General features: G+C 42.8%; 1 protein-coding gene and 1 pseudogene across 1 annotated transcript; one reads left to right on the top strand and one right to left on the bottom strand.

Annotated features, from left to right (window-relative positions):
* Positions 1-3,641: 3,641 nt before the first annotated feature.
* Positions 3,642-4,090, bottom strand: LOC101615841 (60S ribosomal protein L30-like). The gene has a single exon (XM_004660242.2). It carries the CDS (start codon positions 4,042-4,044, stop codon positions 3,697-3,699), a length of 348 nt encoding a protein of 115 aa, XP_004660299.2. The 5' UTR covers positions 4,045-4,090; the 3' UTR covers positions 3,642-3,696.
* Positions 4,091-27,956: 23,866 nt separating this feature from the next.
* Positions 27,957-68,940, top strand: LOC101615542 (annotated as a pseudogene).
* The last annotated feature ends 3,149 nt before the right edge of the window (positions 68,941-72,089 follow it).

Raw genomic sequence — 72,089 nt, 5'->3', positions numbered from 1 at the left:
TTTACCTTCTAAATTAGAGACTAATGCAGTACACTTTAGCCGCATGTTTTTCTCCCTTTCAATTCATCCTTTACGCAACCAAGTTCTCTCTGTGCAGCCACCTGTGCTTAGGCTGCATAGTTTATAACCTATGACAATGGCTAGGCTACCTCCAGAGTAGCTAGCCAACAGCCTAGTCCTGTTTGTGCCACATTCAGAGTTTCAACACATCCTCTAATCCTTCAACTGTTTTCAGGGCATCCCTATAGTCCATGGCAGACCCCGCTCATACCACTTTATACCAAACACGGGAAATTCCACCCTGGGATTCCTCCCACAGACACTCTTTCTTCTGATGGCACAGCCTTCATTACATGTCTACCTTTGGCAAGATCCATAGGAAGGAGGGGTTCCCCCATAGATGCTCTACCCTCAGCCTCAGTTGCATGCCTTGCTACCCTCGTTGAGTGTGAAGTGTCACAGGAAACCCTTTTCCCTGGATCCATCAATGTTGTTTCTAGGTAGATACTGAACACATATTATACAAAGGACATCTATAAGAAAATTCATAAGCAGCTCTTCCCAGAATAACCCCAAACCCAAAACCAAATGCTCCCAGAGTAAGTGCACTGTGGAGTATTCACACAATGCAATTTAGCAATGAGATGGCATGGATCAGAACTAGACATGATAATGTCAATGAATTATATGAAAATGTTTTGAGTGAAAGAATATAGACAAAGAAGATTATGTGCTATACAATTCCATTGATATCAATTCAAAAATAGGCATCACTTCTATATGGTTGAAAATTAAGACAATAATTCTGTGGTGAAGAAGGGAGGCTTATGAGATGCTTGTAAACTTCTTTCTTTTTCTCTCTCTCTCTCTCTCCCCCTCTCCCTTCCTTCCTTCCTTCCTTCCTTCCTTCCTTCCTTCCTTCCTTCCTTCCTCCCTCCCTCCCTCCCTCCCTCCCTCCCTCCCTTCTTCCTTCCTTCCTTCCTTCCTTTCTTTCTTTTGGTTTTACAAGGTAGGGTTTCATTCCAGCTCAGGCTGACCTGGAATTCACCATGCAGTCTCAGGGTGGACTTGAACTCATGGTGATCTTCCTACCTCTGCCTCCCGAGTGCTGGGATTAAAGGCATGCGCCACCACGCCCAACTGTAAACTTGTTTCTTGATGTGGGTTTAAGTTGCATGTTGTATTTGGTTTGGGAAAATTCATCAAACTGTACATTTAAGTTTGTACATGTTGATGCATGTATGTGATTCTTCAATAAAAACTTTGACATATATAATAAAAACAGTTATGCACACCATACTTACATAATGCCACATTATGGTAACTAGTTAAACTGATATTCTAACACATTTTTTGGTAAACTGGAGAAACTATTTTGGAAAGTAATTTGAACATATGTGTACAGTATATATATATATTATGTAACACACATATATTCCCATTTCTGAGAATCCTAAAGAAAAAAAAAATCTAAGTTATGTGGGGAAACATAAATAAAATTCAACTATAACTCTACCATAGCCACTTAGTATAGTTTATTCATTTTAGTCATGATTACTTTGAAAGCTCTAATGTAACATGATAAAAGCTCTTTGCTATAACATGAAGTAAATAAGAAAAAATTAAGCTGTGTATGGTGGCACACATCTCTAACCCCAGCACTCGGGAGGCTGAGGTAGGAGGATCACTATGGGTTTGAGGCCAAACAGAGACTACATACTGAATTCCAGGTCAACCTGGTCCAGAGAAAGACCCTACCTCGAAAAACCAAAAATAGAAAAGAAGGAAAAAAATGCATATACACAATTATTGTAGCTAAGTAAATATTAAAATTAGAATAAAATTACTAGAAAGGAGCCAGGCATGGTGGGGCACACCTTTAATCCCAGCACTTGGGAGGCAAAGGTAGGAGGATCGCTGTGAGTTCAAGGCCACCCTGAGACTACATGGTGAATTCCAGGTAAGCTTGGTTGGGCTAGAGTGAGAACCTACCTCAGAAAACCACAACAAAACACAAGAGGCTGGAGGAATGGCTTAATGGTTAAAGTGCTTGCCTGCAAAACTGAAGGACCCAGGTTTCATTCCCCAGTCCCAAGTAAGCCAGATGTATAAGGCGCAGGCATGTGGAGTTTGTTAGCAGAGGCTGGAAGACCTGACACACCCATTCTCTCTCTCTCTCTCTCTCTCTCTCTCTCTCTGTCAAATAAATAGATAAAAATAAAATTTAAAATTTAAAAAAATGCTAGAAAGAAAAATACAGAAATGATAGACACACAACTTCTACCCAATCTCATCTGGTCTTATGTCTGTCTCTAAGAATCACCTATCTAATGATGACTCTTAAATCTGAATCCTCCGTCCAAATCTCTCTCCTGAGCTCCAGTACATTCAGGATGGCCACTTCCCTCCTCTTGCATGCTCCATGGGGCACTCAAATTTCCTCCTATATTCATTGTCTGGGGTAGAAATGGGGCCAGAAATAAGAGCCAGGATAAGGACTCAGTTATTCAAACCGCAGATCTGGGTGTCTGCTACTTCCTTGCTTGCCATGTTCCATGCCTCTGTGCCTTACTGGTCTTCAAGTTCATGCTGTCTACTAGGAATCTTATGAATTCCCTCCTTCCGTTCCTCCCTTCTTTCCTTCCTTCCATCCTTCCTTTCCTTTCCTCCTTTCCTTCCTTCTGCCATCGCCTTAATTCAATCTTTTACTATCCCCTTCCTAGATTATTGCAACAGCTTTCTAAGTAGTCTTTCTGTCTTCATTTTCAGTACAACTGACATAGTTATATTTGTAGCACCAAATTTGAGCATGCTTTTCCACTTTAAAATTCTTCTATGGCTACTCATAAATGACTGGCTAAAGATCAAGCTCTAGCACTATGTGATTTTTTTTCTTTATCTTTTTTTTTAATCTTATTATCACTTGCCTGTCTTTCCAGTTTTACCTCTGCTTACTCCCTCGTGGAAATCCCACACTTCAACCGCACCAAAGTTGGAATAGTTGCCAAACAGGTTATATACTCTGTTTTGCTTCCCTTCATTTTTCCAGTTTTGAATTCCCTTCCTGCCCTGGCCCATCATCCAAGATTCAGCTGAAGTCTTCCTTGGCTGGGGAAACTTTGGGGAATTTTTACATAGTATCATCACAGTGTATACCAATTTTCCATCTTGTTTTTATCAGTAACATGAAAGCATGAGCCAAGTGCTCTTTATCATTATGGTTTAACATGCAATATCAAGTCCAAGTCCTTGATCTGCTCAGCTCATCAAGAATGCCTCCTACAACCCGTAATATAGTTCACTTATCACTTGGTTTTGTAATTTTTTTTTTTTTTTACATGTACACCTCTCCTATTTTGCCTTGAGTCCCTTGAGGACAGACTTTTGTTTAATTCATTTCCGTGTCTCCAGCATAGAGCTGGTGGCAGAGTGGAAATTCAATAAATGAAACTGAATGAGTAAGTAATGGTGGTTGCATTTGTGCAATGGAATTATGGGTAATCTTTTTGTCCTATTTTCAATTGCCCAAATATTCTGTGGCTTATTCTTTAGATCCATTTTCTTTTAAAAAGAAAAGAATAGGATTTAAAATACAACTTTTAGCCCTATCATATTACCTTAAACATTTAATAGTTTTTTGTTTTTTTTTTTAAAACAAGCTCTGACAAGTTTTATTAAAGAAAAATTTTATATAGTTTACTTTTCACCAGTCTGCTCTGGCATGCTTCTAATAATGTCAGAATCACCTGGATCAATGATAGACAATGTGCATACTCTGTAGTATTTCCCACATGCTGTGCCCAATTCAATATTATTGCCACTATAGTGATGGACACCAGTTTTGGCCAACATAGCATAGTATTCTATCTCAGATTTCCTCAACGCTGGGCGGTTGTTGGCGAGGATGACCAATTTCGCTTTGCCCTGTCTGATCATCTTCAGCGTCTGCTTGTACCCCAACATGTATTTTCCACTCTTCATAACGAGCTGGAGCCTCAAGTTGATGGACTCCAGGGACTTTTTCGTCTTCTTTGCGGCCACCATCTTCCTGCCTTAGGTGCGGGATGGGCCCCAACCAAGACCAGCGGCCAAGATGGCTGGGGAGCGAGAAAGGAAGATGCTCCTTAATAGTTTTTTATTTATAAAATGAATTGTGGCTCCCAATTTTGTTTAATGAATAGATATATAGTGAAGAAAGACTAGATAAGCATTTACCTCCCATTCTTTTTTTAACAGGCATCATTATGCCTAATTAATAGTTAACTCTCAGTCCTTATCTTGTAAACAATATTTGGTTGTGATGATTACTCCGCATTTCTTTTTTTTTTTTTTAAATTTTTTTTGTTCATTATTTATTTATTTATTTGAGAGCTACAGACATAGAGAGAAAGACAGATAGAGGGAGAGAGAATGGGTGCGCCAGGGCTTCCAGCCTCTGCAAACGAACTCCAGACGCGAGTGCCCCCTTGTGCATCTGGCTAACGTGGGTCCTGGGGAATCGAGCCTCGAACCGGGGTCCTTAGGCTTCACAGGCAAGCGCTTAACCGCTAAGCCATCTCTCCAGCCCTACTCCGCATTTCTTGAATCATTGTCTTTATTGACCTCTTAAGTCACTATTGTGGTCTTTTCCCTACCTGGTCAGTTGTTTTGTTCCTGTTGCCAGGCTCTCTTCCTCTTCTAAGTCATTAAATACAAGAGCTACTTCTCTCCTTTGAGCCTTCTCCACCTAGCTACACATTAGAATCACCTGAGAAGTTTTTAAAAGGAACTACTAAAGTCAAGCCTGTGGAGCTTGGGGCCCGAAGATCCCAAGTTCAAGGCCTCCCTGGGTTACAAATAAATTCAAAGATCCTGTGTCAAAATCAAAAGCAAAAAGAGGGCTGGGAACAAAGCTCAGTGGTAGAGCATTTGCCCAGCATATGTGATGTCCTAGAGTTAATCCACAGTACCATAAAAAAAACAAAAAAACAAAAAACAACAACAACAAAACACCTACTATATTCAGGCCCCGGGCCAGTATGAGTCAGAATTTCTGGTGCTGTAATCAAGATTGCACAAGCTTTAAACACAGGTGATTCTAAGTGAGACCAGCATTGAACATCGCTGTGGTTTGAATATATATATATTTTTAATTTTATTTATTTGAGAGAGAGGAAGAGGCTGATAGAGAGACTGGGCATACCAGGGCCTCCAGCCACTGCAAACGAACTGCAGACACATGTGCCACCTTGGGCATCTGGCTTACATGGGTACTGGGGAATCAAATCTGGGTCCTTAGGCTTCTTGAATCAATCTTTCTTTCCTTCCTTCCTTCTTCCCTCCCTCCCTCCCTCCCTCCCTCCCTCCCTCCCTCCCTCCCTCCCTCCCTCTTTCTTTCTTTCTTTCTTTCTTTCTTTCTTTCTTTCTTTCTTTCTTTCTCTCTCTCTCTCTCTCTCTCTCTCTCTCTCTCTCTCTCTCTTTCTTTCTTTCTTTCTTTCTTTCTTTCTTTTTTGAGGTAGGGTTTCACTCTAGCCCAGGCTGACCTGGAATTCACTATGTACTATGTAGTCTCAGGGTGGCCTCGAACTCACAGCGATCCTCCTACCTCTGCCTCCCTAGTGAAGGACTCCGGAACCAGATGGACGCCATGGCAGCTTCAGAGTCTTCAGTAGGCCTAAGTTTCTGTTTCCCGGCAAGGTCTAAGTTGTTATTTTCTGTTAAGGGTGGATTTAACAGTTACTGGAAACTGATTACACCATATATTCCTGTAGTCATAGATAAGTTCAATTCCCCTAGCCCCAGCCCACCAACTTGTGTGCCAAAATCCTAAGCCAATCAGAAGAGTACAAGTGCAGTCACTGTTTAAATCAACCAATCATGTACCCATCCCCTTCTTCTATGTTCAGATCCCTATAAAAACCCTACCCTCCGGCTACTCCGGGCTCTTGTACAGATCCACTGCGTTTGTGAAGTCAGGGGTCCGAGCTTGAGCTGGAGAGATGGCTTAGCAGTTAAGCGCTTGGCTGTGAACCCTAAAGACCCCGGTTTGAGGCTCGATTCCCCAGAACGCACGTTAGCCAGATGTACAAGGGGGTGCATACATCTGGAGTTTGTGTACAATGGCTGGAGGCCCTGGCACACCCATTCTCTCTCTCTCTCTATCTCTGCCTCTTTCTCTCTGTGTCTGTTGCTCTCAAATAAATAAATAAATAATTGTACAAAAAAAAAAAAAGTCCGAGTTTAAGCCCGAAATAAAGCTCCTTGCGCTTGCATATGTGTTTGGTTCTCCTTGGTGGTCACTGGAGGTGCCAAGAACTGGGCATAACACCAAGTACTGGATTAAAGGCGTGTGCCACCAAGCCCTGCTGGTTTGAATAGTTCTAAATGCAGATTAGTTCAAAGCATACGTCTCCAGCCTTGACCTCTTTCTGGGACCTAGCCTCATAGATCCACCTGTTTCTCAGCTGTCTTCTTAGTCTCTGATTTGTACTGTATCTGGAGATACACTTCATCCCTCATACCCAAAACCTTTTCACCTATTCTTTCCACCTGTATAAGTGGCCTCATGGTTTAGTAGCCACTAGGACCAAAGCCCCAAGAATTGTCTTTGATTCTGAACTTCCTTTAATCCCCATATCCACAAAGTCAATCCTCATCTGCTCTGTATACTTTTTGTTTTGTTTTGCTTTGCTGTGTGTTTGGAGATGGTTTCACTACGTCTCCTGGCTCACTGGAGCTTGCTATGTAGCCCAGGCTGACTTCAAACTTTTAGAACTCCTTTTGCCTCAGCCTCCTTAGTGCTAGGGAAAGAATATTCTTGAGTTTCACATAGTGGCATGTGCCTTTTAGACCTAGCTACGTGAGAGGTGAAGCAGGAGCATCACTTGAGCCCACCAGTTTGAGACCAGCATGATGATATCCTGTCATAAAGCAAACAGTATTTTTCTGCTGGTGGTGTAGCTCAGTGGTAGGACACCTCCCTGGTGTGAACAATGCCTTTAAATTAATTCCAAGTACTAATATATATATATATATATATATATATATATATATATATATATACACACACACACACATATATGTATACATATATATGTATATATTACACATATATATACATATATATAATATATATATTATATATATATAATATATATTATACTAAAGTATATGCTATATTATGTAACAGTTCTTTCCCTCTTCATGGCTAACTCCCTATTCTAGACCATCTAATACTTAGCTCATAAGTGGTCTCCTTGCTTCTACTCCTGCATTTCTTCCTGCTCTCCATGGCCCCCACCCAGTAGTCAGAGGGACCTTTAACAAACATATGTTTAACAGCATCATCCACTTGCTTAAAAGTCCTCAGTAGCTTTCTTCCTCCTTAAAGAAAATCCAAATGTTATCACCCACAGTGGCCTGGCTCCTGTTCATATCTTTTCATCTGACCTCTTTGGTCTTTTCTTTTTTTCCCCCAAGAACTACAATAAAATTTTAATTTATTTAACTTATGTCAAAACTTAAAATTTAAATATAGGTATTCACATGATTTTATGAGTTTAATTCCAAAAACTATGTTGTCGTGTTCTGTTTTGCTTGATGTTTTCATGTTGATCTTCTTAAAGCTATTCCTCAGAATAAATATACACCTCAGGGCCTTTGTACTTAGTATTCACTCTACACAGAAGCTCTTCCACCAGCCCTTAATGTGACCTAAATTCTCTTTCCATGCAGGTCTGTGTGCAAACAAACTTCCTTTGAGAAGACTTGAACCACTTTCTCTACTACTACCTGAAATTACACAACGTGTGTGTATTACTTTTTAATGTTTTGTATTTTTCACATAGACTGAGAGATCCATGAAGCTAAATTTCTTTATCTAGTTTCTCAGTCCCTAAAGAACATGTGTTTTATCTATTAATATCTGGTGTCAGGCTACCTTTTACAAATAAAAGCATGACATACTTCAATAGTCAGTCCCGGGCTGGAGGGATGGTTTACTGGTTAAGGTGCTTGCCTCAAAAGCCAAAGGACCCAGGTTCGATTCCCCAGGACTCATGTTAGCCAGATGCACAAGGGCGCATGTGTCTGGAGTTCATTTGCAGTAGCTGGAGGTCCTGGTGCACCTATTCTCTCTCTCTCTTTCACCCTCCCTCTCTGTCTTTCTCTGTCAAATAAATAAAAATGAAATATTAAAAAATAGTTCTTCCACCCTGACTTCTATGTATAACATAACATAAAGTGATAAGTTACAGTCATTGTATTTCAAGTCAATGAGATATAAAACTAGGCATTTATTCAATAACAACACAAAGAGCTAGAGGCACAGAATAAATTCATAATAATTATGATAGATGATAATATACTTGGGCCAAAATTTAATATCATATTTTGATTACTATATACATTGAGGAAATGTACATGAAACTGGAAATTTTCATTGGCATAAGAAAGGAAGAAAGCCCTCAGATGTCCTCAAATAGTGCTGTGAAAGCCCTTGGCATGCAAATCTGAAGTGTCTTGATGGGAGAGGGAAGAATCATTAGAAAGAGAAGTAGAAAGGGGAAGGGGAGGATGAGGAAAGTGAAAGAGAGAGACTGGTTGTCAAAGACAGACTTTACCATTTCATCCAGAACCTGACTCTTCAGCTAACAACTGATAGAAGTATATAGCTTTTTAGGTTCAAGATCATTGTTGAATAAGGCCCCCAAAAGGATGTGGCAGGAGTGGGAAGATTTCTGTGAGTTCAAGGCCAGCCTAGGACTATAAAGAGAGTTCCAAGTCAGCCTGGGCTAGAGTGAGACCCTACCTCAAAAAAAAAAAAAAAAAAAGAAAAAGAAAAAAAAAATCAGTCACCTTGATCAAGAACGCTTCATTCCAGAGATGCAGGAATGGTTCAACATCCTTAAATCAACACATATGATAGATCACATAGAGACTCAAGGACAGAAATCACATGATCATCTCAATGAAGAAAAGGCCTTTCATAAACAACAACCCTTCATAATTAAAGCCTTGAAGAGACAAGGAATGGAGAAAACATTTCTACATATCTCAACACAATGAAGTCTATATATGACAAACCTATAGGCAATATTATGCTTAACAGAGAAAAACTTGAAGCATTTCTACTAAGATCAAGAAGAAGACAAGGTCCAACCAGGTGTGGTGGCACATGTCTTTAATCCCAGCACTGGGGAGGCAGAGGTAGGAGGATTGCCCTGAGTTTGAGGCCACCCTGAGATGACATAGTGAATTCCAGCCCAGCCTGGGCTACAGCAAGACCTTACCTCAAAAAAAAAACAAACAAGCAAACGAAAAAGACAAGGTGTCCACTTTTTTCTCTCTCTTCTAATATAGTACTTGAAATCTTAGCTAGAGCAATAAGAGAAAGAAATAAAAGCTATACAAATAAAAAAGGACAAAGTCAAACTCTCCCTCTTCATATATAATGTGATTCCATATACCACACCCAAAAGAGCCCACCAGAAAATTCCTAGAGCTGATAGACACTTTTTGGAAAGTGACAGGATAGAAAATTAATATGTAATCATCAGTAGCCTTCTTAGATATGACTGACAAACCATCTGACAAAGAAACCAGGACAACAGTCCCATTAGCAGTAGCCACACCTTGGAGTATCCCTATAAACAAGGAAGTAAAAGAACACTATGATGAAAATATTAAAATAGGGCTGGAGAGATGGCTTAGCGGTTAAAAGCTTGCCTGTGAAGCCTAAGGACCCCGGTTCAAGGCTCGGTTCCCCAGGACCCACGTTAGCCAGATGCACAAGGGGGCGCACGAGTCTGGAGTTCGTTTGCAGTGGCTGGAAGCCCTGGCGCGCCCTTTCTCAATTTCTCTCTCTCTCTGTCTCTCTCTCTCTGTCACTCTCAAATAAAAAAAAAATAAATAAAAAATGAACAAAAAATTTAGAAAAAAAGAAAATATTAAAATACTGGAGAAAGAAACTGAGGAAATAAGCTGGAGAAAAGGCTCAGGGTTTAAGGTACTTGCATGCAAAGCCTACCAACCTGGGTTTGACACCCTAGAACCCACCTAAACAGATGCACAAACTGGCACTTGTGTATGGAGTTTGTTTGCAGTGGCTAAAGGCCCTGGCATGCCTATTCTCTCACTGTCTCTCTCCCTTTCTCTTTCTGTCTGATTGCAAATAAATACAAAATAAAAATTTTAAATGGCCACCCTCCCAAAAGCAATCTACAGATTCAATACAATCCCAATTAAAATTCCAGCATGGAGCCAGGCGTGGTGGTGAACACCTTTAATCATAGCACTTGGGAGGCAGAGGTAGGAGGATCACTGTGAGTTCAAGGCCAGCCTGAGACTACGTAGTTAGCCTGGGCTAGAGAAAGACCCTACCTCAAAATAAATAAATAAATAGATAAAACAGGGCTGGAGGGATGACTTAGTGGTTAAGGTGTTTGCCTGTAAAGCTAAAGGACCTCAGTTTGATTCCCCAGGACCCACATAAGCCAGATGCATAAGGGAGCACATGCATCTGGAGCTCATTTGCAGTGGCTGGAGGTCCTGGTGCACCAATTCTCTTTCTCTCTCTCCCTCTTACTCTTTCTCTGTCAAATAAATGAATAAATAAATAATTAAAAATTTAAAAAATAAAGCACAATAAAATTCCAATACTTGCTGCTGGCTTTCCTGTGTTTGCTTCTTGCTGGTGAATGTGCCTATCCCATCGTTGGTTGCTGTCTCTGCTGCCATCCTTCGCTGCCATCTTTCACTGCCACCAGAACTCTGCTTCCTTGGCCCTCCAATGAAAACTAAAGACCAGTGATCCTCCAGAAATATTCTAGGCCTTCAGTCACCAGACTGGGATTGTGAAGGTATATCCAGCCTTGTAGGCAGAGTAGCTACCTAGTTCTCAGGCTCTCCAGCCTCTAGATAGCCATTTTTGGACTGCCCAGTCCTCCTCATGTAAGCCAATCTCATCAATCTCCTTTGTAATATAATTCATTCTATTGGTTCTGTTCCTCTAGAGAACCCTGACTAATACACTTACTCTAATACAAAGAGCCACATTTTATTTTATTTTATTTTATTTTATTTTATTTTATTTTATTTTATTTTATTTTATTTTATTTTATTTTTGGTTTTTTGAGGTAGGGTCTCACTCTAGCCCAGGCTGACCTGGAATTCACTATGGAGTCTCAGGGTGGCCTCGAACTCATGGCAATCCTCCTACCTCTGCCTCCCGAGTGCTGGGATTAAAGGCGTGCCCCACCACGCCCGGCTCACATTTTATTTTCTTATGGTCACAAACAGCATAGAGGAAAAAAAACCCCACATTTTAAATGTAGTCATCTAATCATTTATTGAGTTGAAATTAGTCACATACAAGCTCAAAGCACTATATATGTCATATGGGATGTGACCCTACATTTATCTTCCACTCCAATCTTGACCTAAATGTGGAATTTTATATTCATATTCAGATCAAGTACTTTAATATACTTAAGCACTGTAAAATCACAGATGATTCCCTTTTTGCATGAGCTAGAAATGTTTTCTCCTTTCAGTTTAGCCATTGAGAAACTTTCCTTTGTCTGTGGAAAGGGTGAAGGGTATAAGCTCACCCTTCGCCTTCTTGTACCCTGCCCCATACTCAGTGAGAAGATTTCCCCCCTTGCGGCTTAACATACCTGTGTTCACATAAGCATGTGAGAAAATACAGCGAGCTGCTGAGGGAGGCACGAAATTCAGCATTGATTTTGTCATCTACGAAGACTGATTCCTGCAGCTCCCACTGCTCACCTGGACATCTCTGGTGAGTCATATCCCTCTGAACACGTCTCCCCAGACATGGAAGGTTATTATAGGATAGGAGTTGTCAGCTTTCTTTCAGCTGGGAGTTGAATTGTGTTTCTCTCAATCCCGTTCCCTCAGAATGTGACCTTTGTTGGAGATACGGTCTTCACAGAGCTAATCAAGTTAAAATGAGCTCATGAGGGTATGCTCTAAGAAATCCAAGTACTATTCTTCACATAAGTAGAAAAAAATCTTAAAATTTATATGAAAATGCAAAAGACCCTAAATAGTCAAAACAACCCTGAGGGGTGGGAAGAATACTGCTGATTTCTGATTTCAAGTTATACTACAGAGCCATATTGATAAAAACAGGAAGGAACTGGCTCAAAAACAGACCAGTGGAACAGAATAGGGGATCCAGGTATAAGCCCAGGTAACTTCAGCTATCTGATTTTGTTTATATTTTTGATTTTCTTTTTCTTTCTTTCTTTCTTTTTTTGGTTTTTCAAGGTAGGGTCTCACTCTAGCCCAGGCTGACCTGGAATTCACTCTGTATTCTCAGGGTAGCCTTGAACTCACGGCAATCCTCCTACCTCTGCCTCCCGAGTGCTGGGATTAAAGACATGAGCCACCACGCCTGGCTGATTTTATTTTTCAATGTAGAGTCTTGCTCTAGCCCAGGCTGACCTGGATTTCACTATGTAGTCTCAGGCTGACCGCAGACTCACAATGACCCTCCTATCGCTGTCTCCCAAGATGCCAAAAATACAATACACATTGGAGAAAAGACAGCATCTTCAACAATCAGTGCTGTGACAACCATATATCTCCATATAGAAAAATGAAACCAGATCCTTATCTCTTTCCCTGCACAAAAGTTGACTCCAAATTAATCAACCACCTCACTGTAAGACATGAAACTATGAAATAGCTAGAGGGAAAAGTAGATTAAAAAACATTCAACTAGGGGCTGGAGAGATGGCTTAGCAGTTAAGGAGTTTGCCTGCAAAGCCAAAGGCTCCCTGTTCGATTTTCCAGGACCCACGTAAGCCAAATGCACAAGGAGGCGCATGCATTTGTAGTTCATTTGCAGAGGCTGGATGCCCTGACTCATCCATTCTCTCTCTCTCTCTCTCCTTTTTCTCTCTCAAATAAATAAATAAAATATATTTTTTAAACATTCAATCAGGCCTGGAGAGTTGGCTCAACAGTTAAGACATTTGCCTGCAAAGTCTAAGGACCAAGGTTTGATTCCCCAGTACCCACGTAAAGCCAGAAGCAGAGTGGTGCATGCATCTGGAGTTCATTAGCAGTGGCTAAAGGCCCTGATGTTCCCATTCATTCTCTCTCTCTCTCTCTCTCTCTCTCTCTCCCTCTCTCTACTTGCAAATAAAATAAAATTTAATATAATTTAAAAGTAGAGAGTATAATCCAAGATACAGGTATAGGAAAGAACTTTTTGAATAAGACTCTGGTTGCTCAGGAAATAAACTAAACAATCAACAAATGGGACCTCATGAAACTAAAGAGCTATTACCCAGTAAAGGAAGCCAGGTGTGGTGTCGTGTGCCTTTAATCCCAGCACTGAGGAGGCAGAGGTAGGAGGATGGCTGTTAGTTCGAGGCCACCCTGAGGCTACATAGTGAATTCCAGGTCAGCCTGGGCTAGAGTGAGACCCCACCTAGAAAAAAAAAAAATCCAGTAAAGGTAACTTTCAACTGAGTAAAGAGACAGTCTACAGAGTGGGAGAAAATCCATTTGACAGAAGATTAATATCTAAAGTATACAACGAAGTCAAAAAAACTAAATATCAAAGAAATCAACAATCTAATCAAAAATGGTCTGTGGGATTGAACAGAGAGTTATGAAAAGAAGAAATACAAATGGCTAATAAATATATTTTATTTTTGTTTTTCGAGGTAGGGTCTCACTCTCACGGCAATCCTCCTACCTCTGCCTCCCGAGTGCTGGGATTAAAGGTATGAGGCACCATGCCTGGCTTTTATAACATATTTCGATCATAATCCTTTCCCATTACCTTCTTTTGACCTTCCTCTTTGTCTGCCTTCTGCTGAGCCCCTTACTCCCAACTAGCCCCCCCCCTTTTTTCTTGTGTGACCCACTGAATTTAGTTAGTGTTGTCTGCAGGAACATGGATGGGGGATTTTTTTTATCAAAACATGTTTTCTACCAGTGGCTACAGCCCTGCAGAAAACGCCTCCCAATTCCCTAGCCATCATTAACTGCTAGTAACTCCTCAGGGCGGCACGAGAGACTCATGCTTTCCTCCATCATCCGTGATGGAACGTTGATGGGTCCACTATTGTGTGGATCTTACAGCCACTGTGTAGTCGTGAAAGCAATGGCCGTGCCATGCCTTGGTGAGACAGTGGTCCACAGCTCTCCTTCCTATCCCCTGGCTCTTTCATCCTTTCAGTCCTCTCTTCCACAGTGTTCCCTAAACCTCAGAGGTGATGACCTAGATGTCTCATTTAGAGTTGAGCACTCAACAATCACTTCTTCTCAGCACTTTGATGAGTTTTGAGTCTCTGCTATAGTCACCACTATCTTCAAAAGGAAGCTTTTCCAACAAAAGTTGAGAACAGCATTTATATATGGTCATAAGCACATTTATTTAGAGGGCCATTTGATGGGCACAAAACATATCCATTTAGGCAAACACCAGTAGAAGCTTCCCTCTGAGGGCCTGTGACCTCCTTCTCAGGCTTTGACTGAGTTTTCAGTATCAGATATGAATTTCCTCCTGTGGATGCCCATTGATCCAGAGAGTAGTTGATTACTCCTATAGTAATCATGCCACTATGACACCACTTGACGTATCTTGCATGCTCCACTGCTGGATAAGACTCTTGCTGGCTTTTCTCTCTTAGCAGTCTACATGGCTCCTTGAAGCTCTGCCAGCTAGACAGTAAGGAGGAAGCCTCTAGCTCAGTTCCAGCTTGATTTCTCAGCGTCTTGCAACTGAAACAAGTGATGTCTTTAGCAACAGGGTCTTGCCATCTAGTTCTGGTGGGCAACCCAAAGCACTGGCAATAGCTTGTATTGTTTAGGGGTATCTAGGTACTTCTCTGATCACTGGAAGGTTGTCCAACAACTCATTGGAAGGTATCCCATCCCTGACACTGTTATTTTCCTATAGCTTACTTCTTGGAGCAGTAGCATTATTTACCCATATAGGATACTTCTGTTCAAATTCCTTAAAAAAAATCTTTTTTTCAAGGCTGACCTGGAATTCACTATGTAGTCTCAGGGTGGCCTTGAACTCTCAGCAATCCTTCTATCTGTGCCTCCCGAGTGCTGGGATTAAAGGCATGCACCACAACGTATGGCTGCCTCACAAGCATATTTTTAAGCTGAGTGTGGTAGTGTATGCCTTTAATCCCAGCTCTCAGGGGGCAGTGGTAGGAGTATCACTGTGAGACCCTATCTCAAAAAAAAGAAAAAAAAAAAAAAGGCTTTTTAGACTGGAGACATTGCTCACTGATTAGGAGCACCTCCTGTGAAAGCAAGAAGACCTGAGGGGTCCTTAGACTGCCAGAGAGAACGCACAAACCCTAAACTACTTAACCCTTTCCACCACTCTAATTTCATATCATATGTGTTGTACCATCCTTTCCACTTAAGTCCTCTCTCCTTACACACACTCCGCACTCCCCCTCCCACACAACCAATGGCCTGTTTCTAGCTTCCTCGCCTCTAATGAGACAGTGTTCTACAGCTCTCCTTCCCATCCCCTGACTCTTTCATTCCACACATACCTAAAAATGCAAAGTTGGGAGCCACGTATGACAAAGAATATGTGATATTCACCTTTCTGAGCCTGTTACCTCATTTAGTATAACCTTTTCCAGATTCATTCTCCTCTAAGTTTCATAATTTCATTTTTCTTTATAGCTGAACAAAGCTCCATTGTGTATATGTAGCACATCTTGACTATCCATCCATCAGCTGATGGGCATCTAGACTGATCCTTTTTGTAGCAGTTACCTTCTCACTGCTGGTACAAAACGCCCAACCGGAAGCAGCTTATGGTAGAAAAGAGTTTATTTTGGCTTGCAGTTTTGAGGGGAAGCATGACAGAGCAGAGAGCCGGAGGGTTACATCTTGTTTATCAGCTTGGAGAAAGTGGCCACAGTGAGCTAGCCCTGGCATGTGATCTGGACTATAAAATCACAAGGCATACTCCTAGTGAGACACCATGGCCAGCAAGGACCCACAGCCCAAGGATTCCGCCAGCTGGGGACGAGGTAGGAGGCTTTGTCATATACACTTGGGGAGGAGGTATTTTACATTCAAACCACCACACCATTTCCCAGCTACTGTGAATAGAGCAGCAATAAGGGTGGGTGAGCAAAGACCTCTACAGTAGAATATAGACTGTATGCCCAAGAGTGGCACATAGTAATTCTTTTTGCAGGGTTTTGAAATAAGGCCACATTGATTTCGGTAGTGGCTGCATCAGTTTGCACTGTTACCAACAAATAAAGATCCCTCTTTCCATACATTCTTGCCAGCATGTGTTGTCACTTGATTTCCCTCTCTCTCTCTCTCTCTCTCTGTGTGTGTGTGTGTAAATATATTTAAAAAAAATTTTATTTATTTATTTGAGAGCGACAGACAGAGAGAAAGACAGATAGAGGGAGAGAGAGAGAATGGGCGCGCCAGGGCTTCCAGCCACTGCAAACGAACTCCAGACGCGTGCGCCCCCTTGTGCATCTGGCTAACGTGGGACCTGGGGAACCGAGCCTCTAACCGGGGTCCTTAGGCTTCACAGGCAAGCGCTTAACTGCTAAGCCATCTCTCCAGCCCAATATTTTTGATTATTTGCTTGCAAGTACAGAGAGATTTTGGTGAACGGGCACACTAGGACCATCTGCCACTGCAAATGAACTCCAGACACATGTGACACTCCATATATCTGGCTCTATGTGAGTACTGGGGAATCAAACCCTGTGCTGTCCGGCTTTGCAAGCAAGCACCTCTAACCGCCGAACTCTCTCTCCAGTCCCCTGGAGTTTGATTTCCTGATGCTAGCCATTCTGGTCAGAGTGAGATGGAATCTCAAAGTAATTTTTTTTTTAATTTTTTATTTATTTATTTGAGAGCGACAGACACAGAGAGAAAGACAGATAGAGGGAGAGAGAGAGAATGGGCACGCCAGGGCCGCCAGCCTCTGCAAACGAACTCCAGACGTGTGCGCCCCCTTGTGCATCTGGCTAACGTGGGACCTGGGGAACCGAGCCTCGAACCGGGGTCCTTAGGCTTCACAGGCAAGCGCTTAACCACTAAGCCATCTCTCCAGCTCTCAAAGTAATTTTAATATGTATCTCCTTAGTAGCTAAGGGTGTTAAACACTTTTTAAGATATTTATTAACCTAGCCAGGCGTGGTAGCGCATGCCTTTAATCCCAGCACTCAGGAGGCAGAAGTAGGAGGACTGCCGTGAATTCGAGGCCACCTTGAGATGATTACATAGTGAATTCCAGGTCAGACTGGGCTAGAGTGAAACCCTACCTTGAAAAAACAAAACAAAAAAAAAAGTTATATACATGTATAAAAATTGAAATTAAAATTCACAATTTTTCAAAAGTATGGATAAATGGCACTTTCATGTTTGATCAGTAGCACAATAAAAAGTACTACAAGTGATGTGAATTTTTTTGTTTTAATTTTTGAGGTAGGGTCTCACTTTAGCTCAGGCTGACCTGGAATTTACTATGGAATTTCAGGGTGGCCTCGAACTCACAGCAGTCTTCTTACCTCTGCCTCCCGGCCTCCAGGCATGTGCCACCATGTCTGGCTTAAGTGATGTGGATTTTACCAGGTATAGTCTAATGTCTTTGGAAAGTTCTTACTAGTTTAAAAAACAAAGTTTGAGGCTGGAGAGATGGCTTAGTGGTTAAGGAACTTGCCTGTAAAGCTAAGGACACAGGTTTGAATCCCCAGGACCCATGCAAGCCAGATGCACAAGGTGGAGCATGCATCTGTAGTTCATTTGTGGTGGCTGGCATGCCCATTCTCTCTCTCTCTCTGTCTCTTTCTCTCCCTTTCAAATAAATAAATAAATAAAAATATTAAAGAAATAGAACCTTCTTAAAAGTAGTTTGGGGGCTGGAGAGATGGCTTCGTGGTTAAGTGCTTGCCTGTGAAGCCTAATGACCCCGGTTCGATGCTCCATTCCCCAGGACCCACATTAGCCAGATGCACAAGGGGGCGCACACATATGGAGTTCGTTTGCAGTGGCTGGAGGCCCTGGTGCACCCATTCTGTCTCTCTCTGCTTTTCTCTCTCCATCTGTCGCTCTCAAATAAATAAATAAAAATAAATAAAATTTAAAAAAAAGTAGTTTGGACTTTTCCAATTAACTTCACAAAATGAGTCTTATTTAGAGCTAAATTTTTCACAATCTAAAGTTCCAAAATCAATGTATAAACCGTAATATATTTATACATGTGGCAAATAGTCACATACTCAGAATCCCCAAGTGCCTTAAATGTGACTAGGCTTAGCGGGATTAGGGAGCATGTTGAAAGTTACACCAGAATTAAGGGAAGGAAACTGAATTAGAGTCCAAACTTGTTGAAGGCCAGTCTGTGCTCTCTGCTGCTCTGTGTGCTTGTTTTTGTTCAGTTTAGTTTAGTTTTGTTTTTCAAGGTAGGGTCTCACTCTAGCTCAGGCTGACCTGGAATTCACTCTGTAGTTTTAGGGTGGCCTTGAACTCATGCTGATCCTCCTACCTCTCTGCCTCCCAAGTGCTGGGATTAAAGAAGTGTAATTTCTGATGGGATATCACAGCTTCTCACTTACGGGCAGGAGCCAAGGTAAGTGTGCAGGATATTGTCTCACCCTTTCCACCTGACTGTCTTTCCTCTTCATTGACTGTGCATGATACAAGCAGGTTTGAGTGAAGATATACCGTGGCAATGGCAGTAACCTAAGCTGAAAAGCAGACAAAACTAACAGCAGAACAGTAAGTCCAAGATTGCTCAGCAAAACAACCACAACATTTCCAGCAAAGCATGAGGAAAACTAGAAGGAAACTCAAGTTCTTAGTTGTATAAATGGAGCCAAACAATGTAATGTATGTTTACACTGATATATGTTTTTTATCCTTTTTGTTAAACATTTATAGACTTATGAAACCAAAGAAATATAAGTGTTAGTTTAAGCTTTGTACCACTGTTCTGGTTTGGGTTATTAATTTGACTTAACCTTATCAGCACAGTCTTAATTTTCAAGGATTATGGCCTTTTATACTGATGACTATTAAATTTTATAGATACTTTTTATTGCACAGGGTAAGTCAGTGCATTTTCAGTATAGCAATTTTGAATGACTCTTCTGTGTTCTGAGGTAGCTTGTACCTGCCCTAGTTCCTGCTTTTTATAGCCTCGTCTAATGATGGATTTAAGACACTGTTCTAATATTTATTGTTACAACAGAAAGGGTCTTACATTCCATATATGAAGATATAGAACAGCAATTACCAGCCATATATGAAAATTGGCAATGCTACTGTAATGACAAGCCCAGTTGGAATGGTGTGACCGATTTGTTCATTTCCTTAATAACCTTCATTGTTGTAATGAGTCATCCCTGTCTCTGATTCTAAATTATAGGGCACCCTTTTTATTCCCAAACCAAATGAATATACATGATGACATTTTTTCCTTTCTCATTCTCATTTCAAAGACCTAATTTTTCATAATCTACTAGCTGGGAGAATCAGACAAAAATGAGTTGGGATCTTGGTTAAGAGGGGAAAAAAAGGATAGAGTCGCTAGGGATCCCCTCCTCCAACCTTGTTCCCTTATCTGTCCTCTGTACGTGTTTCCAAGGCTTTGAAACAAACAGATTCTTTATTGCTGCCAGTCTGACATTTAAGCAGCTAGCTCCTTCCTTTCCTTTTGTGAAAACAGGAGGAAGAAGAGAAGAAGAAGACGAAGTAGTTTTTGGTTTGATAAGCTGACACTACTATAGGCCTTGATTTCATTACCTCCACTAAGGAACACTTAAAGGATGCTTCAGTTCTAAGGAGTAGAAGAACACGTTTGCCTCCCAGGTGCCAGGGTCAGAGAAGGGAGTGTGTCAATAGGACTCAGATGCTGCGCTGAGGAGAGGCAAAGCTTTCACATATGTATATCAGTTGTTTTGCCCATATTGCTGCTTCTTCTTCAGTATGGACTTTGGGAAAGTGCATATTACTAACATAGTAGAGTTACATACTAAAGAAACCACGAGTTTCTCCTGTGATCCCTGCAAAAAGGACCTGTCTGAATTGAGAAGTTTGTAAGTCCAGTAGCATGTACACTGCCTTAAAAACAAGGTATAAGCCGGGCGTGGTGGCGCACGCCTTTATCCCAGCACTCGGGAGGCAGAGGTAGGAGGATTGCCGTGAGTTCGAGGCCACCCTGAGACTACATAGTGAATTCCAGGTCAGCCTGAGCCAGAGTGAGACCCTGCCTTGAAAAACCAAAAACAAAACAAAAAAAAAAAAAAAAAAAAACAAGGTGTAGTGGCAAATGCCTTTAATCCCAGCACTCAGGAGGCAGAGGCAGGAGGATCACTGTGAGTTCAAGGCCAACCTGAGACTATACAGTGAATTCCAGGTCAGCCTGGCCTAAGCAAGACCCCACTTCAAAAAAAAAAAAAAAAAAAAAGAGGGCTGGAGATATGGCTTAGTGGCTAAATGCTTGCCTCTGAAGCCTAAGGACCCCGGTTCAAGGCCCATGTAAGCCAGATGCACAAGGTAGCACATGCATCTGGAGTTTGTTTTCAGTGGCTGGAGGCCCTGGCACGCTTATTCTCTCTTTCTTCCTCCCTCTTTCTCTGTCTGTCACTCTCAAATAAATAAATAAAAATAAACAAAAAAAATTTGTAAAAAGGACTGTTAATGTAAATTTTGCAAGTGAGTCACTTGCTGTGTTTAAAAGGGGTGTGTGAGCCGGGCGGATCCCAGCACTCGGGAGGCAGAGGTAGGAGGATTGCCGTGAGTTCGAGGCCACCCTGAGACTCCATAGTGAATTCCAGGCCAGCCTGGGCTAGAGTGAGACCCTACCTCAAAAAAAACCAAAAGAAGAAAAAAAAAGAAAAGATAAAAGGGGTGTGTGGGCATAAAAACAATGATGAAAAAGAAGTAGTTTTTTAAGTATTTTATTTTTATTTATTTATTTGAGAGAGAGAAAGAAGCAGAGTGAGAGAGAGAGAATGAATGGGCACGCCAGGGCTCCCAACCACTGCAAATCAACTTGAGATGCATGCACCACCTTGTGCATCTGGCTTATGTGAGTATTGGGGAATTGAACTTAGGTCCTTTGGCTTTGCAGGCAAGCACCTTAACTGCTAAGGGACCTCTCCAGCCCAAAAGGAAGTAGTTTTGACTTCAACATGAAGCTCAATGTTAGAGAAGATGAGTTTCATCAAATATAAAACCATACTAATGCTGGGCGTGGTAGTTCATGCCTTTAATCCCAGAACTAGGGAAGCTGAGATAGAATTGCTGTGAGTTTAAGGCCAGCCTGATACTACATAGTGAATTCCAGGTCCGCCTGGGCTAGAGCAAGACCCTACTTCAGAAAACAAAACAAACAAACAAAAACCCTATACTAATGAAAACACCAGTTATAAAGAATAAAGGAGTCACTTTTCAGTTGAGAAAACCTGGCAGATGACATCTTCACCAACTGTGAAGCAGTTCCAAGATTGTGAGGCTTTCATATGACTAGCTTCAGTAATGACGGTCAAAGAGCTAAATTTAGGATATAGTCAATCTGTAAGGAAACTGGAGCACAGGAACTTTCCGTTTGGATGATGAACCCAAACAGCAAAGGTTGCCATTTCTTTTTTCAACGGGAAGAATCCACATGTCACGGAACAGGAGCTGAAACAAAATATGGTGTTGCTTTTATGACCTTGAGACAATACTTCAAAGTTGGTGGTAAAATATTCTATCATCAAGACCTCAAAATGACCAGGCTCACAAGCGAAGGCAGTGTTGGTTTGTGGTGTGACATTGATTAGTGTGAATGACCTCATGTACTTAGGCAGTATGAAAACAAAAGCTTAGAAGCAGTTGTGAGCATCTGAGGCAAAACAAAACAAAACAAAACACAAAACCTGAGCCAGCCCTTGGGCTCCAGTGTCACAATGACGTTGCCCTTCTCCAGGGCTGCCTCTTGATCATGGTGGCAACACCAAGCTTCTAGGTCTTCTCTATTTTCTCCTAACCTGTCAACCAGCTTTCCTTCCTTCCTTGTGCTGACTAATGCCACAAGCCGTCTCTCCAGCCTTGTCAAGCAGTTCACTCACTGAGCCCACTCTGATTCAGTTCAACCTCTGGAACCTCACTGACCTGGTCTTTCAGAGAAAGATTCCTCCAGACTAACAAATATTAACCTCATGATGGATATCTCTCAGAAGAGTGCAACTGGGAAGCCACATTCCCTGGACTAATAAAGTTAAAAGGAGCTGGGCATGGTGGTGCACACTTTTAATCCCAGTACTCAGGTGGTAGAGGTAGGAAGATCACAATAAGTTTGAGGCTGCCCTGAGACTATGTGCAGTGAACTCCAGGTCAGCCTAGGCTAGAGCAAGACTCTACCTACCTCAAAAAGAGCTAATCAAACTCCAAGAGGATATAAATAAATCATATGGAAACCTACTTTTTTGGACAATGGTATACACAGGAGCCATAGATTGTTACTAGAAAATTTTCAGTGCCAGGGATGGGATACCTTCCAGTGAGTTGTTGGCCAGGGAGGTCCCTGATGCCCCCAAAACATTATAGGCCACTGCTGAGGCCCTTGGTTTCCCACCAGGAATAGATGGTAAGACCCTATTGCTGGAGACTGCACATACTTGGGCTGCAAAGCCACTGAGAAATCCTGCTGGAACTGAGCTGATAACCTCCTCCATGTAGACCAGCTGACAGAAAGCTGGAAGAAGCCATTCTGCATGCAGTTCAATGGGAGGAAGAGAAAACACCAGTGAAGATATTCAACAGTGGACACTGCAACCCTTATATGTGGCCAGTGAGGCCAAATAAGCCAATGGGTGCAATAGTGGCATGTTTGTCATGGTGGAAACCATTTGCCCTCTAATTGGACTGGAGGCCCGCTCCATGAGAGAGAATATATCCCTGATACTGAAAACTTAAAACAGGGGTAGTCATGAGCCCTAGGGGTATAATGTCTGCTGCTGTCTGGATAAATGTATATACTATGCTTATCAAACTGCCCAGTAAGCACTTCTCTTAATGTTCACACCCTTATATTAATGCTACGCTCACTTTTGGTAGAGAATCTTCTCTTTTCAGATGGCAGTGACCTTGGGATGACTCAGAAGGCATCATGGTGCTGGAAAGAAGTGACAGGAGTGCTCAGCACTGCAATATCTCTATCACACCTTCCAAGGCTCAGAGTGTAATGCGGAGGAGGTGGTAGAAAGAATATAAGAGCCAAAGCAAGGGTAGGACTTCTTACAACCTGTTCCCCCCAGACACAAAATGGCCTGGATATCCATGACCTCACAGTGCCTGACACTACCTACACAAGACCATCATAAGAGGAGGAAAAGATCATGACATCAAAATAAAAGAGAGGGAAGGGGATATGATGGAGAATGGAGTTTCAAAGGGGAAAGTGGGGGGGGGGAGCGAAGGTATTACCATGGGATAGTTTTTACAATCATGGAAGTTGTTAATAAAAATTTGAAATTAAAAAAAATAAAGAAAATCATGTTTTGGCAATTGGCATAGTAAAATTTCAAAAGAATCACCAATACATGCTATTATTAGTGGATGAAAGTGCAATGGAAATAATTTTACAGTCTCAAAATATGTATTAGTCTTATGTTTTTTATTTATTTATTTAGTTAGTTTTGGTTTTTCGAGGTAGGGTCTTGCTCTAGTTCAGGCTGACCTGGAAGTCACTATGTAGTCTCAGGGGGGCCTCGAACTCACAATGACCCTCCTACCTCTGCCTCCCGAGTGCTTGGATTAAAGGCGTGCGCCTCCACACTTGGCTCTAGTCTTACGTTTTTAATTTGTGTATTAAAACTACATATGGATGTAACATGCTTTGGAAGTTGAGTATTGATCATTGCAGCTTAGTCTCTGTAGTTTATGGAGACTTAATCTCATTGAGTATTCAGACACTGGAAGTAGGCAATTTACTGGGTTAAGCTCAATCTTGAGCAGCCTTTGATAATACAGTTTTCGTGATTTTTCATCATTCCAAAGTATGGTAGTTTGAGTCTGAAATGTTACCCTCATACTCATATTTTGAATGCATCTTCACAAGATAATGGTGATATTTGGGGTACATGTACGCAGTGGTTCCTGGGGGACGGATGTAGGTTCTAGCAACAGGTATCTGAGGGTTATAGCTGGCCCTGAGTTCATGCTCCTCTCTCATCTTCCTGGTCTGTCACTCCCTCCACCGTGAACAATCCTGCTGTGCCGTGCCTTCTATGCCATTATTTACTAAAATCACAAGTATTTTCTCTTCCAAAAACAAAAAAACCCAAATGTGTATAGTTACAAAAGATAATATAGTAAGTAACTTTTTCAGTTTGTAGATATGTCAGATAATATCTTTTTTTTTGTCTTTGTTTTTTTATTAATTTTTATTAACATTTTCCATTATTATAAAATATATCCCATGGTAATTCCCTCCCTCCCCATGTCAGATAATATCTTTTTTTTTTAATTATTTATTTATTTATTTGAGAGCGACAGACACAGAGAGAAAGACAGATAGAGGGAGAGAGAGAGAATGGGCGCGCCAGGGCTTCCAGCCTCTGCAAACGAACTCCAGACGCGTGCGCCCCCTTGTGCATCTGGCTAACGTGGGACCTGGGGAACCGAGCCTCGAACCGGGGTCCTTAGGCTTCACAGGCGAGCTCTTAACCGCTAAGCCATCTCTCCAGCCCCAGATAATATCTTAACTAACTCATCAAATTAGCACCACCTGAAATGAGATGGATAGAGACTATGCATGAACTCAGTATCAGTGCCATAAAGTTCTAGCATGATCTGAACCTAACGAGAAACTTCAGGCAAGCCTATATTGAGAAACATACTACAAAATTATTGGCCTGTGTTCTTCAAAACTGTTGAGGCTATGGAAGTCAAGGAAAGTCTAAAGTGTTTTAGGGTAAAAAAGACTAGAGAAATAGGGCAACTGGATACAATACCTGGCTTAAATTACATTTTCTTGTTTAAATTTTATTTTATTTATTTATTTTGAGAGAGAAAGAGGCAGATAGAGAGAATGGGCACACCAGGACTCTATTTACTGCAAACAAACTCCAGACGCATGCACCACCTTGTGCATCTGGCTTACATGGGTCCTGAGGAATTGAACCTGGGTCCTTAGGCTTTGCAGGCAAGTACCTTTAACAGCTAAACCATCTCTCCAGCCCTAACTTATATTTTCTGATAATAGAAATTTAGTTCCCTTCTGTTTATTGGTTACTTGTGTTTTTCTTACCTAGGTCATCTGTTTTGCCCATTGACTATTTTTCTTACCTAGCTGTTATTTTTACTTATTAATTTATAGATATTCTTTATATACTATGGATACTTGGTATACAATAGATGTTATCTTTGCCTGTTACATAAACCATCCTCCCGCCAGGTGTGATGGCGCACGCCTTTAATCCCAGCACTCGGGAGGCAGAGCAGGAGGATCTTTGTGAGTTTGAAGCCACCCTGAGACTCCGTAGTGAATTTCAGGTCAGCCTAGGCTATAGTGAAACCCTGCCTTGAAAAACAAAACAAAACAAAACAAAAACAAAAAAAGAAAAGAAAAAGAAACAACATATCTTTTTTAAAAATATTTTTATTTGTTAAAGAGAGAGGAGAGAGAGAGAAGAAAGAATCGGCATGCCAGGGCCTCTAGCCACTGCAAAGGAAATCCAGATGCATGCGCCACCATGTACATCTGGCTTACATGGGTTCTGGGGAATTGAACGCAGGTACAATTGAACTTGGGTCCTTAGGCTTCACAGGCAAGTGTCTTAATCAGTAATTCATCTCTCCAGCCCCCAACATATCCTTTTATATATTTGTTTTTTAAATTAAAATTTAAAAAAAATTTACTTTGGGCGGGAGAGATGGTTTAGTGGTTAAGCGCTTGCCTGTGAAGCCTAAGGACCCGGGTTCAAGGCTCGACTCCCTAGGACCCACGTTAGCCAGATGCACAAGGGGGCTCACACATCTGGAGTTCGTTTGCAGTGGCTGGAGGCCCTGGCTCGCCCATTCTCTCTCTCTCTCTCTGCCTCTTTGTCGCTCTCAAATAAATAAATAAAAATAACCAACAAAAAAAAATTTAAAAAATTTTTTACTTAATTTTTATTAACATTTTCCATGATTATAAAAAAAAATCCCATTGTAATACTCTCCCTCCCCCCCCGACTTTCCCCTTTGACATTCCATTCTCCACCAACATATCCTTTTAAATGGTACCTTTTATTAAATATTGTGTACATTTTCTACTAGTTAAAATATATGTGGCTGTGAAGATGGATCAATGGTTAAAGGTGCTTGCAAAGTCTGCAGGCCTGGATTCAAATCCCAAGCCACCCATGCAAGCCAGCCTAAAAAGTGGTACAAGTGTCTGATGTTTGTTTGCAGCAACAAGAGAACCTGGTGCGCACGCACACACATATACACACACACACACAAATAGATAAATAAAACAGTTTTTAAATGTAATAATTCCACCACTATCCCCACACATAAACATATGTATATATTTCACACACACATGCTAGTTTCCAAACTCTATACTGATCCACTCATCAAAATGGATTTTTTTCTGATTAGTAGCTATGCTTTAATTATTGTTACTTTATAATTTTAAATCACTTTGATCTTTCTATTTAATATCCATGCCAATCTCTTGCATACTTCCTAGCATCCTAATTGCTGTTTCTGGTCTCAGCATCATCCAGTTCATTTCTATCTTGTTGGTAGAATTATTTACCATGCAAGCACCATTTCTGCCCTGTAAATCCTTCACGGCTCTTCCTCATCTTCAATACCAAGTCCAAATTCCTTTGCACAGTGCATTAAAGTGCTACGACAAGTCATTCCATAATTTTCCAGTGTCATTTCCGGTCCCTCCCTCACAGATGCTGTCTGCTTCAGATACTAAATAACTTAAAGTTCACAGAGTACACCCCACTTATAATCTTTTGTATCTCTGGAAACGTCATTCCTGCTGCTACCTGCATCAGAAAATCATGCAGGTTTCCTCCAAAACAACTGAAACTGCACCTTCAAAACCCAGACAACAGGCTGGAGAAATGGTTTAGTGGTTAAAGCCCTTGCCTGCCAAGCCAAAGGATGCTAGTTCAATGCCCCAGTACCCATGTAAGCCAGATCCACATGTGTCTGGAGTTCATATGCAGTGGCTGAAGGCACTAGCATGTCCATTCTCTCTCTCTCTCCCTCTATCTCTCCCTCAAATAAATAAATAAAAAGAAAATTTTTAAAATTAAAAAAATTAATAACTCAGACAATACATCAGCTTTAGTTAGTAAGCCTTCCACATGCTTCTTGTCAGACTAGACACGTGCCTGTCCCTTTGTGCCCACAGCAGCACGATGTTCCTCTTCCAGCATTCACGTCTACATTTTTGCTACAATTATTGGTTTTCTTGTCAATTGCCCTCACTAGAGAGCAGCCTCCTTGAAGGCAGGAATTGTTTTACGTCTCATGGTTTTGTGGATCCAAACATGAAAAACAACACGGTGCTAATAAGAATATGAAGAATAACAAACTGATAACCTCTTAAGCAAACTAAGTGCTTTCCATAATTCAATAACTGTGAAGTGTCAGCTCATAATTTTGTGTTCTGTGAAAGTGCTTTTAGCTAAAAATAATATTGTCCAGCTTGTTCACTCATCATATTCACAAGACTTGGCTGCAAGTAACTTTGGGATTGTTCCAAAGGAAGAAAGTTTCCTCTGTTCAACAAACTCAGAAGAACATGACTCAGGATCTAAAAGTAAATCCAGAGGAGAAATTCTCCACTGTGTTGAGTAGGAATGATATTGCTGGATTAGGTTGACTGGGGAGGTCCCTCTCCTGTGCAGAGAAAGACATGGAGGGTCACATGAAGGATGCACTCACCTCTCTTTCCATCACCAGTGGTTCTTTGAAGGGGAAGAATGCAGTCTCCTTCCCTGGTAGGGGTGTTTCAGGAAGCTATTGATTACCATAATGATGAGAAGGGAGATATCCCTGTTGATGAGTGTCTAGGGGCCCAGAAGCTCAGAGTCCTAAAAGTTCAGGACAGTGCCAGACAGCAAGAGACTTTCCTACTCAAAATAAAATGCCCATAATGCGACTCCATTAGGAATCGGACTTTATTTATCTTTGACTTCCTATTGGCTAGAAGAAATCCAGCACAAAAAGAAAAAAGGCACTCTGAACTGAAAATGCAAAGCAATGTGAGAGGAAAACCTTATTAATGTAAACTTTGGCGCTTAAATTGCCAATTACCTTACAAATCACCTTTCGTTGTAACTTCCACCTTACTTTCAACAGATGAAATATGAATAATGAAAGAATGAAGTTATCTTCAGTCCAGATGTTTCTTTGTTGGAATGGTTCCAATAAGTTTTAGTTCTTACAGAAATAGCAAACAAGTTCTCCTGTAGTTTCTTCTGGCAAAGGAATCTCCTTCGTCATTTCATGACCACTCACATTAACCACCTTGGTCTGCACTCTCCTCGGGAACGGACATCCTTGTCTGGAATATGGTCATCTGGTGTGCCACTCCTCCAGCATCCTAGGTCTTAATTGTTGGATCTGATCATCCCAGTGGATGGAATATTTTTTAACCGTCTCCCTTCCAACCTTCACATTCTGGCTCTGCATCATTATAAAATCGATAATATTTTCAGAAGTCCTTCTGCAATGTATTCATGACTATAAGCTATTCATGAGTAACTACAGCTTTTTAAAATTTGCAATTACAGCTTTTAGAAGAATGTTATTAGAACCATGAGTTGAGGTACAAGAGAGAACTTCAGGGAAAGGAGACAAAAGGCCATGTCATTCAAGTCAGTGATGTTTTTTGACCACTGGTCTTTGAGTTACTCCAGTTGTATGTATTTTTTGAGGAAGGGTCTCACTGTAGGCCAGGCTGATCTGGAATTCACTATGTAGTCTCAGGGTGGTCTTGAACTCACAGCAACCCTCCTACCTCTACCTCCCGAGTGCTGGGATTAAAGGTGTGCGCCACCATACCAGCTTTAATATATATAAAATTTATTTATTTATTTGAGAAAGAAAGAAAAAGACTGAGAAAAAGAGAGAGAGAATGGGTGCACCAGGGCCTCCAGCCACTGTAAATGAACTCCAGATGCATGTGCCACCTTGTGCATCTGTCTTACATGGGACCTGGGGAATCTAACATGGGTCCTTTGGCTTTACACTTAACCACTAAGCCATCCCTCCAGCCTCCCACCAGCCCCAAGCTGCCCATTTCTATTTTTAAAACAACATTGTTGAGCTGGACATAGTGGCACAGTCCTTTAATCCCTTTAATCTGCACTCAGGAGGCAGAGGTAGGAGGATCAGTGTGAGTTCGAGGCCACCCTGAGACTACATACATAGTGGATTCTAGGTCAGCCTGGGCTAGAGCAAGACCCTACCTTGAGAAAACAAGCAAGCAAACAACAACAAAAAAAAAATTGTTTATTTTCTTCTGCAAGAAGAGCAAGAACCTTCTCTCTTTATTTGGACTGTGTTTCCCATTCCTAGAGCTGTATTTGTCATGCAGAGGCCCTTGTTAACTATTTGTTGAATGAATACATGAATAACTTACTATAGATAGAGAATAATTTTATTTATATATTTGTTTGTTCATGTGTGTTAGAGCATGTGTATAGGTTCACAGGTGTCATACATACACCACTTTGCATCTGGATTTATGTGGGTGCTGGGGAATTGAACCCAGGCTGGCAGGCTTTATAAACAAGAGCCTTTAACTGCTGGGCTATCTCCATAGACCTGATTTTATTTTATTTATTATTTTTTTTAGACAAGGTCTTTCTATGTAGCCCTAGCTAGTCTAAAAACTGATATGTAGGCCAAGCTGGCTTCCATGTAGTGATCCTCCTGCCTCCGCCTCTCTGATACTAGGATAATAGTCATATCCCACCACGCCTGGTTTGAGAGTCAATTATTTGCTAACCAAAAAACGTAGAGTTAGTATATTTGACAACCAAAGGGAATTGCATGTTGAGGAAAGAAATTAAATGACCCAATGAACTTGAGACTGAATCACAAAGTTGTGAGAAGGGCAAAGATCAGGAATCCAAGTGTATTATAATAAAGCTATAAAAAGAAACATGATGGAATTGTAAGAGGTACCTAACTGTGAGATAAAGTCGAATGAAACTCATTCATTCATATATCTGATATAGAAGCAGAGTACCTGGTGGACTCTCAGCAAAAATGTGATCAGAGGCTGGAGAGATGGCTCAGTTGTTAAAGGCATAGGCTAGCAAAGCCTGATGGCCTGGGTTCAATTCCCCAGTACTCACATAAAGCCAGATGCACAAAGTGAGACATGCATTTGGAGTTCATTTGCAGTGGCAAGAGGCCCTGGTGTGTCCATAAGTCTCTTTCTCTCCTATCCCCTCTCTTCATCTCTCTCTTTCTCTCTATGTGGTGTGTGTGTGTGTGTCACAAGCAAGTAAATAAATAAACCATTAAAAACCCAAAACACAAAAACAAAACTGTGATCAGTTCTAAAGCAATAACTTGAGAAAAGTCCAAAGTTCATTAGCTTAAGCAATGACCTTGGACACATTTTAAATTTTATTCTATAGGATCCATTTATATACATATATATATAAAACCCTAAGCAATATACTTCAAAGTATTAATATTTGATACATTATTCATGACAAATAAATTGTAACAAGCTCACTTATGTCATTTATGTTTAATAAAAAAACAGTGGGCTGGAAGGATGGCTTAGCAGTTAAGATGTTTGCCTGCAAATCCTAAGGACCCAGGTTCAATTCCCCAGGACCCATGTAAGCCAGATGCACAAGGGGGCACATGCGTCTGGAGTTCATTTGTAGTGGCTGGAGGCCCTGGCATGTCCATTCTCTCTATCTGCCTCTCTCTCACACTCAAAATGGATTAAAAAAAATTTCTGTTTACAAAAGAAGAAAATGAAGATATATAAAATAAAAGTCTGCCATGAAAATCATCCTAAATCCATCAATATTAGCCCTACCCAACCAGACTATTTACAATGAAATTTAAATTAAATTGAAAATGCAGGATTGGAGAGATCACTTAGTGATTAAGGCATTTGCCTGTGAAGCCTAAGGATCCAGTTTCCATTCCCCAGGACCCATGTAAAACAGATGCACAAGGTGGCACATGCATCTGGAGTTCGTTTGCAGGGCCTGGAGGCCCTGGCATGTCCATTCTCTCTCTCTCAAATAAATAAATTAATTAATTAAATATTTAAAAACAGAAAAGTCAAAAATTGAGAAGGAAAATATATTTTAAAAAGGAAAAAAGTAACTCAATAAATGCATATTTATGATTCCAAATTATAAAACATCAATGAAAAATATGATTTATTACACAGACTATTTTTTTCTTTTTTTTTTTTTTACAGTGAGAGATAGAGAGAAGAGAGACAGACAGTGAGAATGAGCACACCAGGGCCTCCAGCCACTGCAAACAAACTCCAGATGCATGTGCTACCTTGTGCATCTGGCTTTATGAGGGTACTGGGGAACTGAACTCAGATTGTTAGGCTTTGCAGGCAAACACCTTAATGGCTAAACTTTCTCTCTAGCCCTGTTTGTTTGTCTTTTCGAGGAAGTGTCTTGCTCAAGCCTAGGCTGACTTGGAATTCACTATTTAGTCTCAGTTTGGCCCAGAACTCAAAGTGATCCTCCTAACCCTCAGCCTTCTGAGTTTAAAGAGATTAAAGGCATGCACCACTGTGCCTGGCCCCCAACTAATTTTTTAAATATTGAAAGTTCCACAGAGGATAGTGAAAGAAATTCTGTCCCTTAGAACTTTAATTCAAAATCTCTTTCATGAGAAGTACTTTAGTTTGTGGCTACATTTATTAGCAAATAACAGAAAATGGCCAAGTTATTTATCATGTCTCAAGTCTGAAAAATTAAATAGTGACATAAAGCCAGAAACTTTCCATCTTTCTGTGCCTCCATCTTAGCATATGGGTTTTACCTTCATGCTGGTCATTTTGTGGTTACAAGATGGTTGCTTCATTTCCAGCATGGCATGTGAATTCCATCCAAGCTGAAAGGAAATGACAAAGGTTTTGCTACTGGGAAATGTATATATCAGAAGCTCCCATTCATCCAGACATGATAGTGCTTGGCTGCAGGCCCAATACTTGAGGAGGCAGAGGCAGAGGCAGGAGGATTGCTATAAATTGGAGGCCAGCTAGTCTAACATAGTTGGTTTCAGGCCAGCCAGTGAGATCCTATTTCAAAAAAGAAAGGAAGAAGAGAGGATGGAAGGAGGGAGAAAGAAAGGAAGAACCTTACTTAGTGAGGAAAAGATCCTGGCAATATTTCCTTCCTTCCTTCCTTCCTTCCTTCCTTCCTTCCTTCCTTCCTTCCTTCCTTCCTTCCTTCCTTCCTTCCTTCCTTCCCCTCTCTCTCTCTCTCTCTCTCTCTCTCTCTCTCTCTTTCTTTCTTTCATTTTCTCTCTCTCTCTCTCTTTCTCTCTTTCTTTCTTTTTCTGGTTTTTCAAGGTAGGGTCTCACACTAGCTGAGGCTGACCTGGAACTCACTATGTCGTCTCAGGGTGGCCTTGAACTCACAGTGATCCTCCTACCTCTGCCTCCTGAGTGCTGGGATTAAAGGCGTGTGCCACCATGCCCGGCTCTGGCAATATTTTCACAAGGTCCCATGTTTCTTTCAAATTTACCACAAGATATCTAGGTGAGGTGGCACACACCTTTAATCTCAGAGCTCAGGAGGCAGAGGAAGATCCCTGTGAGTCCGAGGCCACCCGCAGACTACATACTGAATTCCAGGTCAGCTTGGGCTAGAGTGAGACCCTACCTCAAAAAATTTTTAAAAAAGATGACACAAGATATTTTAGCTGCCATCAATAACACTTTTTCATGACAATTTCCCCACCCTCACTGGAGTGGCATGGCTACTTGGAAGATCCGCCTAAGAGGAAGTTAAATTGAGGATACATTCAATTTGAATTTAGTAGGATATATTTAGGAGGTTCACAGTCACTTCTGTGCATAGTTGAGTTAGTGCCAACCACGAACATGTAGGAATCTTTTTCAAGAAAACTCCTGCTGCCCAGTGTGCTAACTCATCTGGCCTGGTGGTACAAGGTACAGGCCTCAGCTTGGGTGCATTATCAAGCTGCCACAAGATCACATTGATAACAGCTGTCCAGTGAGTGTCTTCAGTTCAAAGAGGAGTTTCTTTAGTCACTGACAAGAACATTTGAAACAATCTGAAATCCGATAAAGGAAAGAACCTTAACACAAGTTTTCAAAGTTTGACATTAATCTAAAAGATGTACATGATCTTTCCAGTAGTTTATCGTGCTGGTGTGGCTTGTCTATGGTTTGTCCCCACTAACTTGCATGTTGAAATTTGACTTGAGATGGAGGAGTGTTATGAGAGATAACTATATCATGGGGTTCCACCCTCATGAGTAGATGAATGTCTGTTTCTAGAGTCTGGGTTAGGCCTCTCCAAGCTAGGTTTCACAGGTCTAGATAGGTCTCCCGGGAGTGAGGTGGGTTTCTTTGGACTGGATTAATTACCTTGAGAGCAGGTTATTTTGAAGCAAGGTTGCCTTTGGTGATTTGCCTTTTCTGTACTCTCTCCACACACTGTCTGCAACAAGGCCCTCACCAGCAGCCAAGCAGACCCTGTGTTGTCTATCTCTTGGATCTCTAGAACTCAGCTAAACAAGTCTATTTTCTTTATTCATTACCTAGCCTTAGGTATTTTGCTATAGCAACACAGCATGTTCTAAGATACTGCAAAAGATTTAGAAAAGTTCCTAAGGTAAAGTTGCTAAGATCATTATCAATAACAACACCAAAAAATTCAGAGGCTGGAGAGATGACTTAGTGGTCAAAGTGCTTGCCTGTGAAGCCCTAAGAACTCATATTCAAATCTCCAAGTCCCTCGTAAGCCAGCCACACAGTGACACAAACACACAATGTCGCACATGTACACAAGGGGGCGCACATGTCTGGAGTTTGTTTGCAGTGGCTGAAGGCCCTGGAGTGCCCATTCTGCCTCTCTCTCTCTCTCTCTCTCTCTCAAATAAATCTAAAAAACTTATTAAATAAAAAAATTTCAGGGGTTGGACAAATGGCTTAGCCATTAAGGTGCTTGCCTGCAAAGCCAAAAGACCTCAGTTTGATTTCGTAGGACCCACGTAAGCCAGATACACAAGGGGGTGCATGCATCTGGATTTTGTTTGCAGTGCCTAGAGGCCCTGGCATGCCCATTCTCTCTCTCTCTCTCTCTCTCTCTCTCTCTCTCTCTTTCTCAAATAAATAAATAAAATAAAGTTAAAAATTTTTTTTGCCAGGCATGGTGGTGTGTACCTTTAATCTCAGCACTCAGGAGGCAGATATAAGAGAATTGCTGTGAGTTCGAGGCCATCCTGAGACTACATAGTGAATTCCAGGTCAGTCTGGGCTAGAGAGAGACCCTACCTCAAAAAAACAAAACAAACAAACAAACAAACAAATCACCAGAGAGGATCTGAAAGAAGATTATCTTTCTATGCTATGTAAAATGTTCTTTCAAAATGTGAACTTTGAGCTGGGAAGATCACACAGCAGTTAAAAGGGCTTGCTTAGGAAGCCTGTCGGCCTGAGTTCAACTCCCTAGCGCTCATGTAAAGCTGGATGCAAAGTGACACATGCCTCTGTGATCCCAGTGCTCCTATGCCATGGGGAGGTGGAGTCAGGAGGATCCAAAGCTCACAGGCCCAGCTAGTCTGATCGTTTGCAGTCTTTCAGTTTATTTGCAGGAGCAAGAGTCAAAGAAAGTGTGACACAGACGTCTTGTCAAAGTTGTCCTCCAGTGTGCTCTGTGGCATGCATAACCACACATGCAAAATAAATTTAAAAAATTAAAATCTAAATATTTAGCTGGGCGTGGTGGTTCATGTTTGTAGTTCCAGCACTCAGGAGGATGAGAAACAAGAGGACTGCTACAAGTTCAAGGCCAGCCTGGGCTACATAATAGGATCCTGGGGAGAGAGAGAGGGAGGGAATGCGCAAAAGAAACATAGAAGTGATCACCCCCCAGACACAAAATGGCCTGGATATCCATGACCTCACAGTGCCTGACACTACCTACACAAGACCATCATAATAGGTGGAAAAGATCATGTCATCAAAATAAAAGAGAGACTGATTGAGCAGGGGAGAATAGAATTTCTAAGGGGAAAGTGGGGGGGGGGTATTACCATGAGATTTTTTTTCATAATCATGGAAGTTGTTAATAAAAAATTTTTTTGAAAAAAAAAGTGATGAGACAATTACAAAAGTTCATGCTGTATTTTTGATTTTATAGGGGTATTTTGTGGTACCTATCAGTTTTTTAAATCAAATTTAACTTTCATAAGTGATTCCATATATTCCTGTGCTACACATACAATATACATCTCTAAATTGTTGAAATTAAATGATTATAATTTTCTTCTCTACTTTTCTAGAAATTCTAAACAATATATATTACCTTAATAGTAAAATAAATCAGTATTTTTTTAAAAAATTAAATTTGTTGGAATGTCTTTTCTCATTTTAAATAGTTCCTTGAGTTGGAGGAGAATTTTGTGACAGGTTTTCAGTATATAGCCCAGGCTGTTGTTGGATTTACAATAATTCTACATACAGCTTCTCAAGTGCTGGGATTGCAGATATGACTCACCATGCTGAACAAACAGTCAGTTTTGTTCCTGGTTTTTTATTCTTTTTTTTTTTTAATATTTTTTATTTATTTATTTGAGAGTGACCGACACAGGGAGAAAGACAGATAGAGGGAGAGAGAGAGAATGGGCGTGCCAGGGCCTCCAGCCACTGCAAACAAACTCCAGACGTGTGTGCCCCCTGTGCATCTGGCTAACGTGGGACCTGGGGAACCAAGCCTCCAACCAGGGTCCTTAGGCTTCACAGGCAAGCGCTTAACCGCTAAGCCATCTCTCCAGCCCTGGTTTTGTATTCTTTATTCTCAACAAGTTCCCCTACCTTTCTATCTCTGCCTTCGTGACTTTCAAGCCCCATGAAGCCAAAACCCATCTTTAGGTTTCTTGACCCAGTTTCTAGCTCCCTAGAAAGAAACGATGGGTCAGTGGTTAGAGATGCTTGCATACAAAGCCTGACAGCCCTGGTTCGATTCCCCAGTATTCACATAATGCCAGGAGCACAAAGTGGCACATGCATTTGAAGTTCATTTGCAGTAGCAAGAGGTCCTGGTATTCTCTCTCTCTCCCCCACCCCTTCTCTTTCTCTCCAATAAATGAATAAAAATAAAAATAAAAGAACAATCTCTAAGATCTTACAGAGTTACTTCCCCCTTTTTGGAAGAAGAAAATGTAAAACAAGTACCATTCTCCTCAGTATCTTTTAAGAACTCTATTCTGTCATTGGCCCATATTAACAGTCATTCTTTTGGGCATAAGAAGGTATTTCCCCACAAGGCCAACACACTTCCCTCAGGATGTCTCATTAAACATCAGTATCGCAGATTTCTGAACCTTCAATGCAATCACCAGGGGAAATGCTGCATAGTGGAATCTTCCTCTGCATCATGGTTTTAAGGCTTCAAGAGGCCCAGAAGCAGATTAACCTTGATATGCAATTTCCCAATCTAACTTCACTACATCTTTCTAACATTATTATTATAAATTTTCATGTAATTAGCAAGGTTCTACAGGCTCATATTTTAACAAGCTCTGGGTCACAATAGAAGCCACTGTGTAACGTTAATTTTTGTTTGTTTGTTTGTTTTGAGGTAGGGTCTCACTCTGGTCCAGGCTGACCTGGAATTAACTATGTAGTCTCAGGATGGCCTCAAACTCACAGTGATCCTCCTACCTCTGAGTGCTGGGATTAAAGGCATGTGCCATCACGCCTGGCTAACCTTAATATTTTTTTTTAACATGGGATTTTATGGTACTATGGACAACAGGCTAAAGAGTGTTTAAGACTTGGGTCATTTTACAGGTTTTAAATTCCAGTATCTGGGCTGGAGAGATGGCTTAGCGGTTAAGCGCTTGCCTGTGAAGCCTAAGAACCCTGGTTCGAGGCTCGGTTCCCCAGGTCCCACGTTAGCCAGATGCACAAGGGGGCGCACGCGTCTGGAGTTCGTTTGCAGAGGCTGGAAGCCCTGGCGTGCCCATTCTCTCTCTCCCTCTCTCTGTCTTTCTCTCTATGTCTGTCACTCTCAAATAAATAAAATAAAATAAATGAACAAAATTAAATTCCAATATCTCATTCATTCTGGCTCTCATAAGGCAGGTTGTGAGCCTGTTCACAAGGAATAGTTAGACTGAAAGACAGTATCTGTTTCCTGCTTAAGTTTCCGTATTATTATATTTTTTGAAACAGGGTCTCATGTAGCCCAGGCTGACCTCCAACTTGCTAAATAACTGAATATGGTACTGGAATCCTGGTTGTCCTGCCGCCAGACTTAGGCATGCACACCAGGTATTTTCATATTAGTATTGTGAGATTTGGAATTAGTGGACTAACAACTCAATAAACAGTAATGTAAACACTTTTTAGTTTTTAGGTATATAATCTGTTGAAGGATAAAGATTTAAAGCCTATGATTTTTTTTCTCTTAGCAATAAAAGCCTTTAAATACTTATAAGGAAACTTTTTAAAATTAACTTTAGAGGCCCCTTCTGCTCAGGTATAAACTTGTATAGTATTGGTAACCACACATTTGGTTTTTTAAAAAAAGCAATCTGTGAGCTCAACCATATGCTGTCATGTATTAAATTCAAGAGTCCAACAACCACACTTAAAAATACCAGCACCAGAAGAGAATGAAAGGCTGACTTTAGGAGAGGAATCACTCTCTTTAGGACTTATAAAACCTTAAAACCAGGGTTGAGAGATGGCTTAGTGGTTAAGGCACTTACCTATGAAGACTAAGGACGCAGGTTCAATTCCCCAGAACCCATGTAAGCCAGATGCACATGATGGTGCATGCATCTGGGGTTCATTTGCAATGGCTAGAGGCCCTGGTACACCCATTCTGTCTCTCTCTCTCTCTCATAAATAAATAAAAAATATCAATCCCCCTCAAAACCTTGGTGTTGGATCATTGGTGTTGGATCATGTAAAATACATATCCGTGGTGATGTGTGTGTGTGTGTGTGTGTGTGTGTGTGTGTGTGTGTGTGTGTGGTGCAGCAGATAGGACCAAGAAGACCCTGTACATGCTATGCAAGCATTCTGTTACTACAGCCCTTAATTGTTTTGAAAGTCTCAAAATGCATCTCAGGATGGCCTGAAAGTTGTCATGTAGTCCAGGCTGCCGTGAACTTGTGATCTGTCTGCCTTAGCTTCCTTCACATAGGTTTGCACACATGAGCCACCATGCTCAGTTTCTCATGGGTCTTAAGATTTTATTTTATTTTATTTTTTAAATTATTTATTTATTTATTTGAGAGCGACAGACACAGAGAGAAGGACAGATAGAGGGAGAGAGAGAGAATGGGCGCGCCAGGGCTTCCAGCCTCTGCAAACGAACTCCAGACGCGTGCGCCCCCTTGTGCATCTGGCTAACGTGGGACCTGGGGAACCGAGCCTCGAACCGGGGTCCTTAGGCTTCACAGGCAAGCGCTTAACCGCTAAGCCATCTCTCCAGCCCAATGTTTTATTTTTATTTATTTATTTATTTGACAGCAACAGACAGAGAGAGAAAGAGGCAGATAACGACAGAGAATGAGTGCACCAGGGCTTCGAGCCATTGCAAATGAACTCCAGACACTTATGTATCTGGCTAATGTGGGTCCTGGGGAATCGAGCCTCGAACTGGGGTCCTTAGGCTTCACAGGCAAGGGCTTCACCGCTAAGCCATCTCTCCAGCCTGATTTTAAGATTTTTTAAAATTATATTATTTGCTTTATTTTTTGAAACAGGGTTCTTTTTTAAAATATATTTTTATTTTATTTATTTGAGAGAAAGAAAGAGAGAGTGAGAATGGGCACACCAGGACCTTCAGCCACTGCAAGCAAACTACAGATGGATGTGCCCCCTTGTGCATCTGGCTTAGGTGGGTTCTGGAGAATTGAACCAGGATCCTTTGGCTTTACAGAAGGCCTTAACCACTAAGCCATCTCTCCAGCCCATGAAACAGGGTTCTTATGAAAGCCCTGCTGGCCATGAATTTACTATGTACCCAAGGCTGGCCTTGAACTCTTATTCCTCCTGCTTCTACCTTCCATTTGCTAAGATCACAGGTATGTGGCACCACTTCCAGCTTTTTAAAAAAAATAAATAAAGCAATTATACTGATCTTAGTAAGTGTGGATCTTTCTTCTCTCTTATACTAGAAGTAATTGTGGCAAGTGTGTGGAGAACATAGTAGAGGTTTGCCATGGAAAACTGCATTTCTTTTCTTTTTCTTTTTTTCTGTTTCTTTTGGAGGTAGGGTCTCACTCAGGCTGACCTGGAATTCACTATGGAGTCTCAGGGTGGCCTCGAACTCACCGTTATCCTCCTACCTCTGCCTCCCAAGTGCTGGGATTAAAGGCATGCGCCACCACACCGGGTTGAAAACTGCATTTCTTAATGAGGCTGTGGACCCAGCTTTGAGGTTCTGATCCCTGAGTGCCCCTAGTTGACATGAGCCCTCTGTAAGGTTAGGTAAATATTTCCATAGCCTTGTGGAAAGAAAGGACTTTGAGCCATGGCTTGATAACAGTCCTATTACATTTCTTTCTCTTGTGGACTTGCAGAAGAATGAAGGTCTCCTGATTTGTCTGAGTGGGGCGGCCCCACTCAATCATCTCTCCAATAACCTGGGGTGCTCTTCAAGTAGGGTGTCTTCAAACTTCCCTTGGAGCTCAGTTTTTATGTGTTAAAATGGCCCCATCTTTGGACTTGACTCACTTGCTGCCTTGTCTTTAAAAGGTGGGATAAGGTATTAAGTGCCCTGTCCTGAGGTGTGGCAAACTGTTTAACAAGATGGGGCCACAGGCAGATGATTCTGTTCAAGATGCCTCCCTCTGAAAGGATGACTTGGAGGCTATTGTGAAAATAAAGCAGCTGGAGGGTCATGCGGCCTCTGAGACTTCATCACTAGCTGGACTCGTGCCAGAGCAGATGCCCTTTACTGCAAAGATGAACTTCTTTGTCTGTGACAGGGTCTGCTGACTCCTCTGCTGAGCCGTGGAATATAAGCACAGTGCAGGTATGCACAGCATCCAGACCCACAGCTGTACAGTGAAATTGGGTGAACAGAGTCCATTGACAGACTCCTCTGACAATACTGTGGTCTTCTTGGGGATAGAGTTCCCAAGCTTGGAGCCAGCACTTCTGGGGGCCCACGGGTGGTGTTCAGCATGGATTACAATGATTACAAAGCTAGGTATTCTGGTGAGTGGCTTTGTGACCTCACCATGAGAGTATGGACTTTATCTTGCTGGAAGAAAGGCTACCAACGTGCTTTTGCAGAAGTGCAAAGTCAAGTTTCTTTCTTTCCTTTTTTTTTTTTTTAGTTGTTTTTAGTTTTTAAAAAGTATTTTTATTGGGGCCGGAGAGATGGCTTAGCGATTAAGTGCTTGCCTGTGAAGCCTAAGTACCCTGGTTCAAGGCTCAATTCCCCAGGACCCACATAAGCCAGATGCACAAGGTGGCACATGCATCTGGAGTTGGTTTGCAGTGGCTGGAGATCCTGGTGTGCCCATTCTCTCTCTCTCTCTCTCTCTCTCTCTCTCTCTCTCTCTCTCTCTCTCTCTCTCTCTCTCCCTCTTTCTCTGTCTGTTGCTCTCAAATAAATAAATAAAAATGATCAAAAAATATTTTAAAATATTTTTATTTATTTATTTTATTTGAGAGAGAGAGAAAGAGGCAGATAGAATGAATGCACCAGGGCCTTCAGCCTCTGCAAAGAATTCCAGACATGTGCACCACCTTGTGTATCTGGCTTACGTGGGGCCTGGGGAATCAAATCTGGTTCCTTTGGCTTTGCAGGCAAGTGCCTTAACCGCAAAGCCATCCCTCCAGCACCTTTATTTGTTTTTTGAAGTAGGGTCTCACTCTATCACTCTAGCTCAGGCTGACCTGGAATTCCCTATGTTGTCTCCGGGTTGCCTATAATGCACGGCCATCCTTTTACCTCTGCCTCCTGAGTGCTGGGATTAAAGGTGTGCACCACCATGCCCGGCTTCAAGTTTCTTTTGTATAGCCCTGGAGACTACATCCTTTGAAGTGTGGGCAAATGTGAGGTCATTATTTTGCCTGCTGGGAGAGAAATCACCTGTGAGTCTCATTTGTCTATGAGGACAGAAGAAGTGGCTGTCTACAACCAAGACTTCTATCTGTCTTCTTGAAGCAAGGTCTAACTCCACCCCAGACTGCCCTGGGACTCATTCTGGAAGTCCAGGGTGGCTTTGATCTCACGGAGATCTTCCTTCCTCAGCCTCCCAAGTGCTGGGATTGAAGGTGTGAGCCACCCTACCCATTTTAAGACTTCATTTTGATGGCAAATAGATTGTTGGTAGTTCTGGTACTCAGACTTTATCAGTGGGACTTTGCCAGTTAGTTATTTTCAGGGTCATGAAGACACCCATAAGAGCAAACTTGGATTTGCTTATTCTTGTAGACATCTTTGCCCTGTTGTTTGACAATTGCAACCAGCACACCATGGACTGCAGACAGAAAGCCTGATTCCTACTGGCGTCAACCTGAACGCAGGACATCAAAGATAGGCTCCAGCTTCTTGTCCCGGCTGAATCGACTAGATGGATACAATGACATCGTCTGGATCTTTGCCACCAGCTGCCTGACCACAGTATTCACTTGGGGTTGTGGAAGGAGCCTGGTAGATACCACAAACCACCACCACTGACTGGTGCCCGGGGCTGTGGGATTTGGGTACAAGCTTTGTGGCAGCCAACTGTATGAACCAGACTCTTACTTAATGATATCATCCCGTAATGTGCTGTGTTTTCCACATGGGCTGGGGGTGGGAGCATGGGCTTGTATGATTGAATGCAAGGCTGCATGCCACTGGGGTACACTGCTGGTTTCATTTGTGTTTTATTATTGTAGCAGTTTCTTCATGACGGAGAAGGTATGGCAGGAGCAGGAAGCTGGCTCACATTATCACACATCATCATCAGGAAGGGAAGAGAGAGAGAGAGTGCGCATTAGTGGGCACTCAGTAGCGCTGGGGCTGGGGCATGATTAATAAACCTCAAACTCTTCCCTCCTCCAGCAAAGATCCACTAGCTGAGGAGTAAGTATGAGGCTTCAGGCTGGAGAGATGGCTTAGCGGTTAAGGTGCTTGCCTACAAAGTCATAGGACCCAGGTTCAATTCCCCAGGACCCACAGATGCACAAGGTGGCGTATAGGTCTGGAGTTCCATTGCAGTGGCTGGATGCCTTGGTGTGCCCGTTCTCTCCCTCTCTCCTCTCTCTTAAATAAATAAATAAAGTATGAAGCTTAATCATAAACATGTGTGACTATGGGAGACATTTTACAAACCACCACAGTTATGTTGATCACTATAAACAGATGCATGTTTGCATTCATCTTGGGTAAGCAGAATTTCCCCCCCCCCATCTTAGGTAGATTTTATTTATTTATTTATTTTTCTCTAGCCAAGGTTGACCTGGAATATACTATGTAGTCTCAGGGTGGCCTTGAACTCACAATGATTCTCCTACCTCCCAAGTGCTGGAATTAAAGGCATGTATCACCATGCCCAGCTAATACTGTTTTTTTTTATTATTATTTATTTTCAAACAGAAAGAGGAGAGAGAGAGAAAGAGAGAGAGAGAGAGAATAGATGAGTCAGAGCCTCTACTTGCTGCAAATGAACTCCAGTTGCATGGGTTACTTTGTGCATCTATCTTTATGTGGGTTCTCAGGAATCAAACCCAGGTTGTTAGGCCTTACCTTACCTCCTGAGCAATCGCTAGCCCATGGAACACTGGTTTTAAATTTTAAAAAAAGTTAGATGGTTGATTAATTTGCTGAAGAAAATGAATGAATGAATGAGCTTGGTTGGTAGAGTGCTATCCTGGTATGGGTGAGGTCCTGGGTTCAATCCCCCAGTACAGACAAAAAAGAAAAAAAATGTATTTTAAAAATCTCTATTCAGGACTGGAGAGATGGCTTAGCGGTTAAGTGCTTGCCTGTGAAGCCTAAGGGCCCCGGTTCGAGGCTCGGTTCCCCAGGTCCCACGTTAGCCAGATGCACAAGGGGGCGCACGCGTCTGGAGTTCGTTTGCAGAGGCTGGAAGCCCTGGCGCGCCCATTCTCTCTCTCTCCCTCTATCTGTCTTTCTCTCTGTGTCTGTTGCTCTCAAATAAAAAAAAAAATTAAAAAAAAATCTCTATTCATATCACTCTGTAAATGTGCAGGAAAGTGAGGAAAAGGAGCCTGGACAGTTCGGGTTGCTACATGTGGTGGCACAGGCTGTGACCGTGCAGCCCATACAGCTAGACATGGCAGCCCTGGGCCACGCTGCAGTCATCAGCACGGCGCCTGCTGCCATCCTTCATGCTGACAGAAATACACTGGCTGGAAAATACACTCGTGGGTCAAGTAACCACAGGAAATTCTGTGTTTTTTTTTTTTTTTCCCCATACATGAACAAGGTTGATCACTTATAACTTCAAGTTCCACATTTTATAATAGGAAAATAAATAGATTTTTAGTTTGGAAAAAAAGGCTAGTTAGAGCTGAGTATGGTGTCGCCGACTTTTGATCCCAGCACCTGGGAGGCAGAGGTAGGAGGATCACTATAAATTTGAGGCCAGCCTGAGACTATATAGTGAATTCCAGGTCAGCCTGGGCTAGGGTGAGACGCTACCTTGAAAAAAAAAATTAACTAACAAAAAATAGAAAGAGAGAGGGAGGGAGAGAGTTGAAGCACAACATTGTTGGCAACCACATAAATCAGAGCTCTGCTCCTCTGTCTTCTAGCTCAGCCGGTTCCTGAATCTGTTCAAAATGCACAGCACCTGTGGCTGACGCTGCAGTCAGCAATAAGGCTTCCCCGAGATGCATTTTCATATATTTGCTGACAGCGGAGCTGGGACTACTGAAATTTTTCCATGCCTCGACATTAAAGACACGAAACACTTTTCACCACCGAAAATACCCTTTTCCCAACCAGATAATGTCAGGCACTGAGGAGAACACACTTCCGGATCATGAATAATCCACCAGGAGTAAGCTCTATATTTAAACATCTCTTATTTTCCAATGACTAATAATGAAATATGTCCTTGTCCTTTGTTCTCAAATCATCCACACTGTTCATTTTATGAAATGCTGCCTCCTTGGATCTGTTTGTTTGTTTGAGCATACGGATAAACACTTGGATATGATTCTCACTGTAATGCTTTGTGTTGAGATCCCAGTGAGCTCAGAGGCATCGGTGCTGCTATAGAGAGGCATGGTGGGTGATTTCATTTTATTTAAGTGTAATGTGGTTAACTGTCTTCCACTAATCACAATATATTTTTTTTTAATGCTCTCGGAAAACTGTCATGGCCTCTTGGCTGGTTAGCTAAGGCACTCCATATTTTCTCTGTCAGAACCCTCCCACCTCCATCAGCTGTGAGAGCAGAAGCAGAGCAAGAAAAGAGAGTCCCTCTCTGTAGGTGAACAAGGACATCTTTTGAATCAGCTCTAAGAGACTGAGCAGCTTGCGGTGAAACAGCAAAAAAGGCGGAGTGCTTAAAAAGGTCTGGAGGCCGCTGTCAGCCTCCTGACGCAAGAGTCTTCACAAAGCCTTAGAGAAGAGTTCAAGGCAGGCGGGGAGCGGGGTGAGGGGACACGGGTGGGGGTGGGGGAGGGGCTTTGCCTCATCAAAGTCAAGCGTGGTGAGAAAAGCACCCAATTAAGCTGCCTGCCTATAGTCCCTGCCTAAGAAACATGTGGCAGGAAGCTCACTTGAATGCAAGAGTTCAGGACCAGCCTGGATCCTGCCTCAAAATGAAGGAAGGAAGGAAGGAATGTATGCACCCAATCATGAGTGTATGAACTTGGCTGTTTCATGGTTTGTTTTGTTAAAATTCGTTTTGTGTCTCTTTCAAAGTAGTGGGCATCTGGCTAGGAGCTTGTCTAACATGTGAATCACAACTTGGGCCTTTAGTTAGACTAGAAAAGCCAGATGTTCCTTTCCTCCTGGAGGTAGTAGGCCAATATGAAGAAAGAGCAGGGTTCGAGGAATAACCCTTAAAATCTGAGCCTGGCATGGTGGCACACGTTTTTAGTCTCAACACTAGGGAGGGTGAAGTAGGAGGACCTCTGTGACTTTGAGGCCAGCCCCATGCTACACAGTGAGTTCCAGGTCAGCCTGGACGAGAATGAGACCCTATTTCAAAAGAAACTACGAAAACAAAGCAAAAACCTTTCAATCTGAACTTTTGTGAAGTGATGCATTTCTAGGTTTTTGGTAAAGTGGTCATTTATTTTATTTTTTTAAACTTTATTTTTATTTATTTATTTTGAGTGAGAGACAGAAAGAGGCAGAGAGAGGGAGAGAGAGAATGGGTGTGCCAGGGCCTCCAGCCACTGCAATGGAACTCCAGACTCATGTGCCCCCTTGTGCATCTGGCTTATGTGGGCCCTGGGGAATTGAACTGAGGTCCTTTGGCTTTGCAGGCAAATGCCTTAGCCACTAAGCCATCTCTCTAGCCCAAGGGGTCATATATTTTAAAACTGTATATCTAACTCACAATCTCTGAACAGGATACTTTTTATTTTAAAATAAGGGGTTAGAGGTACAGTTTCGTGGACGAATATATGTTTAGCATGTGTGATGCTGAGAGTTCAATCACTAGCATTATAAAAAAAAAAATTTCATGGGCTGGAGAGATGGCTTAGTGGTTAAGCGCTTGCCTGTGAAGCCTAAGAACCCTGGTTCGAGGCTCGGTTCCCCAGGTCCCACGTTAGCCAGATGCACAAGGGGGCGCACGCGTCTGGAGTTCGTTTGCAGAGGCTGGAAGCCCTGGCGCGCCCATTCTCTCTCTCTCCCTCTATCTGTCTTTCTCTCTGTGTCTGTCACTCTCAAATAAATAAATACAAAATTAAAAAAAAAAATTTCAGGCACTAGTACAGACTACAAGGACAAACAAAACACACCCAGCCAGCCATATTTTATGTGGTGTTTCCAAAGTACCACCCACATCAGAACACTTGGAGAATTTATAGAGCACTGAGGGCTAAGAACCACTGCACCAGAGTCTCTCTGGATAGATGCAATGTGTTTATTGTTTAAAATTGAGAACTTAAATATATGAGCATATTGCAAATTGTTCCTATTCCCATCAGGTCCCCTCTTATGTCCCCTCTCTCCTGCCCCCATTCCACTGAGGGACTTCCTCAGCAGGGTTATCCGTAATCACTGTGGAGGTCATGAATATGCCAGTTAGTGTCTATTGGTGGTGGGGGGGGGGGGCAGGGAGGGCATAATGCCTCATTGTACAAGGCGTTCATTTTTTAAAAATATTTTTAGATTTTCTTTTTGGATAATTTCATACATGTGTGTAATGTCTTTTGACCATATTCACTTCCCATTACCATATTTTATCCCTCTTCTACTCCCACTGAGCCCCCTTTTCTTCCAACTAATCCCCTCCTACTTTCATGTCTGTGTGTGTATGTCCCACTGGGTTTAATTAGGGTCACTCACAGGAGGATATGCTGGGGTTGTATTTACTGATGCATGGGCAACTTGTCAGTGGCTACATCACTGAAGAAATTGACTCCCCACCCCCAGCAACAATTAGTTGCCAATAGCTCTCCTAGGTTGGGATGGGAATCCTAAAGGCCCCTCCCCCATCCATGATGGGATGTTGACAGGCTCAATCTTGGACAAATCTTTGTTTTTGGCCTCAAAAATCACAGTGAACCTACTATTTCAGTCTCCCAAGTACTGAAATTAAAGAAATGCACAACCATATCTGGCTCAACGTTTTGTTTGTTTGTTTCTTAGTTTTTCAGGGTAGGGTCTCACTGTAGCCCAGGCTGATCTGGAATTCACTATGTAGGCTCAGGGTGGTCTCAGACTCACAGTGATCCTCCCACCTCTGCCTCCTGAGTGCTGGGATCAAAGATGCGCACTGCCACGCCCAGCTTATGCAAATCTTATGCATATTACTACAGCTACTGTGAGCTCATGAGTGCAGCAGCCATGCTATATCCAGGAGCTAGTATTCCACAGCACTCCTCCCCATCCTCCAGCTCTTACAGTCTTCCATGTGTTCATTTTTATATCCTCAGTACCTAGTCTGAGGCCTAGTCCAGTGTAAAGTGTTCCGTAAATGTTTATGTGAGCAATTAACTCCTTTTGCTCATGGCTTAAATATAAGCATTAATCTAAGGAAAATGGGCTGGAGAGATGGCTTAACAGTTAAGCACTTGCCTGTGAAGCCTAAGGACCCCCGTTCAAGGGTCGATTCCCCAGGACCCACGTAAGCCAGATGCACAAGGGGGCTCATTCATCTGGAGTTCGTTTTCAGTGGCTGGAGGCCCTGGCACACCCATTCTCTCTCTCTCTCTTTTTCTCTCTCTGTTGCTCTCAAATAAATAAATTAATTAAAATAAATTTTTTTTAAAAAGCTAAGGAAATTATGTATGTTGGTTCTATAGTTACCAGGGAGAAACAAGTATAGAGAACAAAGAAAGGCAAAGGAGTGAGCTGGCCTGTTAGAAATGCATCATGGATATATTTGATATGTAGATTGAATGTGTGATATAAATGTATACACTCCATTAATATGGAAAATCATGTCTGCTCAATTAGAACATGAAGCCCTTCTGCATAGAGGCACCACTTAAGAACTATCAATGGAGCTGGGTATGGTAGTGCACACATTTAATTCTAGCACTTGGGAGACAGAGGTAGGAGAATTGCTGTGTGTTTGAGGCCAGCCTGAGACTACATAGTGAATTCTAAGTCAGCCTAAGCTAGAGCAAGGCCCTACCTCAAAAAACAAACAAACAAACAAACAACAAGAACAAAAACCAAAGGAAGCACTGGGAAGATGGCTCTGCAGTTAAGAGCACTTCCTGCAAGCATGAGGGCCTAAGGTGGCCTGGAGACCACTCAGATTCAATCCCCAAGACTCACATAAACATCGGGCCATGGCCACACGTATCTGTGAGCCCGGTCCTATAGAGCAGCAGAGACCAGAGGACTGCAGAGGTTCAAGGGCAAAACAAAAAACAAACAAACAAAATGGCAAGCTCCAGGATCAGTAAGAGACTGACTCAAGTAAGAACAGAAAGAAGAAAAGTGGAGAGGGACACCTGACACTCCCTCCTGCCACAGCAAGGGAGCGCATGGGGAGCCACATGAGCACACAGAGCACACAGAGAAGGAAGATACAGAGAAAGAAGGAAGGAAGGAAGGAAGGAAGGAAGGAAGGAAGGAAGGAAGGAAGGAAGGAAGGAAGGAAGGAAGGAAGGAGAAAGAAAGAAAGAAAGAAAGAAAGAAAGAAAGAAAGAAAGAAAGAAAGAAAGAAAGAAAAATGGGGCTGGAGAGATGGCTTAGCGGTTAAGCGCTTGCCTGTGAAGCTTAAGGACCCCAGTTCGAGGCTCAATTCCCCAGGATCCACATTAGCCAGATGCACAAGGGGGCGCACGCGTCTGAAGTTCGTTTGCTGTGGCTGGAGGCCCTGGTGTGCCCATTCTCTGTCTCTCTTTCTCTCTCTGTCTGTCGCTCTCAAATAAATGAATAAAAGTAAACAAAAATTTTTTTAAGAAAAGAAAGAAAGAAATGAAGAGAAAGGAAGGAGAAAGAAGGAGAAAGGGGGAAGGAAGGAAGAAAGGAAGGAAGGAAGGTAAAGAAAGAAAGACCAATGGAGGGGCTAAGGATATAGCTCAATTGGTAGAGTGCTTGCTTAGTTGGCATGCAGAGTCCTGGGTTTTAATCTTAGCACTGCATAATACAGACATGATGCACTCGTGTGATCCCAGTACTAGGCAGGCAGAGGCAAAAGGATCAGAAATTCCTGATCATCCTTGGCTACATTAGTGAGTTTGAGGACAGCCTGGACTATAGGAGACTCTTTCTTTAAAAATTAAATTAAATTAAAGGAGCTGGAGAGATGGCTCAGCAGTACTTGCCTGTAAAGCTTAACAACCTGGGTTAGATTCCCCAGTACCCACGTAAAGCCAGATGCACAAAGTGGTGCATGAATATGGAATTCTTTTGCAGCAACTGGAGGCCCTGGCGTGTCCATTCTCTCTTTCTCTTCGATCTCGCTCTGCTTGCAAATAATAAATAAAAATATTAAAATAAATAAATTTTTAAAAAAATCAATAGTGTCCTGATGCCTCATTGAAAAAAAATGATGTAAAATCTCTGCAGTTTATGGATGAGTAGAATAATCTCAATGTAAAATTAAGCAAATTTAAAAGTGTAATGGGGAAATCTTGGAACGAATGTACCAAAGTAAAGAGTGGGAGTGGGCTTAAGTAGGGGAATAAAAGGGCAGTGTAGCTACTTAGTTACCAGGTTGTGAGAGCAGCTGGGCTACATACAGAGTTGGAGCCTGTGTTGGCAGGAATCTGAATGGGGAGTTAGAGCAGTACCCAAAGATGGCTTATGGAACAGGTGCAATCCACTGAAGAAGGGTACTGACTGTGGGCGTGGTGGTGCAGACCTTTCGTCCTATCATTCAGAGGCTGTAGGAAGAGGATCATCCTTGAAACTCTGAGTTTGAGGCCAGCTAGAGACTAATTCCAGGTCAGTCTTGTCTACAAGACCCACCTCACTTTTTTAAAATTATTGACAACTTCCATTTCTATAGACAATAAGCCATGATAATTCCGTCCCCATCCCTCACTTCCCCCGTCACTCCACTCTCTATCCTATCCCCCTTGCCCTCTCAATTAGTCTCTTTTATTTTATTACGTTTTAAACAGTACTTAATTTTTTCTATTTGAGAGAGAGAGAGAGAAAAATGGCGAGAGAGAAAGAGAGAGAGAATGGGTGTGCCAAGGGGTCTTCAGTCACTGCAAACAAATTCCAGATGCATGCAGTACCATGTGCGTCTGGCTTCCGTGGATCCTGGGTAATTGAACCTGGGTCGCTTGGCTTTGTAGGCAAACACCTTCACCACTAAGCCATCTCTTCAGATCAGTCTCTCTTTTATTTTGATGTCATCATCTTTCCTCCTATTATATTGGTCTTGTGTAGGTAGTGCCAGGCACTGTGAGGTCATGGATATCTAGGCTATTTTGTGTCTGGAAGAGTGCATTGTAAGCAGTCCTACCCTTCCTTTGGCTCTTACATTGTTCCCACCACCTCTTCTGCAATGGACCCTGAGCCTTAGAAGGTGTGATAGAGATGTCTCAGTGCTGAGCACTCCTCTGTCACTTCTTCTCAGCACTATGGTGCCTTTTGAGTCATCCCAGAGGTCACTGCCATCTGAAAAGAGAAGCTTCTCTAACCAAAAGTGAGAGTAGCATTAATATATGGGTATGAACATGAAGAAAAGTGCTTACAGGGCAGTTTAGTGAGAATAATACAAGCATTGAGCCAGACACCAGGAGGCATTACACCCCTAGGGCTCATGGCTTCCCCAGTCATAGGTTTTGAGTATCAGGGATTTATTCCCTCCCGTGGAGCAGGCCTCCAGTCCAATTAGAGAGCAGTTGGTTTCCCCCGTAACAGACATGCACCCCTTGGCTCATTTGGCCTGGCTGGCCCAACAGCTTGCAGTGTCCGCTGTCGAGTATCACCACTGATGAATTTTCTCTCTCTTCCATGGAATTGCATACAGCATAACTTTTTCCAGCTTTCTGTCAGCTGGTCTACATGGAAGAAGTTTTTAGCTCAACTCCAGCAGGATTTCTCAGTGACCCTGCAGCCCAAGCATGTGGAGTCTTCAGCAGTAGGGTCTTACCATCTACTTCTGGTGGGAAACCAAGGGCCTTGGCAATGGTCTGTAATGTTTTGGGGCATCATGGACTCCCTGACCAATAACTCACTGGAAGGTACCCCATCTCTGGCACTGAAATTGTTCTCTTCCTCGTAACAGTTTTTGAAAACACACACACAATCAAGACATCATCATCTTGTAAGTTTATAAATCAGTTATCAAAATAAGAAAACAAACAGACGTGGTAGCATATGCCTTTAATCCCAGCACTCAGGAGGCAAAGGCAGAAGGATTGCTGTGAGTTCAAGGCCAGCCTGAGATTACATAGTGAATTCCAGGTCCACCTATATTAATTAATTTATTTAGTTATTTATTATTAATAAATAAGTAAGTAAATAAATAAAGGGATCCCCCCCCCCCGTGGTCATATGTACCTGGGCTGTTTGCTCCTTGGAAATAATTTCTCACAGAAGTGGTGCTGTCTTATGGATGTCGATGTGTATTTTTTTTTTGAAACGTTTTATTTTTATTTATTTGAGAGACAGGGAGAGAGGGGCAGATACAGAGAATGGGCATAGCAGGGCCGCCAGCCACTGCGGATGAACTCCAGATGCATGTGCCACCTTGTGCATCTAGCTTATATGGGTGCTGGGGAATTGAATCTAGGTCCTTGGGCTTTGCAAGCAAGCACCTTAACTGCTAAGCCATCTTTCCAGCCTTGGTGTGTATTTTTTAAAAAAAAAATGTATTTATTTATTTACAAGCAGAGAGAGATAGAAGACAGACATGGTGGGGATGGGGAGAGGATGGACACACCGGGGCCTCTAGTCACTGCAAACAAACTCCAGATTCATGCACCACTTTGTGTACAGGGCTTTACATGGGTACTGGGGAATTGATCCAGTGTTGTAAGGCTTTCCAGGCAAGTGCCTTAACCACTGAGCCATCTCTCCAGCCTGATGAGTATGTTTTTTAGGCTAGACTGTGAGATCATACCAGGGTCAAAACCCTCACTAAGAGTGCTGAGTCTTTCTGAACCTTGAGTCCTAAGGTCAGGACACCTCTGATGTTCTGTGAGTTCTGCAGACCCTTGGTCTTCCTCATACATGTGATGGGATGGGATATCATCAGAATAGTACATCCTGGTGGTTCCCTGTCCCTTTGCTGGGGAGGAAGCTTTCAACCATGGAGAAGGACTATCTTGTACATTCAATAAGAATATGAGCTGGGTGTGGTGGTACACGCCTTTAGTCCCAGAATGCTGAAGGCAGAGGTAGGAGGATCTCCCTAAGTTCCAGGCCACCTTGAGACTAGTTAGTGAATTCCACATAGACCTGGACCCTGCCTTGAAAAACCAAAAACAAACAAACAGAATATGGAAATTTTGGAGCCTAATTTCTTAAAATGGTTCTACAAGAAGCCAGACATGGTGGTGCACACATTTAATTCCAGAATTTGGGAGGCAGTGATAGGAGGATCACCATGAGTTCGAGGCCACCCTGAGACTACATAGTGAATTCCAGGTCAGCCTGAGCTAGAGTGAGACCTTACCTGGAAAAAAAAAAAAGTGTTTTCACTGCTAGTCTGTGGAAGAAATATGATTTGGAAGCACCCTTTATCATTATCATGTGATCTGGAAGCCACATTCCTTCCTCTGTATTCTTGGGATGACTTGCACAGGCCACATTTTAAATCTAAAGAACTGGGATTCCAAAAGGTATGCATGACCTTTGGAGTTTCAATTCACACAAACTTTACAAAACTAACTAAAACCAGAATTATTTGTGAGGTACTGTTAAGTTCTACTTAGCATTCAATATAGTAGGATCAATCAGCTTTTAATTTTTTTGGGAGAGAGCTTGAGAGAATGGGCATGCCAGAGCCTTCAGCCACTGCAAACCAACTTCAGCTGCATGTACCACTGCGTGCATCCGGCTTACGTGGGTTCCAGGTAAATGAACCTGCTTTCTTTGGCTTTGCAGGCAAGTATCTTAACTGCTAAGCTATCTCTCTAGCCTTTAACTTCTATTATTATTATTATTTGATTTTTAATTTGTTAAAAATTTATTTGACAGAGAAAAATGCAGAAAGAGAGAGAGAGAGAGAGAGAGAAAGAGAGAATGGGCGGTCCAGGGCCTCCAGCCATTGCAAATGTACTCCAGATGCATGTGCCCCCTTGTGCATCTGGCTAATGTGGGTCCTGGAGGATCGAATTTAGTCCCTTTGGCTTTGTAGGCAAACACCTTAACTGCTAAGCCATCTCTCCAGCCCTATTTTGTTTTTTTTGTTTGTTATTTTGTAGGGTATCACTCTAGCCCAGGCTGACTTAGAATTTACTATGTAGTCTCAGGCTGGCCTTGAACTCACAGAGATCCTCCTACCTCTGCTTGCCAAATGCTAGGATTAAAGGCATGCACCACCACACCCAGATTATGATTATGATTATGATTATGATTATATGTGTGTGTGTGTGTGTGTGTGTGTGTGTGTGTATGTGTAGGCCAGGAGTCAATGTTGAGAGTCTTCCTCATTCATTCTCCAGATTTTTTTTTCATTTTATTTATTTATTGACAAGTTCTATACTTACAGACAATAAACCATGATAATTTCCTCCCCTCCCTCACTTTCCCCTTCACAACTCCACTCTCCATCATATCCCCTCCCTCTCTCTGTTAGTCTCTATTTTATTTTGATGTCATTGTCTTTTCCTCCTATTCTGAGGGTCTTGTGAAGGTAGTTCTAGGCACTGTCAGGTTATAGATATCCAGGCCAATTTCTGTCTGGACAGTGGCATTTTAAGCAGTCCAACCCTTCCTTTGGCTCTTAAATTCTTTCTGCCACCTCTTCTACAATGGGCCCTTAGAGGATGTGATCGAGATGTTTCAGTGCTAAACACTCTGTCACTTCTCAGCACTATGGTGACTTTTGAGCCATCCCAGTGGTCACTGCCATCTGAAAAAGAGAAGCTTCTCTAGTCAAAAGTGAGAGTAGCTTTAATATATGGGTATGAACGTTAAGTAAAGTACGTACAGGGCAGTTTGGTGAGCATAATATGTGCATTTAGCCAGACAAGAGCAAGCATTACACTCCTAATGCTCATGACCTCCCCCACCATAGGCTTTTGATTAGGTTTTCAGTACCAGGCATGTATTCCCTCCTACAGAGTGGGCTTCCAGTCCAATTAGAGAGCAGTTGATTTCTCCCAGAACAGACATGCCACTATTGCACCTGCTTGGTCATTTGGCTTGTCTGGCACACTGGCTTCCAATGTGTTATGCCCAGTTCTTGGCACCCCCAGTGACCACCAAGGAGAACCAAACACGTATGCAGGGACAAGGAGCTTTAATTCGGGCTTAAGCTCGGTCCCTTGACTTCACCAACATAGTGGGTCTGTACAAGAGCCCTGAGTAGTGGGAGGGGAGGGTTTTTATAGGGATTTGAACACAGAAGAAGGGGATGGGTACATGATTGGTTGATTTAAACAGTGTGCTCTTTTGGTTGGCTTAGGATTTTGGTGGACAAAGTTGGCGGGTTGGAGCTAGGGGAATTGAGCTCATCTATGACTACAGGAATGTCTCATGACTTGTATGGGATAATCAGTTTAACTGTTAAGCCTACCCTTATGGCAAGGTTGGCGGGCTAGAGCTAGGAGAATTGAACTTATCTTATGGCATAATCAGTTTCCAGTAACTGTTAAACTCACCCTTAGATCTTGCCAGGAAACAGAAACTTAGGCCTACTGAGGACTCTGAAGCCTGTCATGGCGTCCATCTGGTTCCTGAGTCCTTCACAGTGTCCACTGTTTACCACTGATGACTTCTGTCTCCCATAGGGCTGCTTGTAGTACAGCTTTTTCCAACTTTCTGTCAGCTGGTCTGCGTGGAGGAGGTGTTCAGCTCAGTTCCAGCAGGTTTCCTCAGTGACCTTGCCACCCAGGCATGTGGGGTGTTCAGCAATAGGGTCTTTCCTGGTGGGAAACCAAGGGCCTTGGCAACTGGCTGTACTGTTTTGGGTGCAACAGGGACCTCCCTGGCCAACAACTCACTGGAAGGTATCCCATTCCTGGCACTGAATATTTTCTAGTAACAATCTATGGCTTCTGGATGTGCCATTATCCAAAAAAGTAGGCTTTCAGATGTCTTATTCACAATATCTTGAATTTTAGTTGACCCTCCCCCACCCTTCTGTTACTCAATCTTTTCCTCTGGCCTCATTTAGGCCATTCCACTCCCTGTAATCTGTTCTTCTACTTGCATATATACAATACCATCCCCCACCTCAGGCTAACCTGGAACTCACTCTGAGCTCCAGGCTCCAGGCTGGCCTTGAACTCATGGTGATCCTCCCACCTCAGCCTCTCAAATGCTGGAATTAAAAGCATGTGCCATCATGTCCAACCTGCATTTTATTTTTTGAGACAAGTTCTCTCACTAAACTAAAGATCACCAATTCAGTTAACCAGCTAGCGGGTAAATATCTGAGCTCATCTCATCTCTACCTCCCCAACACTGGGGTTACAGGCATGCCCCACGATGCCTGGCAGGTGCTGGGCATCAAACTCACATCCTGATGCTCACACAGCAAGCACTTTGCTGACGGAGCCATCTTCCCAGCCCCAGTTGGTATTATTTCTAATCTATCTGAATCATTTAAAAATTGCTCCTGGGCTGGAGAGATGGTTTAGCAATTAAGGCACTTGCTTGTGAAGCCTAAGGACCCACATTCCAGAACCCACATAAACCAGACGCACATAGTGACACACGTGCACAAGGTGGCTCACATGTCTGGAGTTTGATTGCAGTGGCTAGAGGCCCTGGCATGCCAATTCTCTCTGTCTCTGTCTCTCTCTGTGTGTCTTATAAAAAAAAAATTGCTCCTGGACTGGAGAGATGGCTTAGTGGTTAAGCACTTGCCTGTGAAGCCTAAGAACCCCGGTTCGAGGCTCGGTTCCCCGGGTCCCACGTTAGCCAGATGCACAAGGGGGCGCACGCGTCTGGAGTTCGTTTGCAGAGGCTGGAAGCCCTGGCGCGCCCATTCTCTCTCTCTCTCTATCTGTCTCTTTCTCTCTCTGTCACTCTCATATAAATAAATAAAAATGAACAAAAAAAAATTTTTTAAAAACTGCTCCTAATATGTCAAATTAGGTACTTGACTGAACTTTTTTTTTTTTTTTGTTTGAGGTAGGGTCTCACTTTGGCCCAGGTTGACCTGGAATTCACTATGTAGTCTCAGGCTGGCCTCGCCTCAAACTCATGGCAATCCTCCTACCTCTGCCTCCCTAGTGCTGGGATTAAAGGTGTGTGTCACCATGCCCGGCTTGACTATATTGTTATTTGTTTGCATGTGTGTTTGTTTTCTAATGTCAGGAGAGCACCCAGGGCCTCATACCACTGATCTACATCCCTAGTCCTGGAAACTCATTTTTGTGTTATCTGTCTTTCTCACTATAGTTCATCGTATTAAATTATTGTGTACTTTTAAAATTTTCCTATTTTTAATTTATTTGAGAGAGAGAAAGGAAGAGGGGAAGAGAGAGAGAGAGAGAATGGGTGTATCAGGGCCTTCAGCTACTGCAAATGAACTCCAGACACATGTGCCCCTTTGTGCATCTGGTTTACATGGATCCTAGGGAATGAACCTGGGTCCTTTGGCTTTGCAGGCAAGTGCTTTAACTTCTTAGCCATCTCTTTAGCCCTATGTGTACTTTTGTTGAGGCAGGGGTCTCATTTTAGCCAAGACTGACCTGGAATTCACTATGTAGCCATGGCTGTCCTCAAACTCATGGTGATCTTCCTACCTCAGCACATTACAGATTACAGGTGTGAGTTATCACCCCGACCTTCATTCTTGCACATTTATAGAGTAAGTCTGTGGTTCATTCTAAATTCTTTACCAGTCCTTGTTAATTATTATTTAAATGCATCTCATTGTTAACAAGTTTATAGTTAATATTTTATCACCCATTGATCATCATCAAACATTCTTTGAAAGCATTGACTAGAGAGCTACTCTTCAGTAAGAGCCGCAGATGGACATCAACCCTACCTGACCCCACTTTAGAGAATTTGAGATGACTGCTAGGCCACATATTCAATTAGGAAATGTCCTTTATGACATTTGACAAGTGACCATCCAACCTACTGTTTAGGCTTTGGCTTACTAAATCTATTAACTATTCTAACATTCTAGAGTTTCCCAAGGCACTCTTCCACCTTGATTTTCATCTTGAACTCTCATATAGCACTGAAGACATCTCAGTGACTCTTTCACTAATCTGTGCTTTAGGGAATTGTTTCTTCACCCTGAAGTCTTGTTTCTGCTACAGGTGCAATAAGATCTGACAATAGAAAAAGACAATGGGAACGTCATATGCCCTTTGTCAGAATACCACTGACTGCTCTATCTACCTACCTTTCCATACGTTCATGTATTCTCTAATTTATCTCATATTGGGGTTCATTTTACTTTACTTATTTGAGAGAGGCAGAGAAAGAAAAAGAAAGAAAATTACATGGAGAGAGAATGGGCACACCTGGGCTTCTAGCCACTGCAAACGAACTTCAGACACATGCACCATCTTGTGCATCTGGTTTACATGGGTACTGGGGAATCAAACCTGGGTCCTTAAGCTTCACAAGCAAAAGTCTTAATAGTTAAGCCATTTCTCCAGTCCCTGGAGCTCATTTAAAAAAAAAAAGTGGAGTTTGGAGGCTTGGGGAAATGATTTAGCATTTAAAGGTGCTTGCTTGCAAAGCCTCTAGGCCTGAGTTCAATTCCCCAGCCACCCAAATAAGGCCAAGTGGGCATTCAAGATACTCTGATGTACTCATACACAACGTAAAAATAAATAAATAAGTTACAGGCCATTGCTAAGGCTCTTGGTTTCCCACCAGAACTAGATGGGAAGATCCTATCACTGAAGAATTTACATGCTTGGGCTACAGGTCACTAAGAAATCAAGCTGGAGCTGAGCTGAAAACCTCCTCCATTAACTAGCTTGATAGAATGCTGGAAAGAGCTAAGCAACATGCAGCCTTTTGGGAGAGAGAAGTCACCAATGATGATAGTCAGCAGTGGACCTTGTAAGTCTTACAGCTGGCTAACCAGGCCAAATGTGCCAACTGGTGCGATAGTAGCATGTCTGTTATGGGTTGTGGTTTGATTCAGGTGTTCCCCATAAACTTAGGTGTTCTGAATGCTAGGTTCCCAGCTGATGGAGATTTGGGAATTAATGCCTACTGGAGGGAGTGTATTGGTGGGAGCTTATGGGTATTAAAGCCAGTTTTCCCTTGCCAGTGTTTGTCACACTCACCTGTTGCTATTGTCCACCTTGTGTTGGTCAGGGAATGATGTCCACCCTCTGCTCATGCCTTCTTTTTCCCCTGCCATCATAGAGCTTCCCCTCAAGCCTGTAAGCCAAAATAAACCTCTTTTTCCCAGAAGCTGCTCTTGGTTGGGTGATTTCTTCCAGTAATGTGAACCTGACTGCAACAGTAAAGTGGTACCAGGAGTGGGGTTGTTGCTAGACACCTGACTGTGTGGTTTTGGCCTTTTGGAGCTGATTTTCAAGAGGAATGTGGGAGGATTTGAAACCTTGGCCTAAGAGATGCCTTGCAGTGCTGTAAGTACAGCTTGATGGACTATTCTTGTCAGAGTTGAAAGACCTGAATGCAGTAAGAACTATGGACTGTGAGGTTTGGCTCATGAGGGTGAGAAAGAGCTGTGCTTGGACTGGGCTAGCAGTTTGTGTAGAAGCTTGCTCTTATGCCCATGTCCTGAGAAGTTGTGCAGGGTACCTTTGCATAGAAATGAACTGGTGTGAGCAGAGGGATATGGCACAGAAAGAAAAATCTTTGGGTGAAATGTTGCCCGTTCAGCTGCAACTGAGAGATTAAAACCTTTGAGACTCTGCTAGCTGACCTGCACTGGGGCAACAGGAAGAATATTGATTCTTTTGAAGGGGCCTGAGTACTCAAGGAGTGTCCTGTTCTCCAAAGTCTGCTTCATTCCCCCCTGGATTACCAAATTGGCACCCTACCTGGTATTGTGGAGTATAAGAAATGCAGGAAAGAGAGGGTCATTGAGTTTGCAACACGGTCTTGTGTTTTGGAAATGGCCATGGGCAGTGTGAAGCAGGTTTGCTGGTTGCCTGCATGGAGCCCCCATGGGGCCATGAGGATGAACTGTGGATTGCAGTGGAGACCCAGTGGAGATGCCGGGACCATGAGATGGCTGCCAAGGAGAGCTGCCGGCCCTGATGAAGTTTTCTAGGACTGTGAGTAGCCTAGCTGGAGAGGCAGAGTTGGAATGCCAGAGACTTGTTGATGGTTAGAATTATTGAACTTGGAGATTTGTCACTGGCTAGAGTTGTTGGACTTGAAGCTACAGAGTTTTATGTTTTCCCTGGTTGTTTTAAACCTTGTATTGGTTAAATGTTTCTTTGCTATGCCCAATGCCATCTTTTGCAGTGTGAATATTTAATTTGTGCCATTATGTTTTTGGGTTTTTTTTTTTTTTTTGGTATTATGGCTCAGTTAAAAGATCTTGGACTATGGGGATATATGAACATCATTGGAATTGATAAAAACTATGGGGACTTTTAAAGTTGGATTTAATGCATTGTATTTTATATCATGTATAGATATCAGTTTATGGGGGCCAGGGGTGGAATGTGGTGGTTCAATTCAGGTGTCCCCCATAAATTTAGGCATTCTGAATGCTAGGTTCCCAGCTGATGCAGATTTGGGAATTAATGCCTCCTGGAGGGAGTGTATTGTTGGTGGGAGCTCATGGGTATTATAGCCACTTTTCCCTTGCCAGTGTTTGGCACACTTGCTTGTTGCTATTGTCCACCTTATGTTGGTCAGGGGGTGATGTCCACCCCCTGCTCATGCCATCGTTTTCCCCTGCCATTGTGGAGCTTCCCCTCAAGTCTGTAAGCCAAAATCAACCTCTTTTTCCCACAAGCTACTCTTAGTTGGGTGATTTCTACCAGCAATGTGAACCTGACTGCAACATGGGGGAAGCCAACTGCTATCTGATCAGACTGGAGGCCTGCTCCATGGGAAGGAATACATACTGGTACTGAAAACCTAATGAGAAGCCCAAGGCTGGAGAAATCAAAAGCCCCAGGGGAGTAATAGCTACTGTTGTCTGGCTAAATGGATATATTATGCCTACCAAACTGCCCCCTAAACACTTATGTTTATATCCATCTATTAATGCTACTCTCACTTTTAGTTGAGAAGCCTCTCTTTTCATATGGCGGAAACCACTGGGGTGACTCAAAAGTCACCATAATGCTGAGAAGTGACAGTGGAGCATTTAGCACTGAGACATCTCTATCATACCCTTCAAGGCTCAGGGTCCATTGCAGAAGAGGTGGTGGAAAGAATGTAAGAGCCCAAGGAAGGATAGAGGAAGGAAGAGTAGGAATGCCAAATGCTATCTCTAGACACAAAATGACCCTGATATGCATGACCTCACAGTGCCTAACACTGTCTACACAAGACCTGACTAACGGGGGAAAATTATGACATCAAAAAATGGAAAAGTACAATGGAGTTTGGGGCTATTAGGGTGTGTGTGTGTGTGTGTGTGTGTGTGTGTGTGTGTATGGTTTGTTTTTCAAAGTAGGATCTCACTTTATCCCAGGCCAATTTAGAACTCACTAGTTCTCTCTCTGGGCTGGTCCCAAACTCATGGCAGTCCTCCTGCCTTCCTCTGGAATTAAAAGCATGTGCCACCACACCCAACTTTTTTGTTTTTGTTTTTTGAGGTAGGGTTTCAGCCTAGCCCAGGCTGACCTGGAATTCACTGTGGAGTCTCAGGGTGGCCTTGAACTCATGGTGATCCTCCTACCTCTGCCTCCCAAGTGCTGGGATTTAAAGGCGTGCGCCACCATGCCCGGCTCACACCCAACTTTTTATGAGATTTTGCTAATCTTTGTTGAGTTCCTGCTATACTCAAGGCATATAGTTGGCAGAGAAAAAATATAGGATGTTCAGTGAAATTTTAATTTCATTTTAGCAACAAATAATTTTCCCCAAGTATGTGAACAACCTTGTACTAAAAATTATTCATTGTTTATCCAACTTGCACTTGTCCATGTGTACATTTGCTTGAGTGTGTAAGCACACATGTATGTGTCGGGTTTTGTGCCTGTGTGTGGAGGCCATGTGGGTCATCCTTGGGAATACTTTAACGTCTCAAAGCTCTGTACCCACACCCCCTTTCTCCCTGGCCACCTGAAAAGCTAGCCCTGGGACGCTAGGACTGCCTGTTACAGAAACTGAGACTTTAAAGATCTCGGTCCCGCTGGGCGTGGTGGCGCACGCCTTTAATCCCAGCACTCGGGAGGCAGAGGTAGGAGGATCGCCATGAGTTCGAGGCCACCCTGAGACTCCATAGTGAATTCCAGGTAAGCCTGGGCTAGAGTGAGACCCTACCTTGAAAAAGAAAAATAAACAAATAAATAAAAAAGATCTCGGTCCCGCAAAGGAGCTTGACAGGTGGTTCACCCAGCCTGGTGAGGAAACGGAGTGTTGGGAGTTCAGGAAAGTCCTTGAAGTCCAAACCCTGGGTTCACATTTGCATTTAACTGAAGAATTGGGCAAATCAAACTGAGAAGGATATTTCTTTAATTATTATAGTTAATGGAGGAAGTATAGATCCAAGGGAAGGGAAATGAATACACCCACGTGGTCTGAGAGCCCCCAAGATAGGCCTGGAAAAACTCAAGAGGACAGGAAAGAAAATACAAAGAGCTTCTGCTATGTGAAGGTCAGGAGGGGTGAAGAGCCCACGTGGGAGTCGGGGTCAGGGGGTTCTCCCATTGTCTTGGCCCAGCCTGGCTGAGACAAGGGGAAACTCACCAGAACCTGGAGGTTCAGAGAGATGAACAACGGGCCTCCAAGAGAGCATGCTGTCCTCTTGCGAACATAGTTATAACCTTACTTTACTGGGCTTTTCCTCCGGCTCAAGTGTAGTGAGTGGCTGGCTCAGGAAGTGACTAGTCATAACACCAGTTCTGGGAGCTGAACTTGACTAACCACTGTGTCAGGATTAGATTTAAATTCTAAGAAAAGGGACCTCTCAGAGTGTGTGTGGTGGGTGCGGGGAGAGGTTGGGATGGGGGCTCAGATCTAGGGAACTCCTTTGGGCAAGAGATAAGAAGTCAGATTATCCTTTGATCTCTAGCAAGTGCAAATTGCAGATTTCCCTGCCTTTACTCTCAGGGGCCCAGTCACCTCTCAGTGGGGGTCCTATGGACTCCTCCTTCAGCAAAATCTCCCAGAGTCACCCCTTACTTCCTCCTCTAAGGGATCATATAAGGCCTTCCTCATGTACTAACAGGGTTTCCCAACTCTTTTCCCATTTCTACTCTGGTGTTTCCCCTCTCCCTCTTGCCTCCAAACCACATGTTCTAAACTACCCAAAATAAACCTTGCTATCCCAGGGAAGCTGTGCCTTTGTCCTGTATACAAACCTAACAGAATCTCCCACCTTTTTGAGACAGTGTTTCTCATTGGTCTGGAAGTCATTAACTAGAGACTACATTGGCCGGCCAGCAAGCTCCAAAGATCCTTCTGTCTCTGCCTCCCAGGCACTGGGTTAACAAGGGCATGGCCCCAAACATGGCATTTTCACATGGGTTCAGGGGGCTGAGCTCAACTGTCCATGCATACAAGGCAAGCACTTCAGCAACGTGCTGTATCCTCACCCCAGTGTCTTGTATTTTTATTAAATGAACCTAAGAGCCCTCTTAAGATACTATCTCATTTTATCATCATGATAATGGGACAAAGTAGTATGATATTCCCATCTTTATAAAAAGTATTTGATTTGTTGATTTGAGAGAGAGGGGAAGAGGCAGATAGAGAATGGGAGCTCCAGGGCCTCCTGCCACTGCAAACAAACTGCAGACGCATGTGCCACCTTGTGCATCTGGTTTATGTGGGTACTAGGGAATTGAACCTGGATTCTTCCGCTAAACCATCTCTCCAACTCCCCCCCCTCCCATTTTTTTTTATATAAGTGATAATCTGATGCAAAAGTTCCCCAGTTAGTGAGCATGGGAGTGGGAATTTAAACTCAAGTTGTCCAGAACCAAAATGCTTAACAGTATTCAATACTAAAAACAAAGGTATTACCAAGTCATAAAAAGTGAGGAGAAAATTGAACTGAAGTACATACTACTACATGGAAGGAGCCAAAAGAGGGCTGGAGAGATGGCTTAGTGGTTAAGGCACTTGCCTGGGAAACCTAAGAATTCATGTTTAAATCTCCAGGTCCCACATAGCCGGATGCACAGTGACACAAGCTCACAATGTCGTACATGTGCACAAGGGGTCTCAAGCGTCTGGAGTTCATTTGTAGTAGGCTGAAGGGCCTGGGGTGCCCATTCTCTCTCTCTCAAAAAAAAAAAAAAAAAAGCCAAATGAAAAACAATCTTCATGAAAACAGTTAATAAAACACACACACACACACATACAACAAAACAACCAGGCCATTAGGTAAGAATAAGAATATGTGAACACAGGATTTTGGGAGCAGTGTAAACTCTGTATGATACTCTAATGTTCAACATGCCCAAACCCATAGACCATGTAAAAGCAAGGGTGACCCCTAATGTAAACTATGGACTTTGGCTAAACAAGACTTGGCAACAGTCAAGTGTACAAGTGTACCACTTGAGTGGAGAGCTGGCAGTGGGAGCGATTGTACATATGTGGGTGAAGGGAGCAGGGTAACTCTAATTTACATTAATTTTTAATGAATTAAAAAACAAAAAGAAAGTTTATTTAAAGGGGGGTGGATGGGAAAGTAAGGAAAGGTAAGTCTGATGATAGATGATGGAGGTTTGAATCCCTCCCAAGATATAAATATAACTCAATTAAATTGACAAGCCTTGGGCTCAAGAGATCTTCCTGCCTCAGCTTGTGGAGTGGCTGGACTCCAGGAGTGCCATTAGTCTCTATTTGTTTTTATTTGGCTTGGTTTGGTTTGGTTTCTATTGTGGCCTGCGTACTGGGAATTGAACTCATAGCATTAGGCATGAAAGGCCTATTGAGCTGGATCCCCACACATTCTTTTATTCACAGACTTTATTTGTTGTTTTTTGTTTTTTCGAGGTAAGGTTTCCCTCTATCCCAGTCTGACCTGGGATTTACTACTTAGTCTTAGGGTAACCTCAAACTCACAGCAGTCCTACCTCTGCCTCCCGAGTGCTGGGATTAAAGACAGAGTCTCAAGAATTTGCCTACTTTGGCTTTGAACTCACTACATAGCCCAAGCAGGCCTAGAATTTATGCACCTCTTCCCTCAGCCTTCTGAATAGCAAGGATTACAAACTTGTGCCACCAGACATGACCTGGCTTTGGATTTTGCTTTGTTTTTATTTTTCTGGTTTTTTGAGGTTGTGCCTTGCTCTGATCCAGGCTGACCTGGAATTCAGTATGGAGTCTCAGGGTGGCCTCGAACTCATTGATCCTCCTACCTCTGCTTCCTGAGTGCTGGGATTAAAGGTGTGTGCTACCACACTCATGGAGATCATTTTCCTTTCTCTTCTTTTGCAAGTATGGATTAGAGATGCTAAAGGAAGTCACAGTGGTTCTCCTACCTCTGCCCCTCCAGTGCTGGGATTAACAGCATGTGCCACCAATGCCTGGCTTGCTTTTAACTCTTACTTTTGGCAGTCATAAAATTAGTGAAATTCTGGGAATGTAAAGCAATTAGTATTATTGCAACCATAAGATATAAAGACAAATATAATGTTTTATCATCAACTGAACTCAAGATGTTAGTTTTAAATACTAAGTGTAAGTTTTATTATCACTGCTGTTTAAGGCATTTGAAATGTTCTAAATGAGAGGAAGTCAGGTAGATATGCTAGGTAGTTTAGGGTGACTGGGCCCCAAAAATGAAAAGCAAAACTGACCCGTAACCCCCACTACCAGCTTAGGGCTACCATCCACAATGAGTTTTTGATCAGAAAAACCTACAAGGTTTCCCAAAACAATGACATACTTCTGTCAGAGTACTTGATGACCCACCAAAGGTCAGTGGTAAGACCCTATTGCTGAAGACTCCATACGCAGCTGACACGTAAAATGGAATGACATGGCTGGAAGCCAGGAGAGAGTCAGTCCCCAGACAGCCAGCGTGTCTAGTGCCAGAAGGTGCTACATGGGCGACTGGGGGAAATGACCAATATCTGTCCAAGTGTTGCAGTCCGGTTCGCATTGCTGGTAGAAATCACCCAACCAAGAGCAGCTTCTGGGAAAAAGAGATTTATTTTGGCTTACAGGCTCGAGGGGAAGCTCCACGATGGTAGGGGAAAACGATGGCATGAGCAGAGGGTGGACATCACCCCCTGGCCAACATAAGATGGACCACAGCAACAGAAGGGTGTGCCAAACACTGGCATGGGGAAACTGGCTATAAAGCCCATAAGCCCGCCCCCAACAATACATTCCCTCCAGGAGGTGTTAATTCCCAAATCTCCATCAGCTGGGAACCTAGCATTCAGAACACCTAAGTTTATGGGGGACACCTGAATCAAACCACCACATCCCGCCCCTGGCCCCCATAAACTGATATCCATACATGATGTAAAATAGAATGCTTTCAGTCTGACTTTAAAAATCCCCATAGTTTTTATCAATTCAAATGATGTTCATACATCCCCCATAGTCCAAGATCTCTTAACTGAGCCATAATACCAAAAAATAACCTCAAAAAACCCATAATGGCACAGAATAAATATTCACACTGCAAAAGATGGCATTGGGCATAGCAAAGAAACATTCAACCAATACAAGATTTAAAACAACCAGGGCACACATCAAACTCTGTAGCTTCAAGTACAGCAACTCTAGTCAGTGACAAATCTTCAAGTCTGATAATTCTAACCAGCAATAAGTCCCTGGCATTCCAATTCCGCCCCTCCAGCTAGGCTACTCACAGTCCTGGGAAACTTCATCGGGGCCGGCAGCTCCTCGGCAGCCATCTCATGGTCCCGGCATCTCCACTGGGTCTCCACTGCAATCCATGGTTCATCTTCATGGCCCTATGGGGTTTCTATGCAGGCAACCAGCAAACCTGCTTCAAACTGCCCATGGCCATTTCCAAAACACAAGACCGTGTTGCAAACTCAATGACCCTCTCTCTAGCATTTCTTATACTCCATGATACCAGGTAGGGTGCCAATTTGTTAATCCAGCGGGGAATAAAGCAGACTTTGAAGAACAGGACACTCCTTGAGCACTCAGGCCCCTTCTAAAGAGTCTACATTCTTCTTGTTGCCCCAGCGCAGGTCAGCTAGCCCAGTCTCAAAGATTGTAATCTCTTAGTTGCAGCTGAACGGGCAGCAGTTCACCCAAAGATTTTCCTTTCTGTGCCATATTCTTCTGCTCACACCAGTTCATTTCTACGCAAAGCAACCCTGCACAACTTCTCAGGACACGGGCACAAGAGCAAGCTTCTCACACAAACTGCTAGCCCAGTCCAGGCACAGCTCTTTCTCACCCTCATAAGCCAAACCTGACAGTCCGTAGTTCTTACTGCATTCAGGTCTTGGAGCTCAGACCAGAATCGTCCTTTAAGCTGTACTTACAGCACTGCAAGGCATCTCTTAGGCCAAGGTTTCAACTCCTTCCACATTCCTCTTGAAAATCAGCTCCAAAAGGCCAAAACCACACAGTCAGGTGTCTAGCAGCAACCCCACTCCTCGGTACCACTTTACTGTTGCAGTCCGGTTCGCATTGCTGGTAGAAATCACCCAACCAAGAGCAGCTTCTGGGAAAAAGAGATTTATTTTGGCTTACAGGCTCGAGGGGAAGCTCCACGATGGCAGGGGAAAATGATGGCATGAGCAGAGGGTGAACATCACCCCCTGGCCAACATAAGGTGGACCACAGCAACAGAAGGGTGTGCCAAACACTGGCATGGGGAAACTGGCTATAAAGCCCATAAGCCCGCCCCCAACAATACACTCCCTCCAGGAGGTGTTAATTCCCAAATCTCCATCAGCTGGGAACCTAGCATTCAGAACACCTAAGTTTATGGGGGACACCTGAATCAAACCACAACACCAAGCAACTCATTGTCCTACCTAATTAGCAACAAATAACCTGGTGTGATGCCCACACAAATGCAATAGTGGCACACAGCCATGGTGGGGAACCACCTGCTCTTGATCTGGCTAACTGATCCCCTCAGTGGTACGAGACCCATAGCTGGAGCTGGGAAACAAGTCAGAACCATACCCAAACATAAGCCCACTCTCCAATATCAAGCTACCATCAATCATGGGGGTACAAGAGGGCCTACACCTATCAAACTTTTCATCCAAAAAGTGTTATCTCAATTTTCCGGGTGCTAACTTACTCTCCGTTGGAGAATCTGCTTCTCTTTTTCAGATAGATGCAGATCCTAAGGAGAGAGCTGCCCCAACATACCTCAAAAGGGGCCTGACTGAAACTAAGGACAATTGGTGAAACAAGCAAGGGTGATATTTTCCTGATGAACGGGATACCAGCGCAAAGGGGAAGGAGACCAACACAGATAAAAATCAACTCCTACCAAATCAGAGAGCCAGAGCCTCAGAGGCCCCCAACACCTCAGCACTGAAGCAGACCAAAAGTGAACCCAACATGGCTCAGGGAAATTTTGCGGAAGAGGGGGCAGAAAGAATGTCAGAGCCACATTTTGGGTCATGATATGCAGAGACATTTATCGTACCAATAACTGTGGGCTAACTCCACAATGCACGACCCATTTACATCAACAAGGAGGGTCCAGTGGAAGGGGGTAGATCATGGATAAGCCTAAACAATGGTACCAAACTGCCTGTATTTGCTGAAAGGAAAACTAATAAATTAAACTTTAAAAAAATGAAAAGCAAAAATGTCCTTAAGTCTATTCTTGCAATCACCATTTTACTAGAGATCAGAGAAGGATCTCTCCTCTCCTTATCTCTTGACTAAAAGAATTCCCTAGACCTGCTTTTCCTGAGCCCCTCAACAACCTGAGCCCCTCCTGGGAGGAAGTTCCCCTTTCCTAGAATTTAAATCTTATTCCCACTTTGTGGTTGGCTAAATTCAGCCCCCAAAGTTCATACCAATCCACTCTCTGAGGCTCACCTGAGCCTGAAGGTAAAGCCCACCACAACTGGGTTACATGCAGATCCTTCCCTCTGAACGAGGTTCCTGTCCTGGTAAGCCTCCCCCCCTTCACCCCCACTCTCACATGGGCTCTCTACCATCTCCCACTCCCATTCTGCATTTCCTTCCCTTTCCCCCCTAAATCCCTTTTCATGGCTCAGGCCCATGCCCACTACCCACATAGGCTCTCGGGCCACTGGGGTGCATCTATTTTCCCTTCCTTGGTTCTTGGACCCTCCCTCTCCCTTGTATATTCCTGAATAAAAATGTAATAGTTCATAACTTGTCCTTCTCAGTCTTGTTTTATGCCAATTCTTTGGTTTAAAAACACACACACACACACAAAAAAAACAGATATGAACTCAGAGTTTGGACTTTAAGAACCTTCCTTGGACCCCACCCCCAACCCTGTTTTGTAAATAGTCCATATTAAATTTACAATTGCAATTTAAGTCATTGAAGAGATTTTTTTTTTAAATTTTTATTTATTTATTTATTTGAGAGTGACAGACACAGAGAGAAGGACAGATAGAGGGAGAGAGAGAGAATGGGCGCGTCAGGGCTTCCAGCCTCTGCAAGCGAACTCCAGACGCGTGCGCCCCCTTGTGCATCTGGCTAACGTGGGACCTGGGGAACTGAGCCTCGAACCGGGGTCCTTAGGCTTCACAGGCAAGCGTTTAACCGCTAAGCCATCTCTCCAGCCCTGAAGAGATTTTTAAAATCTCTTAACATCGATGTTAAAATGCTTACAGAAACTGATTTTCTGAGTTTTACTAGCCACCTGAACTTAGAGCACGGATTACATGGCAGGAATGGAGAGCGTTCTTCTCCATGCTTAAAAGCCAAGGCCAAGAAACCCCCAAACAGTAGCGAGCAAGACCTCTGAATAGACACCTATCTCCAGGACAGCACAACCCACTTACAGCAATTTGAGGAAATAAGTATGAATAACAGTGTAGCCACAAGGACATTATCTTGATGTTGCTAAATGTAGTCAACATGGAAACAACCTAAATATTCAGAACCGAGGCATCTGATATGGACAAATATCCCACAGTCCACAACTCCTTACAAGGGGACAGCTGTGGAGGACCAGTCTGTCCCCCCCCCCTTCTACCCCCTACCCACAGCAGGCGGAAATGCAGAATGACATGACCTTTCCTTAGGGGCTGGGGAGCGGCTATCAAAATTACAAAAGCAATCCACTGCCAGGAATTTATCTTAGCAATACACCTGCACTCGGAGAAAATGCCAATCTGTGAATTTATTCTCTCTCCACTATGTGTAATAGAAAAAGGTTAGAGAGAACCTTGTATAGAAGACACTGGTTAAACAGCCACACAATCATACAGTGTGTGGTTCTGGAGAAATTGGGGAAGCTCTTATTCTACTGATAACTGTAGAGGTTACAGAAATATGTTCAGGGTTGTGTTTTTTTTTCTTCTTTCTTTAAGTAAGGTGCTGAGCAGTGAAAATAGCATGTTCCTCTTTGTGTGAGAAAGTGAGGAAATAAGAATCACGATTTGCATTTGCTTTAATTTGCATAAGAAAACAGTGGAAGGGCACACAAGAAACTAATAAAAGGAGTTCTTTAGGAGGAGGAGGAGGAGGCTCTGGGAGCCACACTACTATGTTTACCCTTTTGTGCTGTGTTTTTTTTTTTTAATAATTTTTATTTATTTATTTATTTGAGAGCAACAGACACAGAGAGAAAGACAGATAGAGGGAGAGAGAGAGAATGGGCGCGCCAGGGCTTCCAGCCTCTGCAAACAAACTCCAGACGCGTGCGCCCCCTTGTGCATCTGGCTAACGTGGGACCTGGGGAACCGAGCCTCGAACCGGGGTCCTTAGGCTTCACAGGCAAGCGCTTAACCGCTAAGCCATCTCTCCAGCCCCCTTTTGTGCTGTTTTTTTTTTTTTAATTTTTTATTTATTTATTTGAGAGCGACAGACATAGAGAGAAAGACAGATAGAGGGAGAGAGAAAATGGGCGCGCCAGGGCTTCCAGCCTCTGCAAACGAACTCCAGACGCGTGCACCCCCTTGTGCATCTGGCTAACGTGGGACCTGGGGAACCGAGCCTCGAACCGGGGTCCTTAGGCTTCACAGGCAAGCGCTTAACCGCTAAGCCATCTCTCCAGCCCCCTTTTGTGCTGTTTTAATTTTGAAACATACAAATGTTTTCTTGACTCAAAAAATTAAATTAAAAAGAAGAGAAATGCTAAACAAATGATTACATATCTATAGGATAGATTGCTAGACAGCAACTAAAGTGAATGCTGAAGGGGTTTAGATCCATGGAAAAATGTTCAACATCTAGGATAGGAAAGGAAAGCAGGTTATAGGGAAGAACGGTATAGTCCCATAATTTGACATACTATTTTTCAGTAGCGTTTCCTAAAAGATTAATTCAGTAAAATATCCTTTTTGTAAGTCTATTTTTTGAAGTTCTAACCTCCTTTATCTCATAATGTGACGATAATCATAGACTCGATCTTTAAAGTGGCAACTGGATTAAAATGTGGTCATCATTTTATAGGAAGTTTGGACACTGTGCAAAGGGAAATCCACATAAAACCAATGGAAAACACTGGTGGCTTACAAAGCAAGGAGAGATGTCTTGGAAGCGTTCAATTCTGCCATACCTTGATTTTGGATTTGAAGCCTCCAAAATTGTGATGCAATTTCTGTCATTGAAGCCACCCACCTTACTCTACTTTGTCTTCAGGGCCCTAGCAAACTAGTGCATTATTGATATACATTCTCAAAATGCCTAGAAGCTTGTATCCATCAGCAGTGTATGGGAATGCCTGTCTTCATACCTTCTGTGGCTAATTAGGTGAGTCAAAATGGGGTCTGACTTCTTCATTTGCATCCATTTACATTTTCCTTATGTTCAGAACTTGTATTACTGCTCTGAATCTGAATGTCATTATGCAGCCATGATCAGTGAACCAAATGATTATTCTTAGAGGAATAAAGCTGAGCTGGGAAGGCCGAGAGGGAGTGAGTGAGGCATGAGTTCTAGCACTCTCTGAAAGAGGAACAAACTTGTAATGCCTTCCATACCGTCATGGTCAATGAGGTTCCCTTTCTGGGTAACAGCGCTGGCTGGGGAGACTTGCCACCCTTGCCCTCCTGCAGCCTCCCCTCCCTGTCCTGTGTTTTCCAGCTTTAACACCAGCTCCCCCTGCAACTTCACCTAGGTGAGTATTTGGTAAGGTCAAGAATTTCAGTTCTAGAAACTTTCAGGAAGATCTCCATCTTTAGGATGTCCAAGCTGAGTTCAATAGGGAAGAAAAACAATTCTTCTATGGAAAAAACAAAAAAAAAAACAAAACCAAAACAACAACAACAACAACAACAAAAAAAAAACCAACAAGGTGACTACTGGGAAGACTCAAAAGTCACCATAGTTCTGACAAGAAGTGACACTGGGTGAGCAGCATTATCACACTCTCTGAGGTTCAGGGTCCATTGCGGAAGAGGTGGCAGAAAGAACGGAAGCACCAAAGGAAGGGCAGGGCTCCTCACAACGCACTCCTCCAGACACAAAAGGAGAGGATGGCGCCCAGCAGGTACTGAGAGCTGGCATCAACTGGGCAGCAGTCCCAACCGCTAGCTCAGAAGACCTTCTCCACAGGCTGGCGGTTACATTGCCACCCAGGATCTTTGTGACAACATCCTTTTGACACATGAACACTTCGCCTCAGGGTGCTTTCTCTACTTCCTCTCCTATGGCACTGTTTTAGAAACTTAGCCCTCTTGCAGGGCGTGGTGACACATACCTTTAATCCCAGCACTTCAGAGTCAGAGGCAAGAGGATTGCCATGAGTTCTGGGCCACCCTGAGATTACATAGTGAATTCCAGGTCAGCCTGGACTACCTCAAAAAACCATAAAACAGGCTGGAGCGATAGCTTAGCGGTTAAGGCACATGCCTGCAAAGCCTAAGGACCCAGGTTGTATTCTCCAGGTCCCACAATAAGCCAGATGCACATGGTGGCACATGTGACTGGAGTTCATTTGCAGTGGCT

Source organism: Jaculus jaculus, chromosome 4, assembly GCF_020740685.1.
Source record: "Jaculus jaculus isolate mJacJac1 chromosome 4, mJacJac1.mat.Y.cur, whole genome shotgun sequence".
NCBI lineage: Eukaryota > Metazoa > Chordata > Mammalia > Rodentia > Dipodidae > Jaculus > Jaculus jaculus.
The sequence above is the reverse complement of the archived record's forward strand: the minus strand, read 5'-3'. Positions and strand labels throughout refer to the sequence as shown.

Coding starts and splice junctions, on each gene's coding strand:
- LOC101615841 (XM_004660242.2), bottom strand. CDS start 4,044: ATGGTGGCCGCAAAGAAGACGAAAAAGTCCCTGGAGTCCATCAACTTG.